This window comes from Dasypus novemcinctus, chromosome 6 (assembly GCF_030445035.2).
Source record: "Dasypus novemcinctus isolate mDasNov1 chromosome 6, mDasNov1.1.hap2, whole genome shotgun sequence".
Lineage (NCBI taxonomy): Eukaryota > Metazoa > Chordata > Mammalia > Cingulata > Dasypodidae > Dasypus > Dasypus novemcinctus.
In genome coordinates this window covers 32,395,786-32,467,874 of record NC_080678.1, presented here as the reverse complement: position 1 = coordinate 32,467,874, position 72,089 = coordinate 32,395,786, and positions in this window count along the sequence as shown.

The following is a 72,089-nucleotide window of genomic DNA, read 5'->3' as shown; positions in this document are numbered from 1 at the left end:
TAGATAAGATCTTCATGAAGCATTGGGGAACGGCCCCTTCTCAAAACACATGAAGTGGTGGCAGCTCCCTTTTCTTTGTATATACTTGCCTGGCCAATGTCTGACTGATTGACTTTGGTTGGTCCTGCCAGACCAGCAGATGCTCAGCCACTGACTGCCCTTGGCCAAGGGTATCCACAGGGATGGCTATCTCTGGGGCCTGGACATGATCTACGTCCTGCAGGGGCTGGCCTGGAAGTGACCTACAGGCTGGCTCCCCAACTCCCCACCAGCAGGTTTATTTATTGGATGGTGCCAGTCTAGCTGAAGGAACCCTGAGATGCTGTTGGGGCCTGAGGTTGGCAATGGGGGAGCTGCCCCCAGGAATAGGAGAGGTTGTATTGTATACCACATGAGACTGGTTTGGAGACTAGGCAGTGCCCAACCTTTCATGATTAGGGTTGTGAAGACCTGCCAGGGAGTAGGAGTCACAGCCAGCCAGCAGAACTAGAACTTGGTGCCTGACCAGCTAGGGTGGTTTCTGAGGGGTTGCCCTGAAAGAACCCAATTCAGATATCATAGATACAGATGTGGTGTGAGGGTGCCTGTGTCTGGTCATATGAAGGACCTGTAATCATTGCTTCCTTGTCCTACCCCTCCTGGCTATATCAGCTCCCTGAAGCCAGGGACCTGCTTGAGTTCCCCAGAGGACTGGTATCCTTTGTGAACAAGTGCAGGCACTGCTTCTGTCCATCTGAAGTGAGTTCAGGCTCAAACCTTTGATCTGGAGACCTTCAAGAGCTGAGTGACAGAGGCCTTAGGGGGTGGGGGTGGGGCACATGGGACCAGCCTGCCCTGCTGGCTACTAATACTGCCTGAGAGTCGGGGCCCCTAAGTGGGCACAGCTCACCTCCACTACTCCTCAGAGAACTCTGCTCTGAACACCTGTGCCAACACTGACCAGTACCAGCTCCTCAGGCCACCATGGTCAGCCACAGGCACACCCTCTCCTGACTCACCACCCAGCCTGGAAAAAAATTCTCTCTTGGGAGAGAATTGGCCACATTGAAGTTTAAAATGACATTAATAAAGGACAGACACAGACTGTATTCATTGTCGTTACTGAACGTCTTCTTAGACAATAATGGCTGTTTCTAATACTGCATTTCAATGCCCTGCTGGTACTTTCCTCATAAAGGGGTAGGTTGATAGGTGTTTTAGAGCAGGTGACCCAGAAGCAGATCCATAGACTATGATTCATGGCCAAGTGATTTTATTAAAGAAGTGTGCCCCAGAGAAACAATAAAAAAAGGGAAAGAGAAGAAGTCAAGCAAAAAAGAGATTTCAAGCAAAGCACCAGTCTTGTCCAGATCCTGTAAAGGAATTCTGGAGTGTGAATTACACCTTGGAATTTTTTTTTTTTTTTCCTGACTTCAGCAAGGTAAAGGGAAAAGGCTTTAATTTCTGAGCCAATTAGTCATTGGCTAACTTATGCCCTGGGTAGGGAGTAAGCAAGTAAACCCTAGCTCTCCTTGTGCAGGCAGAAAAGGCTGCCCTTGGGCAGTCCTCTGAAAGAGGGGCTGGAGATTAGACTCAAAAGAGCATAGTAGTCAGGGGAGAGATGCACAGAAATAGTATGAGGGCATCTGAAATGAACACTGACAGTCAATGTTTCCACTTGGGGCACTGATTTTATAAGAACATTGTTTTTTGTCCTCTTTTCTTCTTGGTCTGAACTTGCAATTTTATCCCCATTGCCTCCCTTAATTTGAGAGTCTGAAGCATAGAATTTGGAAGCCCCAGACTTGCAAGATATCCACTACCTTTTTCATCCCTCCAGTAAGAAGTGCTCAGATTTAATCCTGCATTGCAGAAAATAATTAGGTCTTTAAAGCCTATAAATTACACGTGTCAGCAGCAGAGAAAACAAATGGAGTTTCTGGTTCTTTGGTGGCAATGATGAATGGCAACATTGAGCTTTTGCTATAAGAATCTTGTGTGGACCTCGGAGGTTGTTTATTGACTCTTAACAAAAAAGCTATTAATCCAAACCATTTTAGATGGTAGTGGCCAGCTGCTGTGTATAAGGGGGTTGAGGGGGAGGGTTGCTAGTGGATTGGGAAGTTCCATATGTTGCTGACATCCTTCCAACGACAAGAGAAAATGCTCCCAGGGCCCCAGTTGAGTAGAATATGAGGCTAAAGGATACAGATTAAACAGCCCATTAACTAAGATTTTTGCGATGCTCACAGGTATTAAGAGGGCTACCGATATCTGTATAGAACACTGATTCCTTGCTAATCATGTAAATCCCTTCGCTTCTGATTCCATGCTATGGTATAGTGGCAAAATTTCGAAGTTTAAAATGTAATTAATTAAAAAATGCCTCAAAGGTAGATAGTGTATAGGCTGAGAAGCAAAGCTGGCTTTGCCTTAACAACTGCTAATAGGATACTAAAACCAATCTGCACTCTGTTTGCAGTCCTTGAGGAATATAGTGCCTGGAATGACTCTGTGTGCTCAGCGAGATAGGCAGACTCAAGACTGAGGGACACAGTAAAGCAGATCATTACGCTGTGTGGCTGTGTGTTTTGAGGTTGCCGAAAATAGTACAGCCTTCCCGCCCCCCTAGGTCCTATTCCCACAGCAGTCATTAACAGCGCTGTTAAAACAGAAAGATACAGAGGTTGGGATTAACCAAGTACATTCTCTTCTTCTCTCCAGCCCTGAGGAAGGAACTAATAGTACATGACTGTATTTAGGCAAATGAGGTCTGCAAGAGTTTTCAATCAAAGCTGATTTCTATCCTGCAATATTAGTAGCAGAAATCGCATTTCCAACGTCCTATGAAGCACAGTATTAGAGACATATAATAAACTGAAAGGATAAACAGAATAAAAGAAGCAAAGCAAAAAGAAACACTCAACCAGCATCTCGGCTTGTTTCTTAGCAATACGCATAAGCAATCAGCAGAATAAACTCAATTCTAATGGAAGATGTTCTTCTGGCTTAATGCTCATAGAAACAGGAAAATCATTCAACTTCCCTGTTCCTATGGTTCAGGGAAAGAGTCTTATTGAATTCAAGTTTCTACACAGTTCAGTTACTGTGTCACCATCCTGAAACCTGCATTTGTATTCATTAAGTGAGGAATGCTATAGTAAAATACAGTAAGTCTCTAGATTCTATGGGCTTTACGAAGAAAGGACCATCCATATCCCTTTGAATCAATAAAAGGGCATGGCAAAGGTATCTAAAAAGCACTCTTAGTGTCCACATCATTTGTAATTACCTTTGTTCATTCCTGAGAGAGAAAACTATTTATGCGTCCATCATTCATTTAGCTCTACAATGTGGAAGGGACAGCATTACATCCTACGGAAGTAAGTAAAGCTTGTCTGCATTTCTCATTTGTATGTTCCTTGAGGTTGGGAATCCTGATAGATACAGGGATAATTGCTATCCTAGGCATCCTGGCAAACACTTACCAGCAATTAATTGAACAAAATGCTGAGTATTGCAGCAATGTATTCTGTATAAGCAAAGTCGACCAAGATACCAGGAAGTTCCAAGCAAGCCAATAATGGAGCCTTTCTACAAATTCATATTTCTTCAATATATATTCAATATTTATAAATGTGGTTGAGAAGTCGATTTTTTCCTAAATAAAACTATATAAAGAAAATATTGTAAAAAGTAGGTGCCCCTTTCACTACTTCATTTCCATTGGCTAAAGAAAGTCCTATCAACTGTTGGCAAACCAATTTCTGCTTTTACGCAACTTTTATTTTATCTTCAGTTCTCTGTTACAGTTTTATGAACTATACTTCTTGGGAGTCATCATCCTCATCATAATGGAATCTAACATTTATTCAGTGCCTATTAGGTGCCAGACCGTATGTGAAATGCGTTAAATTATCTTAGACCAAAGCAACCTTGTAAGTTGAGGCTTATAATTAACTTCCTTTAATTAAAGTTTTTAAAACAAATACATGAAAATAAGTTACTTATTTCCCTCAAGGAACATCAAACCGTGTATAAACTGCCTTTAGAAACTCAGCTGACTGTGGATGAACATGAAAAGTGCGAAAAATACTCAATATACAGCTTTGGTGTGGTGAGGGTGTGTTTCTTTGCTTCTCATTTCTCGGGAGGACTCCCTACTTTGCTGAACCCTTCAACAATTTAGTTCAACACCCCTTAGATGTCAGTGACTTGACCTTTAATCTGATTTGGGGAGATGTAAAACTTCCCCAAATCTAGGTTTTTCTAGTTCATAAATAATTATTACGACTGATATTTCAGTGTTGGGCCTCGTACTTTTTTCTCAGTTATAGCTTCAGATGACAGCTATAATAGTCTTGATTCTTAATGGCAGAAATATATTTATATCATAATTTGGCCTTAAGGTTGTTAAAAAGGGGAGGCAAATTTTAAATTTGTTGACAAATAAACCAAGTCATCAACTAACTTCCCAGCTTATTAATAGCTAACATCAAGCTTTTAACATTTGACATGCTTCTTAGAGAAATTTCATTACCCCTCAGACCATGGGTAATAGAGAATATACTTTACAGATTAGAAACTCTGCTTTCTACCCTAAAGGGTTTTTCCTTATACAATTAATCCTACAGTCCTGTGCTAAATAGTATTAAAAAACAAAAATAAAATCTTCCTTCAACCCTTCAATAGCCTATAACCTATGGAGCATTAGTATTCATATGAACAGATAGGAAAACTGAGGCTTAGAGAGGCCCAAAGTCACAGGGACAGTGGGTGGACAAGCCTAAATTCAAACCTGGTTCCTTCTAACTTGCAGCCTCGAGTCTTCACTGATGATATTAAGCTGACCACAAAGGCTTTAGATTTCAGCATGTGCACACATCTGAATGTGGGCATGTGTAAAAAATAAGATGCTTCTAAGAAGCAACATGGCATAGAGAAAAAAGATTTGTACTCAGAGCCAGTCCCTGACCCAGCAATTTCTGTCTATACAATCTTGCCTATATCAGAACATTTTCTGAATCTTGTACAAAATAGGAATGCCAGTCACTCACTTGGACTGTTTTACAAACTTGTGATGAAGAATGAAATTATACCAGCCCATTTACTTTCATCATAGCACTTGCCACTCTGATATTTTCTTATGTATCAGTTCAATTATTGCCTCCTACCTCCCTGACCATTCATTTATAATTTAAGTTCCCAAAGCATGGTCACCTTGTCCAGCTTGTTCACCACCACGTCACCCCAGCACCTGGAATAGTGCCTAGAACAAATGATTGAAAGAAACAGTTGATTGAGTAAAAGAAGGAAAGGAATGGATATCAATGCCTCTGTATGCTATAAAGAGCTCTCTTATTATCAGAAATTGTTACGCTTATTCTCATCATATTATCCTTACAGTGATTAATCATTGTTCTGCATCTCCATGACAGTTGTGGGATTTGGCTTGACTTGATACCTTATCCTTCATTTCAGTTCCTGGCATTCAGCAATTTTAGATTATAGACTTTTTATCATTCAAACACAGATTCACACACAGAAACACCAGTATTTGAGACTAAAGTCGAAGCATTGAAATTCATCACTGTCAATATGAACCAGACATGCTCTTTGGGACACACTGGTTGTCTGGGAGATGCTAAGATCTAGACTGAGAGAGGTTAGGATGGACTTTGTTATTTATTTAGTTAGTTAGTTAGTTTCTGGTAATTAGCTATTTCTAGCCCCTGAGATGAAAGTGTAACTTAGTTGCAGACACTCAGTCTTCAGACAGTCAATAGGCAGAGCTTAACCAGTGAGAAAGGGAGGGACAATGAAAGTCTTGCTTTTCTCTTTGATTGCTCATCTGTTTCCCTTGCTTCCTGAAACTGTGTTGAAGCTCTTGTGAAGCAATTAGTTTGCTGGGCTGCTAGAGCCATCCCAGATTCATTCTTTTCATCAGGCAATTCCTGCATTAAACAGCCTGGAACCTGTTTAATAGAACTCTAAGAATAATTATTATTTGACTTCCTTACTTCTTGGGAGCCTCTGAGTATATAAACAGATGGATTTTATTTAGGTGAAGGTCCTGTCAGTCCTAGCATTTTATTATTGCATAGTCCCTGATAGATAAATGGCAGCATGGAAGTAGGTTTTTGCCTTTGTTTGCCCAGGAGATGGTAAAGCTAGGACAACCCTGGTGTTTTATTTACTTATCATGAAGATTTATTACAGGTTCTTTTACAAATGGAGTGACTGGGATCCCTAAAACACAGCCTAGAGTATCCTACATGTGTGAAGGAGGATGGGGGGTGCTTCCATTAAAGCCATCTTCGTTTCTACGAAAATGTGCCTCTACCAGATAAACTTCATGTTCAGCTCAAATTCATAATAGGGGAAAAAAATAACAGGATTGCCCTATGTATCAAAAAAAGTAATAGTAGTAACAAAAAAACGGCTTCACATCCATTAGCTCATTCCATTGCACCAAAATTCTTTAGAACACATTATTCTGGCATCATTTCCCCCATGTTTTCAAGTTAAGGAAACTGATTGATAGTGTTTTAGGTCTTGAACTATTGCTTCAAGTTTACTTCAGGAATACTATTTCATGAATCCAGAAGGGTGAAATAGTTAGGTTAAATCACACAAAGTTGCCGAAGTTCAAAGTTTTCTTTTTCTTTTTTCTAAATTCTACTCAATTTATTCATTTTTTAAAAAAGATATTACATTAAAAAAATATGAGGTCCCCATTTGCCTCCACCGCCACCACCCCACCACTCTCCCCAGAATAACACTCTTCCCCATCATCATGTCACATCCATTGCGTCTGGTGAGTACATCTCCAGGCATCGCTGCACCCCGTGTCCTGTGTTCCACACCATAGCCCACACTTTCCCACGTTCCATCCAGTGGGCCATGGGAGGACATACAACATCCGGCATTTGTCCCTGGGGCACCACCCAGGACAACTCCAAGTCCCGAGAATGCCTCCACATCTTTTCTCTTCCTCCCCTTCCCTGCACCCAGCAGCCACCATGGCCACTTTTTCCACATCAATGCCACATTTTCTCGATTATTAACCACAAGAGTTCATGAATAGAATATCATTAAGTCCACTCTGATCCTTACTGTATTCCTCCTTCCTGTGGACCTTGGCTTGGTTGTGTCCATTCCACATCTATGTCAAGAGGGGGTTTAGATTCCTCATGGATATTGGATGTAATCCTCCTGCTTTCAGTTGTAGGCACTCTAGGCTCCATGGTGTGGTGGTTGACATTCTTCAACTCCATGTTAGCTGAGTGGAGTAAGTCCAATAAATCAGAGTGTACGAGCTGTAGTCTGTTGAGGTCAGGGCCTGGCTATCATATTGTCAGTACAGAGATTCAAATCCCCTAGATATTTCTTAAGCCCCAGCACCAACTACAATTCCAGTAAAGCAGCATGAAAGTCGTGTGAAAAGAGATCCCATCTGAGTCCAGCTCCATCACGCAGAAACACCAGCTCCAAAGAAAGCCCAACTGGCATGGCAGTGAACCCCATCTGCCATGACCATAGAATCTGTGGGTCTCTTTAGCCCTCAAAGGGACCAATATCCGGGGTTGTATCTACTTTTTCTGTCTCTGAGACTCTGCTCAGGTGTGCATAAGGGCAATCCTTCTGACAACCTCCAGACTCTTTTTTAGAAACTCATAGCCATATGAACTCATTTGTCTTTTCCATTTCCCCCTTACTTTAGGTCAAACAGCATTTTTAACTCCTGTTATTATATGTAGACATGGATATTCTGCTGGTCCACATTGAACCTTTAATTTAAGGTCATTTTCTAGTTACGTCATCAGCTGGTACTTGGTAGTGATCCCTTGGTGCCAGGGAGGCTCATCCCCGGGTGTCATGTCCCACACTGAGGGGAAGGCATTGCATTTACATGCTGAGTTTGGCTTCGAGACTGGCCACATTTGAGTAACACAGAGGCTGTCAGGAGGGAACTCTTAGGCACAGTGCTGCTCTAGGCCTTGTTCTTATTTCAGGTGTATAGGCTTACAAACATAGTCATTAGTATCAGGGGCTCACTGTTGGACACTCATTCCTTCCTGGTCCTTACCATTGCACCTGGGGGACTGCCGCTGCTCCCCTAGGGACCACGACAGAGCCCCCCCCCGGCCAGTAACCCAGTAACCCCCCAGCTGTTGTTTTTAATTGTTTCCACTATGAGTATATCCAAACATTTCCATGCACCCTGGACATATGCCCTGTATAACTCCCTGTCAACCATATATCACCTGTCAATAATATCCCATACCAGGATTCCTCCGCTGCCATTGTTGAACCACTCTGTGATCCAAAACTTCCTGAAAAGTGAAGCCTAATATAATGTCAGGTTCCCTTACTAGTAAAATGGAATATAGCAATGTGTTTAAAGGTTAGATATAGAATACATATTGATTTGGAAAAATTCTACATCCTATCTTTTTCTTTTCTTTTTTCCTAATTATTGAGCTTCTCTTCACAAGAGCCTTAGATCACAGTAATTCATATATACAATATACAGTACTCCCACACATCCACCATAAAACCTTTTCCCTTCCACAGCGATAATCTTTTAACTTATTCATATCATATTTACTGAAACTGATGTACAGACTCCAAGACAATAGCTTTCAAACAAGTTGACATCTGTGCTTACATTGTGGTCCGTACTTTAGGCTATAGAGTTTTCTAAATTTTTTAGTTATCCTGTTTTACATTATGGTTTACATTATTATTCTGTCATCCCCTATATGTTTTTGGTGTAATATTACATGTTGTATATCCACCCTTGTGTACTCTCCCGAAACTCCTCTCTTGCCCCCACATTTACCATGGTTCCATCCATTCAACAACCATTTTCCCCTCCCCTTGGGGCCCACAGCGACAGCCAATCTCCATTTCCCGAGGAGCCACGTCCAGAGATACTTGCAACAGTGATCAGGGCCTGACTTGCTCAACTGCCCTAATGCCCTGGGAGCCACCCTTTCTCTCGAGAGATACAGTTCCCTCTATTTGATGGCATTAGTCCTCCCCAGGATGTGGGTCCACCCCCACTCTCACTACTTGGGTCTCTACCCAATGGTACAACCTACCCTGGCAAAATGAGCATTCAGATATTTCCCAGGAGTCCGTCCCGCATCAGACCATCCCCTCCAAGCATCCTAAACAGGTAACCCTCCTAACTATATTTTGATACGGTTTTCTCAGCATTTTACTCTCAACCAACACCTGACACTCTCCTATGTTCGTATGTTGCCCCTCCCTCCCCCCAATTTTTTGGGCACTATTACCCATCCGCCCAGCCCCAGCCCCCCTCAAACCTTCAAAGCCCCACCCAAAGGCAACCCATTGCCCCCATTTTATCTCTTCTTTGTGCTTATACTTACCACCAGCTCATCATAGATTCCATCCCTGCAGATATCAGCTCACATCCTTCCTCAACTCCCCGATTTCCTGTAAGCCTATCTTCCAGTCTCTAGCTCTCTGAGGCAGCTTGCTTATTTCATATCAATGAGGTCATGTAGTATTTGTCCTTCAATGCCTGGGTTGCTTCACTCAACATAAGGTTCTCAAGATTCATCCATGTTATCACGTGTGTTTGTAGTGTATTTGTTCTTAAAGCCGAGTAGTATTCCATTGTATGTATATACCACATTTTATTGATCCACTCATCTGTTGATGGGCATTTGGGTTGATTCTAGCTTTTGGCGATAGTGAACAATGCTGCTATGAACATTGGTGTGCATATATCGGTTTGTGTCCTTGTTTTCAGTTCTGCTGGGTATATACCCAGCAGTGGAATTGCTGGGTCATATGGCAAATCTATGGTTAGTTTTTTGAGAAACCACCAAACTGTCCTCCAGAGTGGTTGGATCCTTCTGCATTCCCACCAGCAGTGGATGAGTGTTCCCATTTCTTCACATCCTCTCCAGCATTTGTATTCTTCTGTTTTTTTCATAGCTGCCATTCTTATGGGAGTAAGATGGTATCTCATTGTAGTTTTGATTTGCATTTCCCTGATAGCTAGAGATTTGGAGCATTTTTTCATGTGCTTTTTAGCCATTTGTATTTCTTCTTTGGAGAAGTGTCTGTTTAAATCTTTTTCCCATTTTTTAAATGGGTTATCTTTTTATTTTCAAGATATAGGAGTTCTTTATATATGCAAGTTATAAGTCTCTTATCAGATATATGGTTGCCAAATATTTTCTCCCATTGTGTGGGTTCCCTTTTTACTTTCTTGACAAACTCCTTTGAGGTGCAGAAGGCTTTAATTTTGAGGAAGTCCCATTTATCTATTTGTTCTTTTGCTGCTCATGCTTTTGGTGTGATATTCATGAAGCCATTTCCTATTACAAGGTCTTGTAGATGTTTCCCTACACTACTTTCCAAGGTCTTTATGGTCTTGGCTCTTATATTTAGGTCTTTTAGCCATCTTGAGTTGATCTTTGTATAAGGTGTGAGATGGTAATCCTCTTTCATTCTTCTACATATGGATATCCAGTTCTCCAGGCACCATTTGTTGAATAGGCCATTCTCTCCCAGTTGAGAGGCTTTGGTGGCTTTATCGAATATTATATGGCTATATATATGAGGTTCTATATCAGAGCTTTCAATTTGATTCCATTGGTTGGTGTGTCTCTCCTTATGCCAATACCATGCTGTTTTCACTACTGTAGCTTTGTAGTATGATATGAAGTCAGGTAGTGTGATTCCTCCAATTTCATTTTTCTTTTTCATTATGTCTTTGGCTATTCGGGGCCTCTTTCCTTTCCAAATAAATTTCATAGTTAGTTTTTCTAGTTCCTTAAAGAAGGCTGTGTTGATTTTTATTGGGATTGCATTGAATGTGTAGATCAGTTTTGGTACATCTTAATAATATTTAGTCTTCCTATCTGTGAACAGGGAATATTCTTCCATTTATTTAGGTCTTCTTTGATTTCCTTGAACTGTCTTGTATAGTTCTCAGTGTATAAATTTTTTACATCTTTAGTTAAATTTATTCCTAAATACTTGAATTTTTTATTTACTATTGTGAATGGTATTTGTTTCTTGATTTCCTCCTGATCTTGCTCATTATTGGTGTACAGAAATGCTACTGATTTTTGTGCATTGATCTTATAACCTGCAACTATTACTAAACTCATTTATGAGTTCTAGAAGTTTTGTTGTAGACCTCTCAGGGTTTTCTATGTATAGGATCATGTCATCTGCAAATAATGAAATTTTGACTTCTTCCTTTCCAATTTGAATGCCTTTTATATTTGGTTCTTGCCTCAGTGCTTGAGCAAGTACTTCTAAGACAATGTTAAATAGAAGGGGAGACAGTGGGCATCCTTGTCTTGTTCCTGACTTTAGAGGGAAGGATTTGAGGATTTCTCCATTGTAAACAATGTTGGCTGTAGGTTTTTCATATATACTCTTTATCATGTTCAAAAAATTTCCTTGTATTCTGATCTTTTGGAGTGTTTTAATCAAGAAAGGGTGCTGTATTTTGTCAAATGCTTTTTCTGCATCTATAGATATAATCATGTGATTTTTTTTCCTTTAATCTGTTTATATGGTGTATTACATTGATTGATTTTCTTATGTTGAACCATCCTTGCATACCTGGAATCAGTCCCACTTGGTCATGGTTTAATGTGTTGTTGAATACGATTAGCAAGTATTTTGTTAAGTATTTTTGTGTCTAGGTTCATTAGAGAAATTGGTCTGTAATTTTCCTTTCTTGTGGTGTCTTTGTTTGACTTTCTTACTAGGGTAATGTTGGCATCATAGAAGGAGTTAGGCAATGTTCCTTCTGTTTCAATTTTTTGGAATAGTTTCAGCAGGATTGGTATTAGTTCTTTCTGGAATGTTTTGTAGAATTCACCTGTGAAGCCGTCTGGCCCTGGGCTCTTCTTAGTTGGGAGGTTTTTAATGACTGATTCTATCTCTTTACTTGTGATTGGTTTGTTGAGATCATCAATTTCTTCTTTCATCAATATGGGCTGCTTATGTGTTTCTAGGAATTTGTCCATTTCCTCTGAATTGTCATTTTTGTTGTAATATAGTTTTGCAAAGTATCCTCTTATGATAGTCTTTATTGCTGTGGGGTCAGTGGTGATATCTCCTTTCTCATTTCTTATTTTGTGTATTTGCATCTTCTCTCTTTTTTTCTTTGTTAGTCTCACTAAAGATTTGTCAATTTTATTGATCTTCTCAAAAAACCAGCTCTTGATCTTGTTTATCTTTTCAAGTGCTTTGTTATTTTCTATTTCATTTAGTTCTGCTCTTATCTTTGTTATTTCCTTCCTTTTTCTTCCTGTTGGATTACTTTGTTGTTGTTTTTTTCCTAATTCCTCCAAATGTGCAGTTAGTTCTTCAATTTTTTCTCTTTCTTCTTTTTTTGATATATGAATTTATGGCTATAAATTTCCCTCTCAGTACCGCTTTTGCTGCATCCCATAATTTTGGTATGTTGTGTTATCATTATCATTTGTTTCAAGGTAGTCATTGATTTCTTTTGAGATTTCCTCTTTGACCCACTGTTTTTCTAAGAGTGTGCTGTTTAATTTCCAAATCATGGTGTGAAATCTGGGCCTCTGGCCCTTGCAAATTTCCAGCTTGACTCCACTGTGGTCAGAGATATTATTTTGTATGATTTTGATCTTTCTGAATTCATTAAGACTTTCTTTGTGGCCTAGCATATGGTCTATCTTGGAGAATGATCCATGTGCACTTGAGAAAAATGTATATCCTGCTGTGTTTGGGTGTAATGGTCTGTATATGTCTATTAGATCCAGCTCCTCTAATATACTGTTCAAATATTTTGTTTCTTTAGTGATTCTCTTTTGAGATGTTCTGTCCAGAGTTGATAGTGGTGTATTAAAATCCCCCACTATAACTGTAGATTCATCTATTTTTTCACTTAGTTTTTCCAGCGTTTGCCTCAGGTATTTAGAGGCGACCTTGTTAGGTGCATAAATATTTATGATTGTTTGATCTTCTTGACAGATTGTCCCTTTCACTAATATGTAGTATCCTTCTTTGTCTCTCACAATTGTTTTGCATTTAAAGTCCATTTTGTCTGATATTAATATAGCTACTCCTGCCTTTTTGTGGTTATTGTTTGCTTGTATGATTGTTTTCCAACCATTCAGTTTCAGCCTCCATGAGTCTCTGGGTCTAAGATGTGTCTCTTGTAGACAGCATATAGATGGGTCATATTTCCTTATCCAATGTCCCAGTCTGAATCTTTTGATAGGTGAGTTTAATCTGTTGACACTCAGTGTTATTACTTTCAAGGAATTATTTGTGTTAGCCATATTTTGATTGGACTTGTGTTTGTCATATTTTGTTTGTTTGTTTGTTTGTTTTTCCCTTCTCTTTTTTGTCTTTTTTGTTGCTCTTACACTCTCCTCCAACTCTGCCTGTCCTGTTTTTTCCTTTCTTCCTGTAGAACTCCCTTTAGAATTTCTTGAAGGGGAGGTTTCTTGTTGGCATACTCTTTCAGTTTCTGTTTATCTGTGAATATTTTGAACTCTCCATCATTTTTGAATGCTAGTTTAGCTGGATAGAGTATTCTTGGTTGGAAATTTTTTTCTTTTAGTACCTTGACTATATCATGCCACTGCCTTCTTGCCTCCATAGTTTCAGATAAGAAATCAGCACTTAATCTTATGGAGTTTCCCTTGTATGTGATGGTTTTCTTTTCTCTTGCTGCTTTTAGAATTTTCTCTTTGTCCTGAGCATTGGATAATTTGACAAGTATATGTTTTGGGGTGGGCCTGTTGGGGTTTATGATGATTGGGGTGCGCTGTGCTTCTTGGATATGTACATCTCTCTCTTTCAGTAGATTAGGGAAGTTTTCAGCCATTATTTCCTGCAACACTCCTTCTGACCCCTTTCCCTTCTCTTCTCCTTCTGGGATGCCTATAATACGTATGTTTGAGCATTTTGCATTGTCATTCAGGTCCCTAATTCCTAGCTGGATTTTTTCTATCTTTTTATCGATCAATTCTACTATCTGTTTGATTTCTGATGTACTGTCTTCCACATCACTAATTCTCTGCTCTGCCTTTTCTAGTGTGCTGATATTTGCTGCAAGTGTATTTTTGATTTCTTGAACTGTGGTGTTCATTCCCATCATATCTGTTATCTTTTTGAGTATGTCTGCAATTTCCCCTCCAAGTGTTGTCTCCATGTTGTTTACCTCTTCCTTTACTTCATTAAATTTGTCGGTGATAAATGTTCTGAGATCTTTAATTACTTGTGCGAAGTTCTGCTCCCCTTCCTGGTTTTTAGTTTGTTCATTGGATTCAGCCATGTTTTCCTGATTACTGGTTTGGTTTGTAGATTTTCGTTGCTGTCTGGTCATCATTTTATCTTGATGGGTTTAATCAGTTCCTTAGCTTCTTTGTCTAGTCTTGGGGATTAATTAGCTGTTGTTTTTGTGTAAGTGTTATATCTTCTCTTTGTCACTTTGTTCTTCTTATTCTAATTTCTTATTGCTGGTTGAGTTCACGTTAAAGTAAAGTATTAGGGCCAGGGAAAGACAATTGTGTAAGTAAGGAAAAAGTGTAAAGTAGTATTGGTGATAAATGTTAACAGAGCAACAATATGAGATCTGGGAGGATGGATATTAGATTCATATAAGTTGTGTAGAGTTATAGCAGTAGGTAGAGTACCTATAATGAGGTAATTGACTCAATATGGGAGGAATAAGGTATGAATTAAAAAGCTAGTGTTTTCATGAGAGAGAGAAAGAGAAAAGAAAGGCAATACTTTCAAGAGTGTATAAAAGACAGAAAACAAAACAAAGGTATTAGAAATTAAGAGTTAGACACTTTGGGGATCAAAGAAAGGGAGGTGGAATATAGGAGAGACAGTAGATGATGGGGGATATCAAGATGTAGGGGAAAGGGGATAGTGTAAGTAGCCAAAATCAGTTCACACAGAAATGAGGCAATGGAGGATGAGGAAACCCAGCAAATGTGAGGTGTTCCCTGCAGCACCTATTGTGTAATCAAGATAAAATAAAATAAGAAGAAAATGAGGGACGAGAGAGAGAGAAAAAAAGAGAGAGAAGAAAGGAAGAAAGAAAAAAGGGGTGGGAAAAGGGAAGGGAACAAGTAGGGAAAAGAAAAAAAAGATATAGAACAACCACAACAGCAACAACAACAACAAAAAAACCCTAAATAACTGAAAAAAAAAAAGACTTTGGGGGATACGCTGGGACAAAAGACTAGGAGATAATGCAATGTTAGCAATCAGGACATTAAAAAATTTAAAAAAATAAAATAAAAATAAAAACAAAACAAAACAAAAAAGAAAAAAACACAGATGTTGAGGGCTAGGACATTCAGGGACCTCAGATGGACCTCAAGGCATGATGGATTCCAGGATGGAAAGTCTGAGATATTGAAGACTCAAGTGGTGTGCGTCTCTGGTGTGTGGGCCACCAGGGTTTAGGTGACTCAGACCTGGCAACCTCAAATCTGGTTAACAGGGAGCCTGGGAGCACCACAGTGCAACACAGCCTTGTGGATCTCTGCAGCTGGGTGCCAGCCGTATGGGAGAGGTCACATCTGCAAACTCTATCCTATGTGTCTGAACCCTGCAATTGACTCACTCATTTGGGTCTATTCTATGGATGTATCACCAATTCCACTTCAGGTCACCTCCCACCCTGTAAGCCCCAGGAACGGCCACCTGGGGATGCGTCTACACTGCAGCCAATTTAATGACACAGATCAGTAGCCAGGCCCGGGGGTGGGGCTCCAGCCGGAAACGTTGATAACAGAGTCCAAAACCGAAATTCCCACCCTTCGCAAAATATTCCCCTAATAGGCTTCCAGACGTCTCCCACCCTGCCAGTCCCTGAAACAGCCTCCTGGTGATGTCTCTTTGTTGCTAGCAATTTAAGGCTGCTGCAGATCAGCAGCTGGCCTTGGGGGGGGCGGGGCTCTAGGTGGAAGTGCTATTATTTGTGTCTGCAATCAAAAATTCCCCGCTTCACAATAAAACTCCTGTTTGTCTCCCCAAAATGGTCTGCGAAGGCCTCCTGTCCTGTTAGCCCCCCAATAGCCCGCTCAGGGCTTATGAATTCCCCAGTACCGCAGAGCCTCCAGAAATTGCCGCCACAGCGCCAGTGCCACGGCTCCACCCACCCCAGGAGGGAGCAGCCCACGCGCAGCTCCCACCTCCGTGTAATAGAGTCTCAATTATATCTTATACACAAATTTTCTCTGTTACCTTCCCACCAAATCGATGTCCAGACACCTTCTGCCCTGCAAAATCCCGAAACAGCCTGGTCCCGAAGAACCTCCAATGCTGCCCAGCCGCTTCTTTGCAGGAGAGAATCTCAGGTGCGCTCACTCAGCCACCATCTTGCCCCGCCCTCTACCCAAAGTTTTCTTAACCTATAATACAGTGTTTCAACTGGACCAAAAGCAGTCCCATTTTAACATAACCTGTTAGATGCAAATTTAGATATCTTCAAAAATGGAAGTGATTCACCACTTTACAGTTTATAAGTTTCCGTCATTTAAATTAAGTCATCCCTGGCTTGCAATAGGCTCTTGGGGAGTGCTGAGGAGAGAGTATCCTCATCTCTAACATGGGATCCTAGAAAATCTAAGTGTGTTGAAATGACTTACTCAAAGTCACACAACCAGGAGACAAGCAAGCTGCAATAATCCTGAAAGTCTTACTTACTTTCCATAAAGAATTACTACAAATTTCTTTTGAATAATGAACTTCTTTAGTGCATTTCAAATAGGGTTTGATATGCAAAAATATGATTTCCTTAGCCCCTCTTTTGTCTAATGCTAAACAGTTATTCCAGGAGGCACTTGTGAATATTCATTTTATGCCTGGCTTCAGGAAGTATCATCAAGATACTTCTAGCCTGGCAAAGAGGTCAGTTTTTTTTTTTTTAAATAACTTTGAGGCCTATGGTCCACCCAGCCCTAAGTTTCTCCCTTCACTCATTGGAGGATCTCCGTGATTTTACCCCTCAGTCTAAGATAATTCTGAACCAGTAATCAGAATAAAGTTCTTAGCCTCTGACCAGCTCAGGTGCTTGCATTCTCCTTCCTTCTCAAGACTCCATTCCATTGACCATGGATAATTCCCTCGCTTTATCTTTGCCAGTCATCTGGTTTAATACTCCAGTATTTTGTTGAGCCCTTCAGGGATGAGAAGAATAAACAGAAGACCAAAGTCTTTCTCTTTCCCCTTTGCTTTGATTCTTCTCACTGCTATTCCTCTAGACATTTTCTTCTTCGCCTAGAAGAATCCTTCTCTCTTTTGAACCTGTCTGCCAGTTAATGACTTTGCTCATTTTTCCTAGTTTATCCTATGGTGAATCTCCTCCAAGATTATTGAGAGGGAAGCGGACTTGGCCCAGTGGTTAGGGCATCCGTCTACCACATGGGAGGTCCGTGGTTCAAACCCCGGGCCTCCTTGACCCGTGTGGAGCTGGCCCATGCGCAGTGCTGATGCGTGCAAGGAGTGCCCTGCCACGCAGGGGTGCCACTGTGTAGGGAGTCTCACGCACAAGGAGTGTGCCCCGTAAGGAGAGCCACCCAGCGCGAAAGAAAGTGTAGCCTGCCCAGGAATGGTGCTGCCCACACGGAGAGCTGACACACAAGATGACGCAACAAAAATAGACAAAGATTCCCATGCCACTCACAACAACAGAAGAGGACAAAGAAGAAGATGCAGCAAATAGACACAGAGAACAGACAACTGGGGAAGGGGAAATAAATAAATAAATCTTAAAATAAAATAAAATAAAATAAAAATGCTAAAAAAAAAGATTATTGAGAATCAACTGAGAACAGAGTTAGCTGTCTATAATATTTTATATCTATGATACTAACCTATATATTGACTTCTAGGTCAGAAATGTTAGACTCATATTTTTAAATGTGTGTTTGTGTGTGTGTGTGTATAAACATATATTTATATATCTCCAGTGAGGAAGCAAGCGTATTTTCCTTGGTAGAAAACATTGGTGACCACAGCCAACACAGAAAATGCACAATTGGCAATAGACATATATTTGGATGGATACCCAAGTATATATATGTCTAAAGAATATGTATTCCTCAAAGAAATCTTTTAGAGACGTCATCTATGGCTATTGTATTTTAACAATAATAATTTATATGTAACATTTTGTGGTGATTGAATTGTTTGCCCCAGTTTGGACCTGTTCCTGGTCTTGGGCTGCATTCTGGTGGGTGTGAACTTGGTTTAAATAAGATCTCTTTAAAATGCTAATTTACTTAAGGTGTGGTCCAACTGAATCAGGTTGGGCATTAATCTGGATTACTGGAGCCCTTTATAAGCAGAGGGAAGGTCAGACAGAGAGAGAACTCTCCGGGAGTAACCAAAAGCTGGACATCAATGGAACCTGGAGGAGAAAGAAGAAGACATCACCGTGTGCATTGCCATGTGATGGAAAAGCCAGGAGATCCTAATGATTGCCAGTCAGCGAGAAGATACCATCCTGTGAGGAAGCAAGCCTTCTAGCCTTGTTTCTGAAATGGTGAGACAATAAATTCCTGTATAGTATTTGTGTTATAGTATTTGTGTATAGTATTTGTGTTAGCAAAAAGAAAACTAAAGCACATTTATTGAGGCTTACTATGCATCAAACACTACTTTAAATATTTTTCATGTATTAATTTATGTAACCCTCACCAGAAACTTTGGGGAGGGGTAATAGTGAAGGGGTGAGCCATGTACTTAGCTAGACAGACCTAATTACATTACCCTGTTTGCTTTTAGATCATGAGCTCTTTGAACATAAGAATTTTGTTGTGCTAATCTGTTCCTAGCACATATTAAATGTTTAATAAATCTTTGCTCAAGAAGTATATTAATTAAAGAATACTAAAACTGATCTGAACTTTTTTTAAATTCCAAGTTGGAAATTGTCACACAGGAAAATCAGTCCCATTTCTGTATAATCACTCCTCATTTCAGTTCAGGAATGGTATTATACAGCTTGATGAACCAACTTAATCACCATACTAAGCTCCAACTGACCTTTGGATAATTCCACAAAATCAACAGAATTTCCCCTTAGAGGACATCAGTATAAATGAGGGTTTCTTGGCCTTGGCACTCTTGACATTTTGGACCAGATAATGCTTTGTGGGGTTGAGGGAGAGGTAGTCACTTGCATTGTAAGATGTTTAGTAGAATTCCTGGTCTCTACTCACTAGATGCCAATAGCACACCCTCCCAGTTGTGACAATCAAAAATGTCTACAGTCATTGTCATAGGTGCCAGTGGAGGGGGGAGAAGGCAAGACTTGCCCCTGGTTAAGAAGCAATTGTCAGGTGTTTTTCTTGACAATTCTCCAAAAGCATATCTAGACATGACTTGAGAAATGGCAGCATTTTTTAAATAAATAATGTACCTTCATAAGTAGTTGTTGAATAGAGCAACACCAATATTGATGTTTAATGTCGTTTAAGTTCTTATGAATTTGTTTAAATTAAAACAATTTCAGACTCCTTCATTCATTGTCATATATGGTATCTTCCTCCATCAAGGTCAGCATTGCTCCTTGAGTCCCCCTCATGGGGAAAGGGGTACAGAGGACGTGCAGTGACTCAGCTGAATTGACTGAACTCAACCCCAGGCATCCTGCCTCTTCTGTTGGCTGATGCCGCCTCTTCCATGTCCCTTTCCCTAGCCCATGCCTGCTCTCTGTCATGTGGCCTCTCAGGATTTGCTTCTCCAGAGACATAGCAGCTTCACAGTTCACCTCGGATGCCTCACTGCCTGTCAGAAAGGATGAGAATATCTCCCGAGACTGGCAGCCTCTGGCCTTACCAGAGCCACAGCCTCCTGAACAACCCACAATTACCAGCAAACACACTGCCCATCCACAACCATGGGGATGATGGGAAGGTCATGATAGACTAACCGAAATGCCATGGGGAACACTCTTCTTCCTTGGCCTTGAAGCACCAAATAAGAAAAGCAGATGTCTGAACAGCTCATGGCCTTTAGCGATCAATTTGATTTAGTAACTGCACTGCCACTCCGACAGCCTGGCAGCCAATTAGTGGCCTGCAGTCATCAGCATTAATTTGTTCACATTTCTCCCTGAAAATTGCTAATTGGTTGAACTGAGCAGTGGTCAGCCTGGGCTGTTGGGGAGGAAGGAGGAGGTTTGAGCCATATCATTTTCTTGCCAAGTATATTTAGATTAGGAGGATGCTATTTATTAGAAGGAAGTGTATTTAGATTAGAAAGACAAAGTGCTTCTGAACTCTTTTAGCAACTTAGAATGATAGCCCTTTGTAGTCAAGATGTTAATTCTGTAAATTCTGGATGGTGCTCCGTCTTGTTCAATTTAACCAGCATTGTGTTTGTTGGCATTGCTTATAAAGGATGCGTAGACTTTTAAAGCATCATACTACTCCTTTTTCAAGTCTTTTTACATTTTATTCACATAATTGAACATTAAGATACTAAGAATTCCTTGCTTGATAATGCCAGTGTGTTGGTTATTTTCCATTGCCAACCTCCCCTATGTTACTTCCCAAATTTTTGCTTTTCTCTGACTACTTTGGTACTCTGGGAGATTGACTGCTATGAACTACATTACTTATCCTTACCTTCCAGATTACTATCAGGTTTTGCTAATGAGGATCACAAGAAGGAGATTGGCGTGCAGCTGGAGAGAAGAGGTTTTCCTTGCCCCACTTCCTCCCTGCTTTGGTGCTCATTGCTGGCATTGGCTGCTGCCTTCCTGACCACATTCCCTTAGGGGGTGGAAACTCTTCCGTGGCTCCAGTTATTACCAGGCTCTGACAATGCTGTTTCCTCTTCTTGCTTTTCCAGGTCTAGTCAGAACAGTGGCTTTCCACTGCTGCCTTAAATATAGTTTCATGGTTTCTTTAATCCTGCCCACATCTCTACTGAAAGTACTTTCGTTAAATTCTTTTTAAAATACCAGTTGACTGTGCTATTATTTATGTGCCTATTACTTTCTTTATGCTTTTATTCAACAAATGTCTATTTTTTCCCACTTAATGCAAAGAGCTGGGTGTTCAGCTGTGATAAAGACAGATTGGATTGTTGATCTCATGGAATTTGTAGTTGGGGTGTCAGCGATTAAACAGGTAATTGGAAAAGAGATTGTCTAGCATAGTGGTTAAGAGTAGGTATATTAATCAGGGTTCTCCAGAGAAATAGAACCAAAAGTGTGTGTGTGTGTGTGTGTGTGTGTATACCATGTGCCTTAAAGATGGGAGATTCAGAACTATTTACTGAATGGAACTAATGTTGACAGCAGTATTATTATCTTTATTTTATAGATGATAAATGTTAGCTCAGAGAAGTAAAGCGCATTGCCTTGGATCATAGAACTAGTTGATGGTGGCCTGGGACTAAACTCCGAGCCTTTTGCCCTGAAGCTAAAACTTCCAATCACTGAAGTAAACTAAAACTCATTCTTACACAGTTCCAGTTTCCAGCACAGTGACTTGAATTGATAATTTTAAATATACTTCAATCATCTTCACTTCAATCATCTTCAAAATAAATCCAGTCAGACTGAATAGAAAGATAAGTTCTTTTTTTAAAAAAGACAACAATGAGGTCATGTGTTTTTGTTCTATTCTATGAGTAAATTATTTATTTAAAATGGAGACAAAAGCTTGAACACTGACTTTCACTTTTTTTTTTTTAACTAGTCACACTAACATTCTGAGAGTCCAGCTTATGAGCAATCTGGGGGACCCCAAGGGACCACTTATTGGAAACAACTGCTTTAGAGTTCCATTGTTCAGATGCAGGTGCTGAAGTTAAATTAAATGTTTCCTGTTCTGAGAGTTCAGAAATGTGCCATATTAATTCACCCCTTCAAGCTCAAGCTAGAGAACAAGAGAGTTAAGTAGTATGGCTTCCTATAGGGGAAAAGGGAGAGAATCTGTCACTTCTGGTCTTTGATATTGTAGAAAGAGAACTAGAGTAAGAATCAGGAGACAGAGGTGCTTTAGGTATTTATTGATAAAGATTAACCATGTCTCTGAAATCTTTGGACATTTTTATGATGTGCAAAATGAGGAAATTGTAAGGTCCTTCCTAGCTCTGTGATTTTTATTATAAATTTAAGAAAATAATACTCCACCAATAATAAAGTTTCCCTCATACCTGGAGACTCCTCCTCCTGGATATAAAACAAGATATGGGGGAGGGGGTAATCACTCATGTTGTCCTTTACTTATATTGATTGTCCTTTCCCTAGATTGATTTTCTCCGTAATTAGGGCTCAGTCACTTTATAGCAATCTCCAGGGGACTAGAATTTTGTTAGCTTTACCATTTCTTACAATTCTTATAGTGAAAAAATTTTTTAAAAAATGCTAAAGACCTAAATAATGGAATTAATTATGTTTGTGTTGTTAGCAGTGTGAGGTCCTATAAAAGACTCAAACAGTACAGAAGACACACCATTTCTCCTGGAAAAGTTTTAAAGCTGCTTCAAGAAATAAAACCAACACATGTGGAACTATTAAGGATGAAACAAAGCAAACCAACAAAAAAAGAGCATATAGGCTGGGGGCAGTGAGCTAGGGCCTAGAATAGCCCTGAGGCTGATTGTATGCCCTCTGGCAACTCACATCACTTCGTTGGGTCTATTTCATCTGCAAGATGGGAATAATAAAAACGAACTCTCATGGTGTTACCCAGTCATGCCTATCTGCTCCGTTTCACATTCATACTCTGTCTCATGTAGGCCCTCAGGGCTGCTTAGAAATTCTACTGTATGTCCCTAGTCTTTGAGTCTCCCATTTTCCTGGAGAATTTGTACTTTCTCTTCTTACTTGTCCAGCATTCTTCATTCAGCTGAAGACCTTGATTCCTATTTTGTGTAGTAATTAGTAGGAAATTCTGTAGGCTTCCACCACCATATGTGCAAGCCTCAGTGTCCAGTTGCTTGCCTTTCCCTCCTGGTCTTAAGGGTGATTTCTTCATGCTCTGATCTGAAGACCAGCATCTTCCCTGTGTTCCAGATCCTCTTGCCTACTTAAGTACACCACATCAAGAATTCTCTTTCATCTCTTTTTAGTTCCTGCATCTTGATGTTTTTTTTTCTCTCATCAGAAAAATTTTTGAGGTCGCACACATACTATATGTTTATTTTTAAAATCTATATCTATATCTATACACAACTGCAAGCAGAACAGTTCCTTTTATCTAAGCCATAATATCTAAGCTCCCTCTCAGTCCCAAGCAGTCAGAGTGGACATCACCCCAAATTCCTCAGGATTGAGGAATGAACAAACATAAGGGGGTGGGGAGTAACCATGGGCCAATGTAGATTTATTGTTATTGTAGGTATTCTCATGTGGTAATAGAATAACTTGTAACATTAATATAAAAAATAGTGATTACCAGAGGTGCAGAGGGGAAAGGGAGAGATAAATAGGTAGAATACAGGGCATTTTAAAATATTTAAAAAGATTATATATGTCTGTGTGTTTATCTTTTTTCCACTTATCCAAGTATTTCAGCTATTTTGCTACATCACCATTTCTCTATTCCCTTTATAGCAAATTTTCTTGAGTGTTCTTTATACATTTTTTCCCATTAATTTACCCTCTAATACTCTGGTCAGTCCGTTTCTATGAGGATTTCATACCTACATCTCTTTTGAACCCAATCTTCTCAATGTCATCAGTGAACTGCATGTTCCTAATTCCAATAGTTAATTCTCAGATCTCATTCTACTTGACTTAGTAGGAATATTTGTCATTGTTGATCACATGCTCCTTGTTAAAATACTCTTTGCACTTCACTTCTGGGACTCCACTTCTCTTGGTTCTCCTCTTCTTTAATTGGGCATTTCTATTCTATCTCCTTGATTGGTTTCTCCTCATCTCTCTGACAATCATATATGATAATGTTTCAGAGCTCAGTCTTTAGAGAACCCTACTTCTCTATGTACAACTATTTAATGTCATAGTCTTGTACCATCTCCAAGTTTAATATCTCCATACTGGATATATTACAGGAATTCAAAATTTTTATGTACACTGCTTTCTGAACATCAAAATGTAGGTCTCTAAAAGAAGTCTCAAATATAACATGCTCAAAAATGATTTCCTAGATCTTCCTCCAGCCTGCTCCTCTGGCAGTTAGTAAATGGTTATCACATCTTTCCATTGCTCAGGTCAAAAACTTTGTAGTTATCTTTGACTATTCTTTTTTCTTATACCATGCACTTCAACAAATCCTGTCATTGCTACCTACCCTCAGAATATATTCATAATCCTACCACTTTTAACCCCTTTAATCTTACCACCCTGGTGCAAATTACCATCATCATTTACTTGATTTATTATAATAAATAAATTATATTATTTATAATTTATTATAATTATATTATATATATTATTTATATAATATTATATATATTATATATATATAATATATTATATATATTATTTATAATTATATATATATAATAAATAAATATAATAACCTCTCCTGATTCCTTCATTGTCCCCCTTTAGTCTATTCTCAACAGGGTAGACAGAGTGACTTTATTAAAACATACAATGCATCATATATTTCTTGGCTCAAAACCATCCACTTCTTTCTTAGTTGATGCTGAGTAAATGCCAAATTCCTTACAATGGTCTATAAGGTTCTTTGTGTTCTAACACCCCAGTAATTTTCTGACTTCACCATAAAAACTTCCTTGCTATTTCTCAAACACACTAGAAGGGCTTCAAACTCAGGACCTTTGCAATTCCTGTTTTGGCCTGAACCACTGTTCTTTAGATAATTAGATGGCTAACTCCCTCACCCACTCTGTGTGCTCAAATGCCACCTAGTAGAGAATTACCTTTATCACCACTACTAAATAGTGCATTCTTTCCTCCTTATCCTGCTTTATTATTTGCCATCCTTTTTTAGAAAATAGGTTTTATTTTTGGTATATTATCAATAGAATGAAATTGTCTTGAGGGTAGATATTTTGTTTTACTCATTGCTGTGGCCCTGGTGCCTACAAAGGTGCCTGAGACATAGTAGAAACTTAATAGAAATATGTCATATGAATAAAAGAATGAATGAAAAAAAATAATGAATATAACAGAATGCTTTAAACTCTTGTATCAATGCACATTTGATACCAGATACGTGTTTCACATGAGTCAAAGAGGAGAGAGTAGAACACAGAGAGATAATAAAGTGACATCTGCCTTTAGCTTCTCTAGTCTCCTCTCTTTAGTCTGCTCCTTCTTCCCTGCCTTTAACGACGTATTTCTTTTTTTTTTAAGATTTATTTATTTATTTACTCTTCCTCTCCCACCATTGTCTTTCTCTGTGTCCATTCATTGTGCATTCTTCTGTGTCTGCTTGTCTTCTCTTTAGGTGGCACTGGGAACTGATCCTGGGACCTTCTGGAATGGGAGAGAGGTGTTCAATCTCTTGGGCCACCTCAGCTCCTTAGTCTGCTATGTCTCTTATTGTCTCTTCTCTGTGTCTCTTTTTGTTGCATCATCTTGCTACACCAGCTCTCTGCTCAGGCCAGCTTGCAGTGTGGGCCAGCACTCCGTGTGGGCTAGCTCTCTGCTCATGCCAGCTTGCCTTCATCAGGAGACCCTGGGAATCAAACCCTGGACCTCCCATATGGTAGACGGAAGCCCAGTCACTTGAGCCACATCCACTTCCCTTAATGATATATTTCTACAGCTTTTGTTTCAGCTGTAACTCAAAGGATTTTTCTTTTTCTATTTGCAGAGTGAGAAACATAAGGAGAAATTAGCTTGATTTGTTTCCAAATATACCCAGGAGACCACAGAGTACCAATGTTCAAGTCAAGGATGCTCTATTTAACAGAAAAATAGCACAGAGAACAATTTCACAAAGGAGAATAAACAACACAAGCCAGTCAATCCACCTAAAAGAACTGTGATGCTTTACAAACTTGACTATTATTCATAGACCCACCCACAATCAAGACATTTTCCAGGGAATGTAAATCTGAGGCTTCAATTAAATTTATGGAGCCTTGATTTGTTCTTGAATATAGTAGAATTTAGCATTCAATTCTGTCGTGGGGGAGGGTGGGGAAGTGGGGGTCACTAAAGAGATTAATAGCCATGGAGGTTCTTGCTGCTGAGTAATAGGAATGTGTGTGAGCTTCGAAAGGCAAGACCCTTTGATGGAAGGCTTTACATGTCAGGCGAAGGTACTTTGAGTTGATTCAGTAGGCAGTAAACAAAGAGTCACAGTATTTTCTTACATGAGATAGAGGTGGTGACATAGTGAAAGCATTGTTTAGGGTGATTGAGAAACCCAGCTGTAAACCATATTAGAGTATAGTCCGGCCTCAGAACCACACTAGGATATGTGCTTTAGTTGGTTTGCACTGGGTCCTAGTTATCTACATGTTAATCTGAATCTCTCCGGGAGAGGCCTGAGAATTTGCATTTTCACACACACCAAACCAATCTGATGTATACTAGTTTATGGTATAAGTGATAGAGCAAAACTTTTTTTTCAAACTGTAGGTGCAATCAAGTAGTGAGTTGTAAAATGAATTTGGTACAATACAACCAGTATTTTAAGCAGATGAAATAAAAGAGAATTGGGTTACAAAAATGATATATACTGTCTGTTTACATTTATGTACAGTCATGAACATGTACAACTAATCTATGGAGACAGTTATCAGAACAGTAGTTGCCTGAGTTGGGGATAGACTTGACTGAAAAGGGGAACAAGGAAAATTTTGGAGTGGTGGAAATATTCTATATCTTAATCTGGGTGATGGTTACCTAGGTGTAGATATTTGTCAAAGTAGATTCAACTGAAACTGAAAATCTATGCATTTTTCATTAGGTAGATTATTCCTCAGTTATAGTACAAATTAGAAAATTAGGAAGAAAACTCAGGGCATTACCTGAAGTAAGGGTAAGTAGTATATGTGTGTGTGTGTGTACAGGGTCATGATGACCCAAATCGCGGGCAAGTCTTGTTTGAGGTTGTGTGTATATGTAGGTTTTTTGGAACACTGCATTAGAGAGGAAAAGCCTAGCAGCTAAGGGAACATTTATGTTTGCTTTGCCTCCTCTTGCTTTCTGTAGAGTGATACTTTGATTTCTTGCAAATACCTTGCTACCAACATTTCCAGTATTTTTTTTCACTACTTTTAACACTCCTTGAGTTTGTTTTAACAGTTTTTCCAAACAAATTAATCTGATTCTGATTTCTACAAAGGTTTACTGAGCACAATATTTTGTTTTGATGCTTGGGTAGTAAGTTCTGGCTACAAAAAGTTGGTCATATTTGTTTTGTGGGACAAGCGGCTGCTTCTGAATGCTTTATTTAAATGGTTATAAGTTTACAGCAGATCCATGGTATCTCCAATAAACACTGTGCTTTAAAAGCAATTAATATACTGCTTGTTCAAAGGGAATTGGTTGGAGGCTGTTCAATTCCTGTTTATACAATTGGAAAGGGGAATACATAGCCTGAAGGTTCAGATAAATAATTTATGCTTACACTTGTTTTCTGATTTACAGAGGCATCTTAAAACCTGCCTTACTATAAAACATCACAAAATTTACAATGTTCAAGCTCATTATCTTGGGGGTAGAAAGGCTACTATCGTTCATAAAACAGTTTTTCCCTGGCAACTCTGGATCTTGATTTTCATAATGAAAATTCTTTCTGATAATGGAAATTAAAGATGTTTCACTCTGGATAGAAATGTATATTGTTTTAATTAGGGTTAAAAAGAGACAGACTCAGATTGGAATGAGCCACACTAGGCATCGAGTTTATAAGACTAAAGATGATTACTGGTCAGAGCCTGCCTTTCACCTGGCTTTAAATCTCTCTTGGTATATGGCACCTCCTCTAACTTCCCACATTTCCAGGAGAAGTTTTGGATCTTCTTTTCCCAGAAGTCTAACTATAACACCGTTTTATTTCTACTCTATTTTGTTATGGAGGATTTATGTAACACTTTTCCAGACTTATTTTCACGTGAAGATATTTATTGATTTAGGTAGGTCAACTTTCTCCAAGTTAGTGAGTATATCCAGATGAACCTAGAAAGTTTAAAGGTTCTAGCTCACACACACACAAACATAATATTGGAGGCATATGCTGGAAGAAAAATAGACAAATTTCTGTCTTTCTTATTAATGCCTGTAACTGTGGGATATAGGATACTATGGTGAAGACTGGTTAGAGAATTGGAAGATCAGAGAATATTGCTCCAAGGAGGGAAGAGTGAGGCACCCTATGCTTTTGAACCATTCCATTACCTCTTCCAATGATGCTGAAGGCTCCATAGGGTCGACAGAAATAATAAGATACTGTGAGAAAGACTGACTGGCCTTTTTTGTCTTTTCATTACCCTTAACTCCTTATTAGGCCTTGGTTAAAAAGGGAATTCCACACAGAAATACATACCTCTCAGAAACATCTGAGATTATTACTTTTAGCACAATCCTAATGACCTATTTTTGTTGCCTTTGCCTTTCTCACTTCTCACTTCTATTTCAAGGTAGAGTACAAAACAATAACAGCAAAGTCCTTACCCCAGGGAATTAAAATAGCTACGCAATTGTTTCTAGTTATTCAACTTTTTGTAGATGGTTTTCTATTGCAATAGATGAGCTATGACAGAGACATAAGAAGAATTTTAACTTATGCCAAAGGAATGCCATATTTCAGAGGAAGGTAGAAACAGGTCTAATGGGAATTTTGAGGGAGACCACAGATATCTGTTAAGAGGCCATCACCCAGACCTCAGGAAACCCACCTCCTTCTCTGGGAAAGTCACAAAGACTTGCTAAGTGGCAGTCCTCTAGGCTTCTGCTAACCCACCTCCTTTTCTACTGCTTGCTGTCCCACAACCTGGGGGACATGTTATCTAATAGAAAGTCCTGGCCAACCTTAAGCCCAGAAACTGGGTGCCAGCAGCCCCAGATGCTTATCAGAACAAGAATTCTCAGTGGCAGCCCCTCCCCCTGCAGGTGGATAAAGACCACACTTGAACAATGTAAATTGTCCCTCTTCTCGGGCAAAGCGGGTCTGGCGGAGCTTTTATCTATCTACCAAACCTGGAGCAGTTTTTAGCCACCCTGGGAGACTGACCGTGATGGGACTTCTTCCCTTGCTTTTTTGGGACTCGTTGTGCTATGTGAGTGATAAGGAGATTATTTGCACTTTCTGGACTCTTTATTCTGTATAATAAAGGGTTCATTTGCTGAAGGTTTCTGTTGTGCCCTGAACCTGTCTTCCCATGATGTGTGTTTGTAGTAAGTCAAAGTTCAAAGGAATATATAACAAAGAAGTGTATCTTAATGAAGAAATAGCCTGGTGTCCATTAGGGTTCTTGGTTGCAACTCTGGTTGTCTAAACAAAGGATTACTGGGAAGTTAGGGAGGTTGAGGGTCTAGAGAAGCAGCTGGAAGAGGGTGTAGAATTAAAGGAATATGAAGTTTGACATGAAATAATCTGGCCAGGACATGGCGTACAATATGTAGATGCAATGGACATAACCATGTACCACCTCTTTCTAGACACCCCCCTTTGGGTGTTTTTTTTTTTTGTTTTTTTTTTTTTGGAGGAAGGGGGCAAGACAGAAGGTCAGGGCTAAACTCGGGGCGGCCATAGCGGCCAGTGACGTGAGGAGGCTCGGGCTGGTGCATGCGGGGTCCGGGCAGAGGGTGGGGCCTGGCGGGCAGGGGTGGCGGCCGCTGAGCTCAGGCTCCGAAGTTTACCTGCTAGGGCATATACCTACTGCCACTATATACCTCTTTCTCCTTCATTCCAGATTCAAAGGCCTGGGCAGGAATTTAAAGCCATCCAATCTTAGTTCATATACTTAGATGCTAGTTGTAAGGGGACTTAGAGGGTGTATTTCTTACATTCTATTTCTATATTGAGAAGTACAGTAATGTGTCCTACCCCTCAATCTCTTATCCCAAATTAGGAACATGAGATAATTCCTCCCCAAAGAAAAAAGAGATTTGATTATTATGCCCATAGAAAAACACTAAAATAATTGCCCACTACAATGTGTCTAGTAACTGGGGATTTTCAAGCAGGAGTTGGATGGGCAACTGGAAGTAATACTGTACGTAGTGTTTCTGTATTGGAGAGAACTTAGATGATCTATCTCTTCAAGCCCCGGTCTAATTCTAGACTTCTATGAGATGTGGGAACTTTGGAGTCCTGCCAGTATCATTGCTAAGTTATAAGAGATAAGGCTGGGCAGCTGAGTACTCTACCAGGAAGCTTCCTGCTGCTTTGTAATTGTCTGCCTATATCCCCACCCCCACCCATTGAGAGCTGGCTTTTTAATCAAGCACTGTAAGTTTGTCTCTTTACCACTAGGGGTTATCCTTTTACATGTGTCATTCAAAATCATCTTAGAGGAGATGTCAGCTTCTGAGTCAGATAGCTTTAGAAGTTTGTTTTCTCTTCAGAAGTTTTAACTACTGTTACATTGGTGTATTTGTAGTTCCAGTGGCTAGGTACAGAATTAATTGCTATGGGGCTTGTGCTGCCATTTAAAAATAAAAAAAAATAAATGGCAGGTGAATGAAACTGGAATTCTTAGTACACTCTGTGTAATCTGGCTTTCAACATAGGATTCCTTTCACTTTAAGACACCCACCTACCTCCTCTCCCACCCACCGTAAACTACTCTCATCCGTATCCAACATGAATATGCACATGAGGCATTTCAAAAGTCAAGTAATTACAATGTTAAAGTTATATTAAAAATGAGGAAATAAAGACATAGGATCAAGACCTTAAAAGTGTTAAACATAAATATTTAAAACATCCCCAAGATTAACATAATAACGAAATGATTCTGCAAATGAGCCTCTTTGGCTATAATGGTAGATGTCTAAATTTGTCACTTTGTCAATGCAGAGTCAGACACATGTGTCCCCATACCCCAAATTCTGCACTGAGTGTGGCCCTGTGTGTTGGTTTATAGTTAGCATGGGCACCCACATTCGTCCATCCACTCTATCATACCAGGCTTTATTTCAAGCCTTAAGGACTTGGTCTTTGGCCAACTCCTTTGGGAGGATCTTTAAGAACTGAAATAGTCTTCATTTTTTAATTAAAATTACCTTTCTGCCCTTGATGGAAATTATCTGTAATCATAATGATTAGCTAATAAGAGAAGTCAGTTACATGCATGGTGGGATGGAAAGAACTTCATCTTGACCCATCAAACTCCTTGAACTCTGCACCTGAATCCCTACATGCTGATAAAACTTTTATCTTGCCAGTTTGAATTTAGTTTTCAAACTTGATTGTGGAATGTTTCCCATGTTTCAACCACAAGGGAAGGAAGAACCTTCCTGAAGATTAAAGAATCCTGATGCTGCCACTCCAGGCTACAGGCTCTCTGATGCCTGTGTCTGAGGAATAAAGGTTCGATCTGATCACTTGTATTCATCAGGGCTGCCTTGCTTCACTGGCAGTGTAATTCTTCCCCTTCATCTTTTTTTCCTGCCACTCGGCATTTTAGCCTCTATTCTTCCTTTTCACTCCCTTTCAACATTCTCACTCTTCCCTATCCATTAGTTTTTCTGCTGAGGGAGAAAAGTTTTATACTCCCTTCTCCATCTCTTTCTTATTAATAGCATTGGTGGGAGACAATGGCAGAGCCATAATGCACAGTGACACTTGATTTTGTGTTTAAGAACATGACACAGGAGGATTCTTCTGAGCATTTTAATGGGCTTTGTTTTCCAGGGACTGCAGAGAAAAGAAATAAAAGATAATATCCAGAGTTCCTGCGTTTTTTTCCTTATTGCTGCCATGGGGATGAAGATCAAAGTCTTAATATATGATTATCCATAAGACAAATGCAATAAATGCCCAATTTGCAGTCAAGGCTAACTGTGTGCCATCTTTTGGAACACATTCATCTCCTAATCTCCTTGAAATTCTTCCCTCCCTGATGCCAATGGAGCCTTGGAGGAATCTTTCCTGACACAGCAGCACCAGAATCTGTAGATTGTTATTAAATAATAGCAATCCTGGCCATGCCCTAGGCCGGGAGGGGTTGTTGCTATCAATAAATGTTCCAGATTCGTAGGCATTTCTGGAATTCCCTGGCATAGACTCTTGTGGAAAGAAGGACTCAACAGTTCACCGACACTGTGTGTGCCCTTTAGGAGTGTCCTCTAAAGTTGGGGCCCAGGCTGTGGCAGGTCAGAGACATATGAATCAGTTCATCAACAAGGCACAGGTAAATATGAAGGAAAGTGGCCCATAGGATTGAGAACATGTCTGATCTGCTCTATTTGAATCCAAGAACCATAGCTTCCTTTTATAATGTACACTCAAACTTGTTCTCATTTATGTGGAAGGTCTTTGATGTAAACATATGAACCAGTCTGACACACAGAGAAAATGATGGACGATAAGGTGAAGAAGAAAATCCAATATCTCCCAATATCAAATATTTATGGGAAGGAAAAAATTGTATTTAAGAAATCCCAAAAGAGCAAAACTAGAAGTGATTTCTATTGGAGGTGAGTCCTGATATTCAGTTCTCCTTGTCATCCCTATACTTGTTGCTCCTCATTGGGTAGGGGGTATGGGGACTTCTTGTGTGATCATTGAGGCTGGGGAGAACCTGAAAACTGTGTGGCATTAATAGAGGGCAGGACCACTGTCTGAAGCTGAGACAATGTGGATCATCTCCCTGTGGACGCCCTTGCTCTTTTTTAACTTTTGGCTTCTTGGACCGTCTGTTCTCAGGAAGAGATATTTTATATTGGTCCATGTGGTAAGAAAATCAGAGTTTGCTCTTATGGAACCAACAAGCTGTTGCTTTCGTGCTGCTAGATTATTTTACCTGCCACTATTTAGTCAAGTCTGTATCTAAGGTTAGGTTTAAGAGGGAGGTAGGTTACATTCTGTAAACATATTTACCAGGAATAAATACCCATTTGACTTTTCATGTCTTTTCCTAAATAGTTATAATATTGAGGGGGCACTGTGAGTGACTTAACTGCATCTCAACTTCAGTGACTCTTAATTGGAATCATAATGTGTTATGTCTGGGACCAAGGTCGCTGGGGATGCTCTGGTCCAAGTTTTATATTCTAAATAAGGAAAGTGAAGTCAGTTTTGAATGCTCACTGAAAGTAATGACCACATTTACTTTTTGTCCAGAGTGTTATTTATGTCTGTTGTCTCAAAATCATTATTAACAGCAACACCACTTACTCTCAAAGCATCCCCTTTTGGACAATAAATTATATGGTCATCCCTCAAAGACATCTCTTCTAGAATGTCTACATTCTCTGTAACTGATCTCCTGTCCAGTGCAAGATTAGGGCTCTTTTCATTTACTAAACCTAGCGCCAATTAAACAAATATCATCTAAGTGGAAGTGGTATGTTGGGGTGTGATGTTTTCCTGAATAAATTGGTGACAGTTGCTGATTTTCAGACAGCTGGATGAATATCTTACAGACATCTCAGTTCAGGAGATGAGACTGCCTCAAGTATGTCTGAATAGAAGAGCAAGCCTAACTAGTCTCAGAGGTGTCCAATAAAGGTGCCCATCAGAAGTGCCTCTCTAATAGCTAGGGAAAAAACCATGGAGAGCCATAAAGAGAATGTGCATGTGGCTTCTTTCCACAATGGTCTGAGGCATTTCTCAAAAGCTGTTAAGGGACAAAAAGGATGTGATTTTTGACTCAGAGATTTTCCCAAAGAGAATTTGCATCTTTTGTTAAAGCCATAAATAGAGAAACCATCTGTATAGCTGCAGAGATTTTATTTCATTGCATTAGATGAGACATGATATGTGAAAAGTATAATAGCTGGAGAAACTCAGCATAAGAAGTTGGGAACTTCTGAACTCCCAGGCAGGAGACTTGGGTTACCGCCTGCCCTCTGCCACTGATCAGCTAGGCAGCCTAGGAATAAAGCCCTGCACTAATGGAAAACCTGTCTGGATTGTTTGCTGCTGTGTCGCCTGAACACTGATGGTGTGTAGTCCATGGTAAATCTTTAATAAATATCAGTAGAATGAATGCATGAATAACCTACTTTGTGCTCATCCTTTAGTTGCTTGAGAATCCACTTGTTTGTCCTGTAAATAGGGACAGTGTTACCCAATCTAGCATAATTTTAGGATTATCCTGTTCAATTTCCAGTTTGTTTTCATGACAAGTGCCATTTGGCCTTCCCCTATAGGGAAGGTACTCTGCATGGAACAAAGTGACTCCAGGCAAGAAGGATTCTGGGCCTTCAATGGAATTTCATAATGAAAAAAATAAATGCCAGGTGAAAATACTATCATAATCTGTTAAATTTTGATGTCTTTCCTTTGTGTATGTTTCCTTTTATTGTTTTAAAACACAACCACAATGGCAACAAAAATTGTTCATGTGCTTAAGGAGTCAAATAGTTCAAAAAGTTTTTGCAAGAATGCTAACTGTTCAGCAAAATCTGCCCCCTTCCTCCCCGCCCACCACCCGGCACACAGCTCAGCTTAGGCTACACTTCCCGACCTCTGTTGCAGTTAGGCATGGCCATGTGCCTGAGATGTCTTGATGCAATTGTGGCAGAAGTGGTGTGTTGATTTAAGGCCTGCCCTTCAGAACTTGCTACATGTACTCCTCCATGTTCTTTATTCACACTGTCAGATTTGGATAGCAATACATACGGTGATGTAAGAGGTCAAGTGTTGATGAAGGCAGATCTTGGGGTCCTGGGTGATCACTTGGGAGAGAACAACATCTCCCATACAGGAACATTCATCTTAGGTTGTTAAATGAGTGAGAGAGAAACTTCTATTATGCCCTTATAAATTCTGAGATTTGTTTGTTACAGAACAACCCTAAAACACACAGGCTTACAGACACAGTGGTGTCTAACCACCTCCAAGAGGCAAATACGTTCAAATCACTAAATTGATAATTTGTGTATTTACATTAAAATCTCTAAATAGCAAGTTTATTCTGCCATTTGTTTTTTTCCTTCAGATTTAACAATTGTCTCCTGACCTCTCACAATGGAAGATAAGAATTTAGATCCCTTTCAACACTACTCTGCCTACCCCTGCCCCACACATTCTATTACTCTTCCTTGCAATGTAATTATAACATAAAATTACTTTGGTCAATATTCATTATTAATATTACTTTAACTGTGTAAACACTGTTCACAGCTGAGATATGTAGTATATAGCATGATTAGTTTTCCTTTCTTGTATAATAAATTGCTTTATCTGGAATTAATAAATATTTCTCTCCTCTCCCTCATTCTCTTCCTTTGTGCTGTTTTCATTTTGCTTAGTTTTCTAAATACTTACGAATCAAACCACAAATTATCTACCAGTTGGGAAATCTTCTCTCGATATATTCAAACAAATTAAACATTTATCAATTTCATCTTCTTAAATATATATTCCCCTTCTGACCACCGCCAATCTGGAATGTAATCCTCAAAAACTGAATAATGGTCATTGTGCAAACTTCTTTTAACAGTATCGTAGAGAATCCTCTTACCTGTCTCTTTTGATGAATCCCCTGTTTCCCATATCTCCTTCGTATTGATGCAACACATTTTTAAATAGTTTCCCAGGATAGTGTATGACAGGCGATTTTTTTTTTTTTTTTTTTGGCATGACTGAAAGTATCTTTATTCTGGTACATTAGATTAACAATCTGACTGGATATACAATTCTAGGTTGGAAAAAAAATTCCTCAGAGATTTGAAGACATTTCTCTGTTGTGTTCCAGCTTCCAAGGTTGCTGTGATGCTGACAAAGCCTAAGCCATTATTACTTGTAATTCTTAGTGTGATTTTTTTCCCCCTTCTTCTCTGGAAGGTTTAGATTTTCTAGAAATAAGCTTTGGGATGGGTTTATTTTCATCCAGTGTGCTGGGATCTCAAGGAGCCTTGTGTGGATAATTATATCTTACAGTTCTAGAAAAAATTTCTTGAATTATATCTTTGATGGTATCCTCTCTCCATTTTGTCTTCCCTTGTTTTTGTGGACCACTTATTATTTAGCCAGTGTACTATATTGAAAGTGTCTTCTAATTTTCCTGTCAGTTACCTATATATTTCATTACTTTTCATTTGCTTTGCTCTCTAAGAGATTTCCTCAACTGAATAATCCAAATTTCCTTTTACACTTAATATTTTTTTTAACATTGAGAAGTTGTTTATGTTTTATGTATATTGCTTTATGTACCATTCTATGGTAGTTTGAATTATGGCCCAGAAAAACATGGTCTTATCTTAATCCATTCTTGTGGATGTGAAACCATTGTAAATAGGATGTTATGGAGATTCTATTTTTAGTTAAAGTGTGGCCAATTGAAACAGGTTGGGCTATAATCTGGATTGATAGAGTCCTTTAAAAGCAGAATAAAACTGAAATGTAAAGCAAGAAAGCCAGAGGCAAGTGGAACCTAGAGGAGAAAGGAGAAGACATAGCCATATGCATTGCCATGTAACATAAAAGTCAAGGACAAAGGATCACCAGCAGCCAGCCAGATAGCCACAATCTTCAGGAAGAAAGCATCACCTTGCTGACTCCTTGATTTTGGATTTTTCCTAGCTTCAAAACCATATATCAGTTCATTTCCATTGTTTAGGCCTACCAATTTTATGACATTTGTTTTAGTAGTCAGTAAACTAAGACATATTCTGTTCTTATTTTATACATGTAATATATCTACCTATCTTTCTGAGAATATTAATGATGGAAACTCTACAAATTAAGTAAAACTAAAGAAAATAAGGTTGAAAAAAGTTGTTACTTGTTTATTTGTTTTTGGTCTCTGTTTTACCTATTCAAGTATTTTTTCATATATGTACTAACTCTTATTTATGTTCATTTTAACTAGTAGGAAATAAAATACTGATTAGAAATTCTCTACATTTGATTGGAGTATTGACCAATTGTCATAACTGTAAAATCTGATGGCTGTTTCTTTTGAGAATCTCTATTGTCATTATCTAGGTACTTTAGCTCTAGTTTGTCAGATTTCTCAGAAATAACAGCTGCTCCTGTCTTCTATTTGGACTATATAAGCTGGCTTCCAGCTTACTGGGAGTCACCTGGAAGAAGATATTCATTGTGAAAATTTTAACTTAATTCTCTCCCTCCTTTTTCTTTTTCTTCCAGAAATGGATTCTTCCCCTCAAATGTGTCAAGAGTCCTCAGTCTAGACACTACCTATTTCACCTTTCTAGAGAAAAAACTCCTAGTTTCTTACTCAGATTGAGAAGAGTCAGCCATTCAGATTCTCATGAGTCTCATAATGAGGAGGGGTATCTGTGGGTCTTAATCCTTCTTAAGGAGATATTCAAAGAATCTTCTTAACTGCTTGTTAATACTCATTTCCATATGGGTTTCCTGCACATCCTAAGCCTTTTAGAGATTCTCCTGTATAAATAAGCTTTCTTCTTTGCTTTCACTCTCCAAGCATAATATTCAGGATTCTTGGTTTGGCTATTAGTTTTTGCTCATTCATTTATTTCCACCTTCCAAAATTGTGTTGCCTCATCTATCATGTTTTATTTCTTGGAGTTTTGTGCCTTAAAATGTTGTTATCATTTTTATGCAGCTTGGAGAGTAGACTGAATAGAACTATATGTAGTCATGTGCTATTTTTAACTATAAGGTAGATGCAATTTTACTTTCAGCAATAATACATTGAATTATATACTTTAATACAAGACATATCTCACATAATGTGACCTCTAACCTAGCACATAGTCCAGAAAACTTCTTTCTGAGATCCAAGTTATTTAATAAAAGTGAGTCGATAAACATTTAGGGGACTGTTTAAAGTCATCAGTATTTATCTGACAAATAATTGTGTAGTGACATACCAGGTACTGGGAATACAGTATTGAACAGCACTTAGTCCTACCTTCAGGAATGTTCCAAACTGGTGGGGAATTAAAACAAGAATTAAGAAATAAATAAAATATGAAAAGGGCTTCAAGAATGCTCATATCATGGAGTCACAGAAGTGGGGTATCTACGTAATTTGAATGGATGGGAATTGAAGGTGTAATAGGAGTTAACAAGTCTAAGAGATGGAGAGAGAACATTCCTGCTGGGTAAAATAGAAATAATGAGTCTGGAGATAAAAGGGAATCAGACAAATTTAGGAAACTAAATATAATCCTAAAAAAGTGCATGAAAAGATGCCCAAAATCACTAGCTATCAGGGAAATGCAAATCAAAACTACAATGATATACCATCTTACTTTCATTAGACTGGTGGCTATTAAAAAAACAGAAGACTACAAGTGTTGGAGAGGATGTGGTGGGAAGGCAGAAGGATCCAGTCATTCTGGAGGACAGTTTGGTGGTTTCTCAAAAAACTAGCTATAGATTTGCCATATGACCCCGCAATTTCACTGCTGGGTATATACCCAGAAGAACTGAAAACAAGGATGCAAACTGATATATGCTCATCAATGTCCATAGTAGTATTATTCACTATTGCCAAAAGTTGGAATCAACCCAAATGCCCAAGAACAGAAGAATGGACAAATAAAATGTGAGATATACATACAATGGAATATTACTCAACTGTAAGAGGGAATACAGTACAAACACATGGGATAACATGGATGAATTTTGAAGACTGTATGTTGAGTGAAGCAAGCCAGGCATTGAAGGGCAAATACTACCTGACCTCTCTGATATGAAATAAGCAAACCAAGCTGTCTCAGAGAGGTAGAGACTGGATGATAGGCTTATAGGAAATTGGTGGGGAGAGGAAGGTTGTGAGCTGATGCCTACATGGTTGAAATCTATGATAAAGTGAAGGTAAGTAGTTGTACAGGGAAGGGATAAGACAGGGGCATAAGGATACTATTGGATGGGGCTTTGCAGGCTTGAGGGGAGCTAATTGGGAGGATAGGTCAGATGACCCAAGGAATTGGGGGGAGGTTTGGGGGAACAGATGAACATGGGAGATTGTCAGGTATGTGGTTGAAACTATAATGATGAGAAAACTCTTTAGAAAATATAAGGAAGGGTTACCTGTTTTAGGTGCTTAATGGGGTGCATCTGGCAAAAGGGCAGTCTTCTACGGAGTGTGTGAGTACTCATCTTGTAATAATGTATTGTATTATTGGGTGGAGACCCATACAATGAGTTGGAAGGTGTACCCCATCCTGAGGAGGCCTGATATTCTCAAACATAGGGAAATGTGTCTCGAGAGAGAATTGGTGGCTCCCAATGGGGGAGGACAGTCTAGTGTGTCAAGCTCTCAGCATTGTTGCAAGTATCTGTGAATCTGGTCCTTCAAGCAGTGAAGCCTGGTTGTCACTCTGGGCCATGAGGGGAGGGGGACAGAGGAATAGAATAGATGAAAGCAGAATAACTGGGGGGCAATGGAAGTGTTCCACAAGATCGTGCAATGATGAATATAGGACGTTAAATTTCACCAAAAATGTATAAAAGGCTACAGGCTAAAATGTAAACCATAATGTAAATGATACTGTAACTAAACATTTAGAAAATTGTATAGTATAATATATAAACCATAATGTAAACCAAAATGGAACCATGTTTGGTAGCTATGTTTCAATATCTGTATATCAGCAGCAGCAAATATAACATGAACATGTGAAAAGATCAGTGCCGGGGAAGGGGGAAAAGGGTTTAATGTTGGTTATATGGGAGTCCCCTATATTGTACAGGTGACTTTATTGTGATCTAAAACCTTTTTGAAGACAAAATTACATTAAAAAAAAAAAAAAGATGTAGACATTGAGGAAGGAATGAAAGAAATTGCCTTGCCACTGTACATACAGGGCAACACCTATTACAGTGATGAAAGGCAAAACATCAAAAACAAAGTTTTATGATATTTTTCATTTTTTTAATACCCCAATTTATTTTTTATTTTAGTTTTTCTAAATTAGTACATATTCTATTTCTAATCTTTAAACTTATCATTACTTTTTTCATTTTCCTACTAATTGAATTTGGCAATATATTAGACTTCATTTTTGAAGAAGTTTTAGACCACAGAGGGGTTCATTATGGCAGGGGAGGAACACTGGTGTGGGGTGTTATTGATGAGAGATACGTGGTTGGGAGGGAATTCTCCAGGCATATACATAGGGTATATAAAAATAGTATTTTTTGGGTATTTTCATAGGAGTTACAATACAAACAACAACTGAGGGAGTGCTGAGTTCCTAGCCAGGAGATCACTGTCACATTCTCCAATGGAACAGCAATACTCCCCCAAGTGCAAGGGCAAAGACCAGTGAAGAAGGATGGTTCAATGATGAACACTTGATACTGATGGCTATGCTTATAAGCCTGTGTGCCTGAAATTTGAAATAGGTTTAGAGCTGCAGGTTGCCTAATAGTTACCTCCTGAGAGCCTCCATGTTGTTCAACTGTGACACTCTCTGAACTAAATTCAGCATGTAAATGCATTACCTTCTCCCCCAGCATGGGACATGACTACTGGGGATGAACCTCCTGGTGCCAAGGGATTACTACCAATCACTAGCTGGTGATGCAACTAGAAAAAGACCTTGAATAAAAGGGGAATAATGGTAAAGACAAATGAGTTTACATGGCTAAGAGACTTCAAAATGAGTTGGGAGGTTATCAGAGGGGTTGTGCTTATGCACTTCTCAGCAAGATCCAAGAGACAGCCAAAGTAGATACAACCCCAGGTAGTGGTGCTCCTGAGGGCTACAGAGACAAACAGATTCTATGGTCATGGTAGATGGTTCTGGAGTGCAGTGCCTTTTCAGCGGGCCCTACTTTGTAATTTGTGTTCCTGAGTGTGATGGAGTTGGACTCAGATGTGACCTTTCTACACATGCCTCTTCTGTCACTTTTATTGAACCTATGGTTGACATTGGGATTGATGTATACTCAGGAGACTTGAGTATCTGGACTGTCCATGTGCCAGCTGGGCCCTGAGCCTCAGCAGAGTTGCAACTCCTACTCTCCAATTTGTTGAACTTATCCAGGACAGCTAACAGGGAGGTGAAGATGGTCAACCATGACACCAGGGAACTGAGAGTGCCTACAACTGCAAGCAGTAGAATCACATCCATCAACCATGTGGCATATACAAATCCTCTCAATTTAGAGGTGGAGTGGACATCACTATCCCAGGGTCCACAGGATGGAGGAATAAAATATGGATTAGAGTGGACTTACTTGTATTCTACTATAGAACTATTGTAACTCTAGCAACTGAAGAAACTGTATCATTGATGTGGAGACAGCGGCCATGGTAGTTCTTGAGGACAGGGAGAGAAGAGATGTGATGTGGGGGCATTTTTGGGACTTGGAGTTGTTCTAAATGATGTTACAGGGACAGATGCTGGACATTATATATCTAGCCATTACCCACTAAATGTACTGGCAGAGAGTGTAAACTACAAGTAAACTACAATCCATGCAGTGCAGCAGTGCTACAAAATGTAGTCACCAAATGCAATGAATATGCCACAATGTTGAAAGAGATTGTTGATGTGGGAGGAGTGGAGTGTGTGTGGGGTACATGGGAACCTCTTATATTTTTTTAATGTAACATTTTTGTGATCTATGTATCTTTTTTTAAAAAAGGCAATTAAATTTTTAAAAATTAAAATAAATAATTAAATAAATAAAATCCTAGAAGGAGGTGATAAAAATAGGTGGAAAGTATGACATGAGCCAGACCATAAGAAGTTGTCTATGGCATATTATTAAGTAGCTTAAACACTAATCTATGGAAAATGATCAGGCATAAAATGGTCTTTGGTTGGGGCATGACAAGTAAGTGCAGTCATGTAAGAAATTATAAAAGATCCACACATGCTTATCAAATAACTTTCTCCCACTCTCTTCTTTGCTGTCCAACTTATCCCCTTGCTCTTTCAGTCAATAATTACTTAGCTAATAAAGTTGCAGTTAGTACAGCTTCCTTGCCACCTCTAAGCAACCAGCAGAGTTTATTACTGATACTTAATACATATCAACTCCTAGGAATTGAGTCCAAATTGTGCTTCTCCCACTTCTACTCTGAGAAAAGAGGGGCACCATCGTGACACAATGTATTTTCTCTTGTCCTTTTCCAGGCAATAGGATGTGCTAGTTCTGGTCCATTGCTAAAGTCATTAGAATCTGGACTAATGGATTCAATCCCAGTTTAAGCCATTCCCTTCTTTTAGTTCTGTGGCTAAGGATCATGCTTCAGATCATATCCAGTTATCTCATAATTGAAGAATTTTGTCCAGTCAAAACAACAGTTCCTCTTCTGATGTTGTTCAAAACTTTGGACCTTTGGTATATCTTGTTATAGTTGTAATACCTAAAAATTTCCTCTGCAAAATGGAACCGCATTTCCCAGGGTGGGGGTGGGGGTGAATTTTAATCTCTTATTCTCCAAGGAGGATAGTGCAGGATAAGAAACAAGACTGGATGGATTAGAGTCAGAGAGATGGGGTTGGAACCTTAGCTTCAAAATTTTCTTATTGTATGTCTATGGGGCACTGAGTCTCTTATTCCTTAAGATAAAACGGGGGAAATATATACATACTCACAAAATTATTCTAAGGATTAAATGAGGTAACAAGGTGAAGGAGCTATTAACATTTTAAATATTATGGACTTCTTACTACAGCAAATTTCTAGACAGCTAAATATGTATTTTTAATTTTTGTATCTCCATTGGTCAAATACATGGCAGCAATTAAAAATATATATGATTGAAAAAAGAAGTATCCCTCTAGTCTAGAGTTAGTTAGCTTGAAAACAGCTCATGAGGAAATTGTAAATTCTATAAGGTTCTCTATGAGCTCCACTGGTCTCCACATTATTTGGGCTTTCAATTCTTTCCCTTTCCTCCCTTCTGTCATCCTGAGTCCTTATATAGTCTCTCAATTTCTCCATATTAAAATTTAATTTCTGCAAAGAAGGATTAATTTGCTAATATTCAATTGTCATTTTTTTCCTAAGTTGGGTACAGGAATCAGAAAATCCTTTTTAAACTGCCTTAAAGATATGGAAATTAATTTTTGTATATCATAAGTTCCATAGTAGGGCAGAATTCAGATATGTCAATTCCATGACTCAGTAGTATTTTCAGGGCCTATCTCTCTGTTCTGCAAATTATACACTGGCTTGACCCTCAGGTTGTCTGCATTTATGGAAAGATGGAGGCTTATGACAATTTGGCCTATGTACTTCTTTGTTCACATCAATTTAAAGAAAATTAAAATTTAAAAGGGAAAAAAATATTTTTCCACAATTATGGAGTAAATGATCTTCTCTTCAGCCTTACTGGGCCAAGATAGGTTAAATGCCCAACTCTTACCTATCACTGTTGGAAGGGTAATACCTTTTGTAGCAGTTTGGTATTATTTATGAATTCCAAAAATACGTATTGGATTATGTTTTAAACTGGTTTGCTCTTCTGGGTACATAAGATTATATTGGATTCAGAGATTTCAGTCTTACTTGATTAAATTATGATTAAGGCTTTGATTGGCCACGTCAGTAGGACCCTTGGTGTGTGGGACTCACAAAGAAAATGACAAGGTAGAGGAGTTAGTTGAAATTTTAATGCTGGAACCCCAGAAAGTAAATACGTAGAGAAGCAGATACATAAGGAAAGAAAAGGCTCCATTAGACACATCAGAGGTCCTGGAAAGAGAGATGAGCTATTTGCCATTAATAATAGTTTACAACTGGCCTTGTGGAGAGTACAGAGCAACTGAGCCCAGAGAAAAATGAGCCCTGGGAGAGAGGCAAGACTTATCCCAGCCTACAGCTGATATTGGAAGAAGCTGGGACCATGGAGCCTTAAGAGCAAGAGGAAGCCTGAACCCTTGTAGATGTTGGCAGCCATCTTGCTCCAGCATGCAGCAACAGAATTTGGTGAGGAAACTAACTTACACTTTATGGCCTGGTTACTGTAAGCTTCTACCCTAAATATACACCCTTTACAAAAGCCAACAGATTTCTGATATTTTTCATAAGCATCCCTTTGGCTGACTAATGCCTTCCAATCAGTCCTGCACTTAGAACTCTAAATGAGATCATCTTTCTAGGCACAAGAGTGTCTAAGGAACTTTGTTAGGAAGGATAAATGACAAAATGGTGCTATTTAGACAATGATTAATTTCTAATACCTTTCTCCTTATTTCTCTAGTAATGACTTACCCTAATTAAAGAACCTTCAAGATTTAGTGAGCAGATAATATGGTTAATTGGGAGGACAGCAGAGTGACTTCTTCAAAAGGTGTATGCTGATGAACACTCTATTAGCGGTCCTACTTAGAAGAGAACTGGGGCTTCTGCCCCTAACATGAAGAACACCCATTTCCTGTGTGTTTAACCAGATGCAAACACAGAGAAAAAGTGTATGTGTCTTCTGCTGGTTCTGCATTCAGAATCACTCTCAATTTTGTTTCTTATCAGTCAAGCCAGCCTCCCTCCCCTCAGTCTCTCAGAGTCACTTAGAAAAGACAACAAGCAAATGCAAACATGTTGATACATTTTTAGGAAAACATTTTTGGAAAAACCTTTCTGAAACAGATGGCATCTGAATCTTCCAAAAACACAGGATGAGAGCTCTTCCCTCCCTGCTACTCTTTGCAAACAAGGCTAGGGTTTGGAGATCGCCTCCGGGATTTGCTAAAAACATAGGTTTGTACATACCCACCCCACACAGGATTCGTACAACCTGGAGCACAATCATTTGGTTCTATCAGCTCACTATCATAACTACTATTGGTTCTCCTTTGAGCTAATTCTCTTTTGAGCTAATCTTTGTCTCTCCTTCTGTCTCTCTCTTTTCTTGTTTTACTACAGAGGACTTAGAGATGGATTCTTCATTGACAGATTGCTGACCTGGACAGTTTCTTTTTCCAGAAATTATATCCTAATGAGAAACAACAACAACAAAAGGAATAAGCAGAACTTGTGCCTGTGCAAGTTTGCGAGCTAAGGAGTTTTTTTTTTTAATGTTAAGTTTTATTATGTAGGCACAGATTTGTGGCAGCTAATGCTAGAATTAGGGATTTAAAAAGAGAACTAAGATGAAAGAAAATTATCCATCTCTTTGTGACTTTTATGACGGGCCATCGACATAGATAGTTTGATGGAGACCTTAAACATTATGTTAGTGTGAACCCACTTGGAGATAAGTGACAGAACTCCACCTCTAAATAGATTACAGGAAAATTAGGAGATTTATTAGAAGAAGAGTATGGCAACTCATATAGAGTAAGGAGTGGAACAATCAAACTTGAAAAAGATAAGTAACAGGGCAATAATAATTACTTAAGTTTTTGAACATTACAGTTGCCTGGTACTATTTTAAGAAATTTGGTCTTAAAAGTTTAACTAATTTAATCCTCATACCAATTATATTCCAGCTATATTGGGAGATTAAAGAAACAACCAGTTTAATATATCTTAAAATATTGTGGGTTAGGAATGCAGGCAGGGCTTGGCTTTATAATATACTTTCTGTGGCATTGTATGGAGTCCCTTGTTGGTAATCTATTATGACTGGGCAGGTTTATAGCATCCAAGATTGTTTCACGCACATTCATGGCACCTTGGTAGGGAGGCTGGGCTTTGATGAGCCCCCTCTCACACTCCATGCAGTTTAAGGACCTCTCCAGTAGAGTGTTGAACTTCTTACAAGATGGCTCAGAGCTATGAAAGGGAATACTCCAAGAGAAAGAAAGCAGAGGCTTCCAGGCTCTCTGGGCCAGGAAAGTGGCACAGTGCCACTTCTGCCATATTCTATTGATTAAAACAGTCACAGAGGGAGCTGATGTAACTCAAATAGTTGAGTGCTTGCCTTCCACATAGGAGATCCTGGGTTTGGTTCCTGGTGGATCCTAAAGAAGACAAACAATGAGCAGATAACAAGCAAATTGAGCAAAAACAAGGAGCAGACAATGAGAAAAAAACAAGCAGACAGTGAGCAAAAACAAGCAAGACAATGAGCAAAACAACCAGCAGACAAGCAAAAACAAACAAAAAACTGAGCAGGGAGCGGATGTGGCTCAAGCAGTTGAGTGCCCACTTCCCACATGAGAGGTTCTGGGTTTGGTTTCTAGTGCCTCCTAAAGAAAAGAAACAAACAAATAAACAAAAACAGACAATGAGCACACAACAAGCAAAAACAACACACAAAAATAATGAGTAGGGGAGCAGATGTGGCTCAACTGATAGAGCATCCGTCTACCGTATGGAGGGTCTGGGGTTCAATCCCCAGGGCCTCCTGACCCATGTGGTAAGCTGGCCCACACACAGTGCTGGCATGCACAAGGAGTGCTGTGCAGGGGTACCTCTGCATAGTAGTGCCCCATGTGCAAAGTGTGTCCCCACAGAGAGAGGCACCCCACATGAAAAAAGCACAGCCCACCCAGGAGTGGTGCCCCACACATGGAGAGCTGACACAGCAAGATGATGCAACAAAAAAGAGACACAGTTTCCCAGTGCCACCTGATAATGCAAGCAGATGCAGAAGAATACACAGCAAATGGACACAGAGCAGACAATGGGGCAGAAGGGGAGAGAAATAAGTAAAATAAATCCTTAAAAAAAATGAGCAGGCAACAAGCAAAAACAATGAGCAGACAATGACTGCAAATGATGAGCAAAACCAATAAGCAAAAACAATATGCAAACAGATGAGAAAGCTATCTCGGGGTTCGGGGGGACAAACAAACAAACAAAAATATAGTCACAGAACCCTCTCAAATTCAAGGGGTGGGAACATAGACTCCACCTCTCAAGGAGAAAATAATCAAAAGATCTGTGCCATCTTTAATCCGCCATAACTCTATAAAGGAGATGCTGATATCCCCTTTTTACTGAAGGTGATATTGAACTAAAGAGAGGACAAGTAACTTGATCGGTCTCATAGTCAGCAGAGAGCTATGTATTTGAACCTGGGCAACCTGACTCTAAAACCTGAATTTTTAGTCATTTCTAGACATAGACATTCTCATATAAACAAGGCTCTTTCTACTTGTCCGAGGCTGGCTTGAAGTTCTGCTTCCTTCAGTTGGCAAGAGGCAGGACCTCTGGCAGCTCCAGGCTCAGAGAAAATACCAGCTTTAAAATTCCCAGGGAGTGACTTAGCTGGCCCAATGTGGGTTATGAGCCCAACCTTGGATAAATAAATTTGGCCCAGGGGCCAAAACATTTTGCTCAGCCTAGATCCACCATCCCTGTTGAAGCCGAGAATAGTGGATATGTAACCCACTATTTTAGCTTAATTCTTGAATCAATCCTTACTCTTTGTCCCAGTTAAATGCTTAATCAACTTGGTTTGCCATCTCTTCACAAGGTTGCCAATTACTGTTTAAAGAATTTCAAGCTTCAGAGAGCAGATGAGGGAAGTGTTTGCAGTGCTAAGTCCTTCTCCAGTCTTTAGATTAGAACTGTGCCACAAAGACCCATCCAGAGAGTATCTGGTCTATTTAAACCTCTGTATGTTTTTATCATAGTATCCCCAGAGTATCACACAGTTGGATGGATGGGTGAACAAACCTAGTTCAATGCAATTTAACAAGCATTTATTGAACCATCAGGTTGATTGATTGTCTTCCTAGGAAAGTTGATAATTTTGGTGCTGAGGGTAAAAACAGACTCAGGAGTGGCAAGAAAGTTCTTAGAAGTTTTGATTCTCAGAATCAACAATGCTTTGTAAATTCTCCAAGCAAGGGACTCTGGGTACAGAAAAGTCAGCAATAGTCCATGCCAAGCTACTTTAGGTATGTGAGTGTTTCTTCCTAAACCAGGAACATTCAAACCTGAGTTTCTATGGGGTTTAAGGGGTCTGAATGATTAGGTACTGAGCTACTGGGCTGTACCATTCCAAGCACTTCCCCTCAAAGCTAAAATGTTGGAATTTACATTGTGTGATCGATAAAGTCACTCCCAACACTAATTGTCTATGATTTATAATTTTAGTATTGAAAAGAACCATTTCCTGGAATGTTCTACATTATTTTTTTAATTGAGTTATATTATAAATGTACTTGAAGTAATGCAATTTGAAAGAATTCTATCATGAAATATGCAAAATGAAGAATTATTTTCTAGAATCTGTTCATTATCCAGCATTTTTGTGTAAACCTGTGATTTTCACAAATCAAATTTGCCTAAGCTGCTGCTTGCTGAAGCACCTTGCTTCCTGCAAGCCAAGTCTTTCCTGGATTCTGTGTGGTCCCCACAGAAAAGGAGGAAGCTGTTAGCTGCTGGCCTAACAGCACCACCTCCATCAGCTAGAGTTCGGATAACCTATGGAAATCCATTACACGGAGACCAGATGGATTCAGAAACGACACAAAAGGGAGACAAGCTGACCCTACAGATGGAATGATTGGAATGATATATTTCAAACACAATGAGTCTGGACGTTGTCACAGACAGGAATTAAGTTAGCAGAAATCACATCCACGGTTGCTTATAGGGCATGCAGTCAATATACCCCAGTTTACAAAGGACATACCCGAAGGTTGTGCCAGTTCTAGTGTCACAAAAGGGAATTTTAAATTTAATTTAACTTCTTCCTGAAAAAAGAAAGGAAGAACCCATATTCACTGAGAATAATGATATTAATAACCTGAATTATTACAGAGATTTATGACTATATATGAATGATCATGTTGTTATATACACACATTTTCACACAGATACATAAATGGATAGAACAAGAGATTCTAACTTCATTGTGCAAGGAAAATAAGATCATAATGAAATGAGACAAAACAAATTTCACTTCAAATAATTGCCTTACAGATGCATGATTCAAAGTTAACTAGATACTAGTTGGTCCTTTTTTCACACACATTGCTAAGGATGGTTAGTGTAGAGTGGAAGAAAGGGGCAAATACATCACTGAAGAAAATTTAATATTCACTCAAAGAAGAAAGTCTGACTTGGTCCATCAAGTGGTCTGTGTAATTGCTTTCTCAATGCATCGCAGACTGGTCTGTATTGACATGTGTAGGTTTTGATCCCTAGATTAAATAATTCCAGAAGTAAAAGAAAAAAAAATAGAAGTGGCTACATTCTCTTTATATTAGAAATAGAATCAATGTAACATGACTGAAAGACTACCTACATAGGCACATTCACACACACACAAACAGCATGAACTAGCATTTTGGATCTAGAGCAGGGTCTCTCAGCAATACCACTACTGACATTTTGGGTTGGATAATTCTTTGTTGTGGGGACTGTCCTGTGCATTGTAGAATGTTTAGCACCTTCCCTGGCCTCTACCCTCTGAAAGCTAGTAGCCACTATCCCCTCCTACCCCCTTATTACAATCAAAATGGCAAAATTACACCCGATTGTGAACCACTGGTCTAAGGTAAAAACCTCAGAAAGTTTGTATTACGACCACCCCAAACATTCTTATCTGCTGTGACTATTAGTGTCAAATATTTATTGTCAATGCACATAATTTGGTTCTTTCAGTTTAATTTTAAGATTCTCTGTCTTAGTTTTCATTTCTTAGAAGAAGCACCTGAGGCACAGACTTGTGTGCCAGCAATTTGTCAAAGGTGTGCTCCCTGGAAAAGTCTGGGAAAGAGGGAAGCGGGTTAGCGAAGAAGGAGCAGCAAGGATACGGATTCAGGGGAGCTCCAGCCTCAGGCTGACCCCTCAGGAAGTGCTGAAGTGTCAGCTGCACTACAGAGTTTGTCCAGCTTTGAGGAGAGAGAGCGGGTGGGCTTTTATAACCCACACTGGCCAGTCATTGTCTAGAAGGTGGGGGCAAGGAGGTCTGTTAACTGGGCACCTTGAACTGGGCCAACAGCATCTGCTATAGTATTTCCTCAGAAAAAATGTTGGTGGAGCTTCCCTGGCTTAAAATATTTGATGCAGAGCTGTATATGGCTGTGAACACAAGACTGACCAATATTGGCATTAGCCCTGGCTAGCATGAACACTAATAACACTAATAACACTAAATTAGTGACATTGCTAAGTGCCATTGACTGTAACTATGCTCCAAAGCAAACATTTATGCAATATATGCTCTTAAATTTGTATTTTTTAGACTATCCACTGTGAGGATATGTATTAGTATTAATATATATTCAGAATGGCAATAGTCCAGGTAACCAATATGCAGTTCAAGCATGTCTCCTATCCTTTTTTCCCATAACTTTGTTTGTGCTCAGGGAAAGTAAAAATAATAACAATAGCAAGAATATTGTCTTAAGCACAAATGAGTAGTTTGGCTTGAGAGATGGGAAAGAAAATGAGAACAAAATATATTGCAGCCTAAAAGCCAACACATACATGCAAATAACTTTCTGCATTGCATCATTGCCTTCCTCTATTATTGAAGCCTCACACATGCAAACACACGTACACACACACTCACAAACACTATGGAAAGATGATCTATCATCAAACATCTCATTTGAAAAAATGTAACTATATATGCATAAAACTTCATGCATATATTTTAATATAACTATAATTTAGGTATTGTTTCAATTGAATGGGATCTATAATATGATAGAGATGAACTCCACAGAGATAAGTAGTTATCTTTCTTTAGAAAATAGCAATACACATACTCTTTGCATTTAAATTATCAACCTACAAGTCCATTATGTGCTGTGCTAATTGCTGCCATGGGACACCTTACTTTTTCAAAGTTTATGGTCTAGTTGGATAGGCAGAATAAATATACAGGAGAAGATGACAATGACTTCCAAGTCATAAGGAAACAGATTGTAGCTATAAGGAGTGCTATAAGGAATTTGGGAGGGAAAGATGCCATTCTTTTCAGATACACACTTTATGAAGAAGGGTTTAGTTTAGATTGTTGAAACTATATTAGGTACCTAATCTATTCTAACTATTTCAAAGATTCAAAGATTTCTTTTTGATATTTCAAGTTCAAGGAGCAGTGCTGGCTTCCTTGGTCATCTTAAATGAATGCTATCACAAATAGTGATTTTAAAAAACCAAGTTTTTTCTTTTTAAAAAATTAAATGCTTATTTTATTAAAATATTCATTAAGTTTACAGAAGAAATTAAATACTAATGTAAAGTCCTATTAATATTTTGATAAATAAGAATGGATTTATTTTTAGAGTTTGAGGCACAAAATTGCTTTACACAACTATGGACAATCTGAGAAGTTACAGTTCAACCTTTATTAGGTACTTCAGCACCTCCTCACCGACAAAAACTGTCCACTCTCTTGAGCATCTCTGTGAAAGGAAACTCATCAACTACAGGAAAAACCTAGCCTTTTTGAGACTTGATGTCTTCCAAAAATGCTTCAGTATACTTAGCCAAAATCTTCTACCTTCCAGTCCATATATATTTTTTCCAGATTCTGAATGCCCCCCACAATACATTCAATCTTTCTTCTAAGTGTGAGGTTTCTGTGACTCTTCTCTCCCCATCCCTCTCTCTTGACCCAGCCAATGTCCACTGTTTCTACTGCAAAGCAACCATTAGGAGGTATTCCCAAATAAATTAGCAGTCGTAATACTACGGTGTAGTTCTAAGGACTAAATTGTTCCAAGATACAATAAGAAATAACTACTGTGCACAGATAGATCCCAACAATGCTAGTTTTGAGAAAATGTAAGTAATAACTAATGATTGTCATACAGTACAGTATGAATAACAATGTTTCCACTATGTGGGAAAGACTTCATTATTTACAGCTTTATTATTCCCTCTCCCCAACCCCAGAACAGCTTTGAAAATATCTCCTGGGATTTTTTTATTCAATATCTAAAAGGAAATAACGATGTATGTCAGCTTTCTGTTGTCAAAAAACAAACACCAAAAAATATGATTTATAATATAAAATTGAAATTCCAACTGTTGGCATTTTTATGAATTCTTATCCTGTTAAAGTTGTTAAGCAATAGCTTGAAGCCTTTTGATATCGCTTTCTCTGACTGTACCTTCCTATTATCTCAGTGGCCACCAAGAATGTGTAAATGCTCTGTACAAGAGAGACAGAGACCATAAAGTCTTTTAGTGTTACTGTCCCCTGGATAATGTTAGCAAAAGAGATTCATGGTAAGCACTGTCCTTTATTCAGTGGGTATAGCAGTTTGGCATTGGTTATGAATTCCAAAAATAGTTATTGGATTATGTTTGTAAACTGCTCTGTTGGAGGTATCACCTTTAATTGATTAAATTATAATTGGGACTTGGATTGGACTATATCAGTAGGGCATGGGATTCAACAACAAAAGATATGACAAAGGACAAAGTTGGAGTTTTGAGCTAGATCCCAGGAAGTAAGCACACAGAGGAGCAGAGCAGCTGAGCCTGGAAAGAACTGAGCCCTGGGGAGAGAGATAGAGCTGGTCACCTGATAGTCTACAGCTGGTCTTGTAGAGAGAGGTAAAGCCTAGAGAGCCTCAGAGTCTACAGCTGACCTTGTGGAGAAAATAGAGTAGCTGAGCCTGGAGAGAAGTGAGCCCTGAGAAGAGAGGAACGCAGGAAGACTGAACCCTGGCAGATGCTGGCAGCCATCTTGCTCCAACATGTGGCAATAGATTTTGGTGAGGGAAGTAACTTATGCTTTATGGCCTGGTAACTGTAAGCTTCTACCCCAAATAAATACACTTTATAAAAACCAACAGATTTCTGGTATTTTACATCAGCATCCCATTTGGCTGACTAATATAATAGGTAATTCTCTTATTTTACCCCCACCCCAAACTACCCCATAGAGAGGTTTTAAGTTCAAAGACTGATGGGGTCAGTCAAGTAACACCAGTAAGGGCTGGGCAAGGAAGATGATAATGGGGGAGATCACTGCTCATCTAAAAGGGGAGGGTGCAACTCAGTGTCATCTGATTGCTGATCTGTAAGGGTTTGGTCTCACTATTGCCAGATCTGACTTTTTTCAAGAGATGCACAGGAATCCTTATTTTTATGTAAACTCTTCTGCATTTTTACTGCTGGCATTTAATTCAATTTTTACAATTCTTATCTTGGGTCAAACAAATACTCCTGTACACTGAGTGTGGACAAAAGCAAAAGCTGTTTGAGACCCCAGCCATAGAGTTTCCCTTGCTGACAACTAGTGAGTCTGATACGCTCTTCAATTCAAATGCCTTAACAAATGTTCACAAATGCTCCCTTGAAGGCTAGGAAGGGTTGACATTGATAGAGGAGAATGGGAACATCCCACATGCCACAGGTCTCAAGGTAGAGAAACAGGAATACTCATTAACATGTGGATCTGATAGTAAGGTGTCACCACGTTTGGAGTATAGAGTGCCTACTGAAGAGGAAAAGGAAATTGATGTTGCATGAGCTGATGGGCTGTGATCACTGATAACAGTTCAGGTCTGCCATAGATAAAAGTAGAACAGAAATGGTTGGAAATGGAGGCAATGAGGGTTTGAAGCAGGAGAAATGCAAATTGGACATTGATTTTATTAATCATGACTATGTAATGAGACCATATAAATCCAGGACATTCAAATTCACAAGGAGTTTCCATGATTGAGAAAACATATCACTGCTGTGTCAGGAAGGTAACATGTTCTGATTCCACATGAAGCAGTTACAGCCCAACTTTTCTTTTGGCTTCTTCTTCTGTATCATTTTATTATAATAAAGCTAATAATAAGTATATAATAAGTATAGTCCTTTCAGGGAGTTCTTTGTGTTATTCTAGCAAATTATTGAAACTGAGGGGATGGTAAAAATCTCTAACTTGTAGACAGTTGGGTACTGACTGGAGTGTGAAAGAAAAGAGATATTGGTAAGAGGTGAGCCTGGAAAGGAAGAAGCTACGTTATGAGGGTCTTAGGGGCCTTGTTAAGTGTTTGAAAATTTTCCAAAAACTCAATAATATTTTTAAGGCAAGAGAAAAACATAGCCCATTTTATTGTAAGAAGACGTGGAGAACAAATTGGGGACAGTAGACATGGAGGCAGGGAAACAAATTAAGTCCCTTTACCCAGAGAATTGACAAAATCAAGCATCTCTGAAAGATTTACTGGTGCCTGGACACAGAGGAATAAAAGCAAGTCTCCAAGATAGTATAGTGCGAAGTACTCTTCTAAACAAACAAGGAAGGGTCTTGATGTTTGGCTATCACAGCCGCAGATTATCCGAGGTGGAAGGTATTTTAGAGATCATTAGTCTCTTTCTCTATATTTAAGAAGAAAGTGAGGCCCAGAGATGGGAAGGAGATTATCTAGAGACACACAGCAAGTCAGTGGCAAAGCAAGGCCCAGATCCTAAGAACACTTATCTTTTTACTTAGCACAAGGGCTAAACAATTAACGTGAAAAAAACTCAAGGGATATACAAATTTTAGTTGCAAAATTTCCAAGTATCCACAGAGAGAGAAGGACAGTCCCATTCCACAAAGTGGAACCCATAGACTTTGGAAAAAAAATCATCAGTGTAAATGTTAGCCATTTTAACACCCTAAATTTATGAAACTTTCCATTTGGCTTTTTGTCCTAATGAAGTATACTCTTAGGGAAGACCATTTTATTATATTTGACATCTATGCTCTGTTTTTCTTGGCTAAAATCAGGAACTGAACAATATTAAGAGAAAATAAAATTTCAACTCTCAGGGGAAATTCTGGTTGAGGATACAGAGGAAGTTCCTGGGGCTTTGGCGATCAGTCCATTCCACCTTCATATACCCGGCGATGGGGGTAAACTCGAGGGCCTGAAAGGGCCTTTCTACCTCAGACATTTAGTGAACACAGATAACAAAAAGCAGAACTTCTCACCCTTTTTAATATACCTGATTTTTCAAGCAAACAAGTTATTTGCAAAAAATAAATATTTTATATATATCACTGAGTAGGAGTAGATATTAATCATTTTGGTAAATAGATTCCAGTTTACTCCCCAAATACAGAACTGAAGCAGCATGCAAATTATTTATAAATGAACCAAAGGAGATGAGGGGGTAAATCTGTGGAATGGCTTGTAGTTAAAATAGTTCATGAATTGGATTTAAATAAGACCCGCTCTGTCACTACACTAGAGTGAGTATCTGCATACTAACTTTGCACATGGCTCTTCTTCCTGCAAGGACAAAGTGAGCAGGTTTCCAGGTAAAGGCATACACCCACCAACTAAGAGTGCCAACTTCCACCAGCTCCATGCTTGGCACATAGAGGCACTCAATAAATGTTTGTTGAGCAAACCAGCAAAATCACCAAGATGGTAGTAGCAAGTTTTGGTCTCTCAGGGGTTATGTTCTTTTGATGTAGAGCAGTGATACTTAACCAAATGAACCCATCTTAATGGTAATATGTTAGGTGGCTGTTTGGAGAGAAGTTAGGGGACTACAGGAACATTCTGGTGCTGTGCAGTGCCTCTGAGGAAAAGAAAAAAAAAGAAAAAGAAGTGTGCTTCTTATATAGGAACTGAAATGTTGATAAATTTTTATCCCCAAGATCATTTCCCTTTAGGCAGGAAACATACAGGAGGAGCAAGAATTTGAGAAGAGCTTGGTAGGAGTTTGGAAGATGTCCGATATACAGATGCTTAGGGTGAAGAGATAACACTTTCTCCCTCTTCTTTTTAATCCCAAACCACTATTCTTCCAAAAATAAGCTTCCATTTCCTGTGCAGTTTACAGAATGAGCTAGGTTCATCAAGTGTAAGAACTAGGCACATTATGAAACATGTATATTGCACCTCTGTAACTTAAGTAGTTAGAAAAAATACAACTACTAAAGTATTTTTGGCATTTGCTGCATATATTTTTAATGCTGCTTATATATTAAAGAATTTCAAAAACATTCGCTTTTGCTAGGCAGAAGTGATATTCCAAGTTGTAAAGGCAGGTGCAGAAGTCTGAATTATGTTAACTTGAAAAGACAATTATCTACATAAGACTGAAATGTAATTGTTTCCCTCAATTGAGGCAGACTAGAACATTACACCAAGAGCCATCACTGCAGATTTTAAAAAAACTTTATATCACATTGAATCTGGACAACATCCAGCACAATTGACATTCTTCCAATTTTAGTACTTAAGACTATACCTGGAGTGACTCTGTTGACAGTTTCTAAGCAACATGTAGTAATGGGGAAAGACAGAAAATTTCTATTTTTAGTCTTTGCACCATCTATCACCTGGAAAATGTCCAAGGAGCTATATATTGCATTTAAAATCTACAGAATAATGGTTTCTGGCAGGTTGTGGTGCAAATAAATCTAGAAAATAGTAAGGAGATAATTATTTTTTAAATGTATTCTTTCTAATATAGTCTGGAATGGGGAAAATAAGACTTTCCAGACTAAGATTTAAAAAAATACTGTAAGTTTTTATTGCCCAAAATGATGATAACATGCTCAAGCAATACCAGTTTAAAACCTTAGACCTTTGTGTTCCAAAGTCATAAGGACCAAAATCATATCCCAGTCAGTAGCAGGTCTTCAGGTTTCTCATTTCTGAGAAGAATCACAGCCTAGAGGCACATGACCTTTGCTTATTCTGGGACCATGGCCAGGAAAGAAAAGGTTAACTACATGGGAGTTCATGGACACACATGATTTGTAATCTCTAAATTCTTGAGAGTTGGAAGAGATCTTAGAGGTAAACAAAGTCAACAATTACCAGCCTGGTGGTTCTTCCATTGGACCTGTATGAGTAGACCAGGCTGTCTGGGATCAAGTCAAAGTTAAAAAGTTTCCCTTGACAGATCTGGGGAATATATTCCAACACTGCACAGTGATAAATCCAACAACTTCTTTTGCTTCAGCTGAAGATCCAGAATCAAGGAGGCTTTTAAAGTGTGTTCAATAGAGGCTCAAAGTTATCTCTGCATTACAGTGGCCACTCACAATAGCAGTACTGCAGATTTGTTCCCAAGGCCAGTGAAACTTATAGTTCAAATACTACTATTGGGTTTTTCAGGTTGCTAGTCTAACATATTTGCTAAATACAACAAATTTTTAAAATGTGCAAAGACTATGTGGTCATTTAATTTAAACTCTTCATTTAGTTTAATTCAATTCTCATAATCCAAGGAGCTAAATGTTATCAAAGCCCCCATTTTACTGATATTGGAAATAAAGTTTACAAATCTTGGCAAAGGTCATAAATGTCAAAGCCAGAATTCAAATCCAGACAGTGAGATTCCAGTCTCTGATCTCAAGCACTTCTCTAAGTTGCCACATGGTCTGTTTTACATACTCTCTCTATCTGACCTTCCCTCTTTTAGGAGATTTTTGGGAATGGGTTTTGCATGAGGCTTTGAAATGTTGTCAAAAATGGTGCCCAGAATAAAACCTAATTTCCTCTCTTCCTCTCTCTTATAGGTAAAGAAGTACTGAAATAGGTGGTAATGAGGCATAGGGCTTTTTCAAGGTTTTTATTTGTTTTTTTGCAGTAGAAGTTTTTGAGAGCTCAAAAGAAAGTTGTACCTGTGAACATTTTCAGTCTAATGGCAACACCAACAGCAAATAGATATTTTGACTATGAAGGCTCAATGAAGGGTGATGATGGAGTTTGGGGAGTAGAAATCAATTGCTGTGCCCTAAGAAGCCCCACCGAGTGGCATCCGATGGTTATGAGACTCGGTGGACTTCAGTGTTCCAGTCACATGAACAAGATTATGTCATCACAAGACAAGTTTCGTCTCTCACAAGAATGATATAGACCAGGATGAATTTACAATGAGAAATGCAGTTACCATGTGGACTAGAATAGTTGCATCAGCATTGATATCACATTCTCACCCTGTAGGCAGAGCAATGCAAGAAACCAAATTATAATCAGAAGTTTGCTTGATTAGTATGGAATTAGAGCAAAGAAAGTGACTTAGATGATTTTAGGCTTAATGATGTGAGACCAAGCAGTCTGATATGTCCATCTCCACAGCAGGGTTAGTCATTCAAATGGCAATATAAGATTCAAATTTCACTGACCTAAATTTCTTATACTGTACTGGAGTGTGGAGAGGCACAGCCAACTTTTCTTCTGTGATTATGATCTTTTTACAATTATTTGTGACCAATATCTCCTCTGATGGACATAGTTGTCTTTAAATATGTTGAGTGTTTTTAGATTAATTTGCTCTGACCAAGAAATTATTCCCTCTCCTTCAAATTACTTTTACTCTCTCCTAATTCGTTTTTGGATTCTTGCTCAGAGAATAGTTCAGTTTTAAAGTATTTCCATGCATTATTAAACCATCAGAGTATAAATCCCAAAGGACCAGACATGAAAAGTATGACTTCCTATTTCTTCTCATTTATATCTGCACATTTTGCCTAATTAAAGGGATAACAAAAATCAACAAATGAGGATTTGCTATTCTTTTTTCATTGAGGATATATCCTAGGCTTGATTCACATTCAACCCAAACTCTCATATATTTTTCTATTCTTCGTGCATGGACCAAGAGAATCAACTCTCAGAGAGATGATCCTGATGCCTTACCAGGTTCTAATCATCAAACATCTAATCATCAAACATTAAAGCAAGTAAGGCAACTCCAAGAGTGGCAAACTATTTTTATCATGTTAAAACCAGGATTTTATTTAATTAATTTTTTAATGGTGAAAAGTTTATATTTAGAATTAGCCAGATGGACTCAGCTTAGGTAATCCTAATTTTGTTGCTAACATCCAAAGCATCATAGTCAGGAGTCAGTCAAACATATTTCTTCTTTCCACCAGGCCTGATCAGGGTGTTGACTTTGACCATGTCATGTCACAGAACTTCTTCACAGCCTGTTTGATCTGCTGTTTGTTAGCCTTGATATCCACAATGAATACAACTGTGTTGTTGTCTGCAACCTTCTTCATGGAGAACTCAGTGATCAGAGGAAACTTGATGATGGTACAGTGGTCAAACTTGTTTCTCTTGGGAGTGCCCTTTCTAGGACATTCAGGGTGTTTTCCAAGACACAATGTCTTGAGGCACCTGAAAAATGAAGGGTGGTGGTTGTTCTCCTCCTCCTCTTTCTTCTACTTCTTTGTAATCATTTTCTTTTGTGACTATGGATGCCTTTCAGTACTGCCATCTTGAACTTCAAAACCTTTTCTTTGACTTTGGTTTGGGAAGGGATTGGAGCTTCCATCTTCATTTTGGCACCATTTTCATGAAAAGTAAATTTATTTTTTAACTTGAAAATTCACTTAAACAGAATCTCCCATTTCTAAGTGTTTAGCTTAATTAATATGATTACATTTATTCCAACTTTGTAATATACCAGTTTTACAATTTCAACCATAGTTCAACACCTGGAGTTTAGTAAACTCCTAGACTCTTAGGCTTAGTAAACTCCCAGAAGAAAGAGCTAGGTACTTAGATTCCTTCTTCCTTTGGATTGAACATTGTTACTAAGAGTTCCTTATTCTCAAATATTATAGCAGATGTTGTTGATGACCTGTCCATATCCACTTACCCATCTCTAAGTTCGTTAATAGTTGCAGTGGACACTTCCTAAATACATTGGTATCATCTTACCAGAAATGTCCCTATTTTTGCTTCTCTACCTAACAGATTTCTCCAGTATCAGAAGAGCAAGGCACCCTGAAAGTGCTGGAATTTCACACCTCCCAAAGCAACCTGATTGATGTTGGTAGATAAATACTCCAGCAAAATTGTGTGGCAATAGCATAGTATATTTTACAAGATACCTCAAATTCCAAGTAGATATTGAATTCCAGTTTTCAAAGCCTCATTTCTTCATTAACACACACTTTACTGGCTTTCTCAATTTCCTGTCTCACTTTTACTTCTACCTCAATTGTGTTTCCTGGGATTGCCTTTCAAACAAACTTTACTCAGCTTAACACAGATATTTCACTCTTGAAGGAATCAAATAAAAGGAAATTCATGAAGAGTCTTTGTACATTATAAACTCAATCCACAATGGATCAATGTATACTTTAAAAGAAAAGTCAATGATAATGGGTATTGCCTGATTTTCTATCTGTAGAGATCAAGGGCATAAATCCCTGGATACAAGGACATTATCTGGAATGAGAAATGAAGGCTATTGGTTGTCCCTATGATTGGCCCTGAGGAATGGGTGTCTTGGCTGGAAGTGTGGTAGACCTGCTAGTCACTCCTGATGCACAATAATTTTCAGGTGTAATGGGGCCCATTCTTTGTTCCTCCATCACAAGGGGATGTTTCAGGCAAGGAAGAGCTAGAGCTGCCAGCTGGAGCCCTTTCTCTTCCCATCCTCATCTTTCAGCCACAATAAACACACTCTTTCCCTCAACTTTTTATTTTTAATTTTTTGAGGTACCAGGGCCAGGGATTGAAATTGGGACCTTGTATGTGGAAAGTTGGTGCTTAACCACTGAGCCACATCAACTTTCCTGAGTTGAGATTTTCCTTTGTTTGTTTTTGGTTCTTTTAGGAGGCACCAGGAACTGAACCTGGGACCTCTCATTTGGGAAGCAGGCTCTCAACTACTTGAGCCTCATCCACTTCCTTGTTATTTAATTGCATTCTTTTCAAGTAAGTCTCCTCTTGTGGGCTCAGTCAGAAGTTTAGTTCAGACTTTTAAAAGAATCCATGCTGAGAAACCCTCAATCCTCTACAGGCAATTCAGGAGCAAAAAGTTTTCTCAGCGCTGTATGGAGACAAGAAAAATCAAATCTGCACACAGCAGCAGACCAAGAAGTGTGTTAAAGAAACCTATTGGTCAATTTAAAAGGCCAGGGTGCTGAACAAAATAATATGTGGCTCAAATTGTGAATTTCACACAGAAAACATCCTTATTTTCAAGTGCCACATATGTTATGAAAAACATGTATGTGATATGGTAGAACAAACATGAGACTGGATGTTTTAAGATCTGGGTTCTATTCTTGGACAAGTCACTTAACTACTTTAAGCTTCCTTTACAAAATGAAGGAATTTTCCTAGATAATCCCTAAGAGCTATTTCAGTTTTAAAGTTCTAGGACTGCATATGAATAGAACTTTAAAATTGAGGAAAGCTAATGGAAAAATATGTGTATAGAATTCAAAATGGCTCCCATGTCAGGGAGTGGTTTAAAAATACAACTAAAAGTTTGCCACATATTTCACTCAAAACTAAATAAACCATAGTGTATATATCAATACACATTTAATAAATATGGTTTCAATTTGGCTGTAGAAAACCAAAGAGGGCAATGAATAGTGTTTCTATGTCACCTCTTTGCTTAAAAGGTTCTCTTTCCTTCAACCTTTTTCTTCCTTCTCTATCTTTTTACAATGCATTATGGATTTTAGGAACAAACTTTCAGTCAGACTGAAGTCAAAGTCAGGGTTTGCTACTATCTAGTTTTGTGACCTTAGAAAATTATTTCACGGTTCTATTTCTCATTTAAAATGATAATTATAGTACCTACCTTAAAGTGTAGTTGAAAGTGTTAAATGGCATTACATAAAAAGTTTTGAGAACACAGTAAGAACTTAACTGTTTTTTAAAATTATTATATTTTTTATTTATTTTAAAATGATACTTAGACTATATAAAATGTTACATAAAAGTATAGGGGATTCACATATGCTCCACTCCCCAAAACTTCCACCTTTCTCTACATTAACAACTTCTTTCATTAGTGTGATATATTCATTGTAATTTATGAACATGTTTTGAAGTATTGTCACTAAGCATGGATTATAGTTTACATTGTCATTTATACTCACTTCCACTCAGTTCTGTAGGTCATGCAGGATATATAATGGCTTGAATCTGTCATTGCAATGTCATTCAGGACATTTCCAAGTCCTGAAAATGACCCCATATTATACCTCTTTATCCCTCTCCCTGACTTCAGCACCTCCAGTGGCTACTGTCTCCACATCAATGACATAATTTCTTCCATTGCTTGAATCACAATAAGTCTATAGTACAATACCAGTTAGTCTACTCTAGTCCATAATTTACTTCCCAATATTGAGGATTCCAGGGGTGGTGACGTCCACTCCACCTCTAATTAAGAGGGTGCTTTGATCCCATATGGCTGATGGATGGGACTCTCTTGCTTGCAGTTTTAGACTGTCTTGTTTCCTTGGTGTATTGGTTGTCCATCCTCACCTCCTTGTTAGTTGTCCTGGGTGAGTCCAATGAACTGGAGAGTAGGTGTTGCAACTCCACTGAGGCTCAGGGTCCAGCTGGCACATGGACAGCCCAGAGATTCAAGTCTCTTGGACGTACACCTACCAACTCCACCATCAATATAGGTTTGAATTAAAGGGACAGCAGAGGCATGTGTAGAGAAGTCACATCTGAGTCCAATGCTTATCACACTTGGCAGCACAAACTCCAAAGTAGGGCCCACTGGCAAGGCACCAAAGTCTGGAGCTATCTGCTATGACTGTATGACCTAGATTCTCCAGAGCACTGAGGAACCCCACTATTTGAGGTACTATCTACTTTGGTAGTCTATGAGATCCTGCTGAGACATGCATTAGCAGTAACTCTGATGAACTCCCAAATCACTTTGAAGTCTCTTAGCCACATAAACACATTTATCTTTACCTTTTCCCCCTTTTGTTCAAGGTCTTTTTCCAGTTGCATCATGAGATGGTGCTTGGTAGTAATCCCTCAGTGCCAGGGAGGCTCATCCTCCAGAGTCATATCCCACACTAGGGGGAAGGTAATGCATTTATATGCTGAGTTTGGCTTAGAGAGAGGCCACATTTAAGCAACATGGAGGCTCTCAGGAGGTAACGCTTATGCACCCTACAAACTAGGCAAAGTTGCAATTTCAAGAGCAAAGGTTCATAAGCATAGTTATCAATATCAAGGCCCATCAATGGACCATCCTTCTTCACTAGTCATTGCCCCTGTGCTTGAGGGATTGTTGCTGTTCCATTAGAGAATTTGACAGAGCTCCCCAGGATGGGATTTCAATATTATTTTGTTTTTTTGTGTGAATCTCTACCCACTGTGGCATACTCCATGAATATATGAACACATTTATATACCTTATATGTATGCCCAGGTGAACTTCCTCCAATGTAGCCTCCATCACTGACACCCCACACCAATTAGCTTCCCCTGCCATAGTTGTAAACCTTCTGTGATCTAGAAGTTCTTCAAAAATGAATCCAAGAATGTTGCCAGGTGCAATTAATAGGAAAATGAAATAATAATGATAGGTTTAAACATAAGAAATAAAATACATAATAATATAGAAAAACTAAAACTAAAATAAAAAATTGGGATATTAAAGAATGAAAAATAATTTAAAAAAAATTTTTGTTGTTTTGCCTTTCATCACTGTAATATTTGTTGGCCCGTATGTACAAAGGTATTTTCTTCCATTTCTTCCCCAGTGTCCTACTTTTTTTCATTTTGCTTTCAAAGAAGTTTTAGGTCACAGTAAAGTCACATACAGAATATAGGTGACTCCCATATACCCAACATCTTCCCTCTTTTCCCCCTTCCCATATTAATAACCTTTTACTTGTGGGTGGTACATTTGTAACAACTGATGTACAAATATTGAACCATAGGTACTAACCATGGTCAATGGTTTACATTATGGTTTACATTTTAGACCAACACTTCTATAAATTTTTGATGAAATTTAACATGGCCTGTATCCATCAATGCAAGATCATGCAGAGCACTTCCATTGCTCCCTAAATACCCCCTCTTCCCTTTATTCTACTCCTCACATCCCCTCCCCTCGGGGCCCACAGTGACTACCAGCCTTCACACCTTGAAGGACAAGGTTCATAGATACTTGCAACAATGCTGAGGGCTTGACACACTAGTCTGTCCTCTCCTATTAGGAAGCACCCATGCTCTAAAAAGACAGCCTCCCCTCTGTTTGAGAACATATTGGGCCTCCCCAGGATGAGAGTCCAACTCCTTCCCACTCATTATGTAGGTCTATACCCACTGATATAACACACTAAGACAAAATGATCACTCGCACATTCTCTAGAAGACTGCCCCAGGTGCACCCTGTCCCAAATGCCCCTGTCCTACATCCAACACCTTAACCAGTAACCCTTCCTTTCATATTGCTGAAAGAGCTTTCTTAACATAAGTTTCAACCACATACCCGCCAATCCCCAGTGTTCACCTGCTCTCACTCCCAACCCTCCCCCCAGTTCCATGGACCATCTAACCCATCCTCCCCACCCTACTCCTCTGTCAAGCTTGTACTGCCCAACCCAATAGCATAAGTACACCCCTGTCATATCCCTTCACTGCACAACTACTCACTTCACCTTATCATAGATTTCATCCATATGAGTATTGGCTCACAAACTTCTTCTCCCTTTCTATTCCTGTGAACATATCTTCCATACTCTAGCTCTGAGTCTGCTTGATTTACCTAATTCGTATCAGAGAGGTTGTATTAGTCAGCCAAGGGGTACTGATACAAAATACCAGAAATTGGTTGTTTTTTTATAAAGGGTATTTATTTGGGATAGGAGCTTACAGATACCAGGCCATAAAGCATATGTTACTTCCCTCATGAAAGTCTATTTGGAAGAAAATGGCTGCCAACTTCTGTGAGGGTTCAGGCTTCCTGGGTCCTATGTTCCTTGGGGCTTGCTTTCCTCTGAGTTCAAGGTTCCTTTCTTCCTGTGGCTGGCTTCTCTTTCCTCTGTGAGCTTACTTGCTGGGCCTCCAGTTTAAGTCTTCAGTATCAAAGTCCAACATCTAAACTCCAATATTAAAAGCCCCTCAACTCTCTAATAGTAAAAGTTAGTAAATAGTAAAAGAGAAGCCATAAAAGATCTAGGAAAATGCATATTTAACTCATGTAAGCAGTGTAGAGTAATAGGAGTAAAAAAGTGGAATACCTACAATGAAATGGGAGACAGAATAAAGAAAAATATATAGAATGAATTAAAAGGCCAGAATGATAATGAGAGAGGGAAAGATAAAAGAAAAGACAAAAAGAAAAATGTTAATAAAAGAAAGAAAATAGAACAGATGAGATAGAAATAAAAAACAGAAAAAAAATTGAGGACTAAACAAAGAGAGGTGGAATGTAGGAACAACAAGAGAAAGCAGAAGATAAAAAATGAATGAGGGAAAAGAGATAGCATTGTTAGACAAAATTAGTATACACAGTAAAGGGGAAAGAGGAAACACAGAAAACAAGAAACCAGCCAGCAGCACCTAATTTTAAAAAAGTGGGAGGGGAAGAAAGAGGAAAGAAAAACAAGAAAACAAAAAAACAAACAAGCACATAAGCAGTCAAACAAAAACTAAGGAAAAACAGTTTTCCGTCTTAGGCCCCTGAGATGCTTCTCAGGCTGCCAGTGTTCATCAATCAATTACCCAGCAGCCTGCCCTCTGGGTTTTAAAGTGGGTTTTAGCAAGTATTCTAAGTTAAATTTTTTTTTAAAAGTACTCTTTTTTTTTTTTAGGGAAAATAAGAAACCCAAGAGAAGCTAACACAAAAATAATGTCTATGTTTTCCCTGTCCTAATATATTAGCTGGATGTTTGATATCCTGGTGGATCACTATTCTAAGAGGACCCTGGAATGGAACTAGAGACCTTGTCATATTCAAGGTGGAAACTCCTCTACTGAGCTAAACTTTAACTTTGGGTCAGTTAGCTCTTCAGAAAACTATCCAAACACCCTGGGTCAGGTTTGACTCTTCACAGTTGGGTACATTCTTGCTGACTAGGAGTCTGTCCCTGCCCCTTTTCTATTCTTTTTCCCTTTCTCCCAGGGCAGTAGGATGCAATAGCCTATGTGAACCATTCCCCCTCACCTCTCCTGGTCAGGCTGAGTTTCCTTTTGAAATTCAAATGGGACCCTTGCGACTGAACTCACTGCAGAAAAATGACTCTTAACCATCTTTCAGACCACCTCCTTCTCCCAGGGGGCCCGAAATAGGCTCCTGGAAGCTTATTAAGTGCTTCCTACTGCCCTCCTCTCTTAGGGGAGTTGAAATTTTTATGTTTTCAGCACAGGACTAGTCAATTGCCTGACTCTGCTCTCTCCCAGGCCAAGTTTCTCCATCCCAGAGTGGTTTGGGAAATCAGGCTGCCTTAGCAGATTCCCCTCTCCCCTCTTTCTGGTGCTACCTTGAGTCGGCTGATATGCTCCCCAAGGCTCAAAAAGGGTCCAGGCAACCAAACCCATAGAAATGAAACCCCTCTCAACCCTTCAGCAGAACCATCCCACTCTTGGAGAATGTTCCCTCCGGTTGGGTGGCCTGTGGGAATCAGGGCTTGAAGCGGCTTTTTGCCTTAAGGGTTGGAGTTAGCTGTCTGCAGTTTCTAGCTCCAGGGCCAAGAAATTCATGGCTTTACCTTGAGCAATTTATCTCTTTGTCTAGCTCCATCCAGATCATTGCCCTGAAGCCTCCTGCTCTGTGGGTTCCCAAAACAGCTCACTTGGGCAGGATCTGGCCCACACTCAGCTGTTTTCTATGAGCGAGAAGGTGAGTGCCCACTTAAACTGATACCATCTTGCTGTCTCCTCACGTATTAACTGTTTACGTCCATTCATTCCTTTTAGATGGGGTGGGGCATATCTAGAAGATAAAACAGTTGACACGGGAGCAAGTTGAGTGTTGAATATCCATAGGCTATCCAGGTAGTAATGTGTGACAGTCATTGGAAATTTCAGTTTGTAACTGAAGGAGAAGTCTAAATTAGAGGTTTAGATTTGGAGGGCTATGCACAAAAGCAGAGTTTTCACATCTAGGAATGACAGAGATTAACCGTGAAAAAATATTGGGTTGCATGATGGCAGAAGAGGGTCAAAGTGCAGGACTTTGTTTAACACCTTCTCTTAAGGGAGGGTTAAGAGAATGGGTCCAGAAGAAGATGCTGAGAAAGACTAGTCAAAGAACTAGAAGAAGAAAAGAGTGATTTTGTAGAAGTCAAAAAGCAAAGTTTTAAAAGGGGATAGTCAACACAGTAAAGTTATATAGAGTTGAAACACTAAAGAGACTGAAAAGTAATCATTGCCCTGGGCAATTCAAATATTATGAATAACCTTTGAGAGAACGGTCTTGGAGGGATATTGAAGAAAGAAACTAAATTTCAGTTGTCTAAGGAATAAATGGGTGTTGAAAAATAAGAGGCAGGGAATATTGATTGTAGTTTCAATGTTATCAGGTAAATGGAGCTCATAGCCAGAGCTGAGAACAGAAACACAATAATCCTCATTGGCATATACCAAGGGACTCCATGTATTTTTAGGATATAACTTTATATTTTGTGCATTTCATTTTAAAGTCTTTAAACCAATGATATGGGATAAAGATTTCACTGAAAAATAGCTATAAACTATTGTGATAACATACTGAATTTCAGGGGATTAACACTGAAATAGCTACTTAGTAAATATCAGAAAGGCTATACTTTCAGCTTGTTGCTAAGAGACCATGCCCATATGATACTAAAGCAACTAGAATTTAAGTGGGAAAACTTAATCAGCCTATCGTTTGTCTGCATGGTGCCAAATAGCTGCTTTGCCTGATTTTCTCACTGAATTGACTCAATCGAACATTTGTGCTGCCATTATTTAGTGAAGGCCCCAGGTGTTTAAAGAGGGCATTACTTATCTAAATTGACTAGACTTTATTCATCCACATACATACGATTTTTTTAAACATGCACCACACAAATATATATATATTTACTCACACATTTCCCTAAGATATTGAGCTGAGGGTAAACCTGATTGAGTGACTTTTTGAAGGTTTTATTTCCCCCAATACATAGCACTCCAAGGGTGACAATTTTGTATACTCTATGTGATTGCCTAACCTTATTTAAAAGTAGCAGGGGAGACTGTGTCAAGTTACTATTTGTAAAGTTCATTCTATTTGAGATGGTATAAAATGAATGGAAGGAAAAAAGGTGGAGGGAGGGTGGAGTGGGGGGATGGGAGAAGTTAGAGTTATGAATAGGGTAAGAAAAATAAAAAGAGACAAGAAAGTTGATAGGAAAAAAATTACTTCTACAAATCAGAAAGATGCTAAGGACAACTGAAGAAGTCTTTGCTGACAAATTAATTTCTTATCGTGGATATCTTCCCAACTATCAAGTTAAGACATTTTGAGAAAGTATTCTGGGGTCATAACTGAAATGTTCAAATCAGGATTAGTTTAAATATCTGCTCTCTGACTCATGACCTCCTAAACAGAATATAAAATTTGCTCTCTGAAGAAGAAAGAGGAGTTAATCTAGTGAAATTCTTTAAGTAGCTCCCAAGAAGAAATATTTTATCCATTCTACTTAAACAGGAGAAAGAGCTAAATAGAGCCAATAGTCCTCTGAATTGTCCAATAAATGCCACTGTGACTACATTTCAATAAAATAACCTTATTTCAAAAAAGAAAGGCTAAAGGACACAATCTAAACACCACTATTATAAATGACTAATTCAATTTATGTCACCATTTTAGATTATTTCAGGAAGGAAAAGTCATAATGATTATTTAGCATTTGTTATTACTAAATTTTTAGTGAAAATCTATCCTTTCTCACAACAGATTTTGAAAAAATATGCCTGACTTGGTGTTGTCATAGGGAAATTCAGTTGATGAAGAAAACCCATGAATGGAGACAGACTCCAAGTTCACCTGAGTAGGAGAAAGTGCTGATGTGCAAAATGGACTGGCTCCAGTGTTCTCTGCTATTCCAGAAACTCAGACTACAGCTACACTTGTTTTAAAAAAGGATGTACCTCCAACTTGTATTTATACAAAAGAGCCTGGAGGTATGAACTGCCTGAGCAAAATTATAATGGAGACTATATGTGACACTAGTACTCTCTGTTCCTTTCCGTATTCACGTATTTCTTCTTCTACCACAATAAGGTGCTTTTTCCAGATACTGGTATTTGAGAGTCTTACTCTTAACCAGGAACCAATAAGGATATAGTCTAAATAGCTGTTAAGAGTTAGTCCTTTTAGGAAAACTGCATTTTCATCAATCATTTTTTTTAAAAGTTCACTCTTTATATCTTATGTATGAAGCACTGTGGGGTTACAAAAGAACAAGACCTGTTCAAAGTATACTCTCTTAGTTGTGTTGGTTAAAGATGACACAGAGAGCACCAAAGATGGTACTATTAAGTGCTATTGATGGTATCACTCTCTTATAGCATTATCCATCCCAAACAATTTAGTAAATGAAAGAGGTTATAGACTTCTGTTTAAAATTACAGAATTAAAGCCAGATTGTTGGGTTCAAAAATTGGTCTGTACTTACTAACTATATAACTTTTTGCAAATTCCTTAAACTACCTGTGTTTCATTTACTATGTATTTAATATAGGGCTATTGTTGTACTTTCCTCATGGAGTTTCTGTGAGCATTAAATCAGTAACATGCATATACTATATATACATATATATATATATATATATCAGTAACTATATACACTTACATAGTTCTTACTTTGCTCCAAGTATTAATTTAAGCATTAGTATTGCTACTATAAATAGATAATGCTATATCAGGTACAATCTTTTATTTTATTCTAGGGAACACATGGCCATTGGCACTTGCATACTAAACACAGTTTTGGCTCATGAATAGATAAGGTATACAATGGTGTGATGATTGTTTGGAATTGTATGTACTCTAGAAAAACAAGTTATTTAAGATAATGCATTCCTGTGGGTGTGAACCCATTGTGAGTAGGACCTTTTGGTGAGACTACTTCAGTTAAGGTGTGATCCACTTCAATCAGGATGGGTCTTAATCCTGTTACTAGAGTCCTTTATAAGAAATGATATTCAGACAAAGAGAGAGAAAGCCAAGGAAGCAAGAAGCTGAAATCAGCAAAACCAGTTAGAGAAAGTGTAGACCAGCAGATGCTGCTATGTGGCTTGCCATGTGACAGAAGGGCCATGGATCACTGGTGGCCAGTCTTTGGGAAGAAAGTGTTATCTTGATGATGGCTTGATTTGGACATTTTTTCCAGACTCAAAGCCATGAACAAATAAATTCTCACTGTTTAACCACACACATTTAATGGTCTTTGCTTTGAGCAGTCTGGGAAACAAAAACATGTAGGTTATTCATTCATTCAGCATTAAGTATTCAGTATTTACTTTGTTCCAACACTCTTCAAACTGCTGTTATACAATAGCAAACATTACAAATCCTTCCCCTCACAGAACTTATATACTAGTGGGAGAGGTAGATAAATGGATATATAATCTGATAATGTGAAGTAATAATGACTACACTGGTGACAAAGTTACAGAGAATGGTGCTACTTTACATAGCACTGTCCGGACATATCTCCTTGAGGATTGTGTATTACCAGAGAAATGGTTTTGGTAAGGGAGAAATCTATGTGAATATCTGAGGAATGAACTTTCCAATTGGTGGAATGATAAGTGCAAAGCCCTGAGTCTGGAAGGTGTTTGGTATGTTTAAGGAATAAGGAAGAAGTCAGTTTGTTTGATGTGGAATGAATAAGAGGGAGATCAATCTGAAATAAATGCAGCAGGAAAGCCGAGGGCTAGATAATAAGATCACAGAGTAGCTGGTGGCTGAGGATTTTATTCTCAGGGTGTTGGCAAGTCATTGAAGGTTTATGAATAGTGGAGTGACAAGATCTCATTTATATTTTAGAAGTATTGGAGAGCTTAATGTGTGGGGGTGGGGGTCAGACAAGATCAAAGTGATAGGAAGCTACTGCAGTTCCAGTAAAAGCTGGGATTTGGAAGTAGGAGTGGCAGAGATGAGAAATGTTAGATTTCCAATAGATTTGGGATGTATAAAAATAGAACTGAGAGAATTTTCTGATAGCACTTACATACAATTTCTGACCACGTTAGCCATAACCTTCTCTCTATTTCTCTTAGTTAAAAAAGAAAGTGGCAAAGAGAATAAGAACAATGTTTTTATGTTAAGCTTGATTTGATCTAATTTATAAAAATATCAATTACTTACAAATAACTGTGTTATTAGTGACAGATTATTTATGACACATCTACCCTTTTAACACAACCTGACTTCACAGCTGGAAGTGAGCTCTTTAGCTGCCTTTAGTGATTGGCATGCTTAGAGAAAGCTGTCCAGAGGAGGTGAGGTACAAACGGGACCTTTAATGACTGGGTCAGGTTTTGACTCAGAATGGGAGGATAAAGAAATTCCACTAACAGGCAAATATTGAATATGGCAATCTTTCCAGACTCTAAGACTGTTTATGTGGAGTGGAATTTGAAAGGCAATGAGCTGATACTTGCAAAGAGGAAACTCCAGTTACTTCTCCCAAAAAGTAAATGCTGTACACATTCTTTTTCCTACTCACTAAAATCTCTAGAACAAACCTGCAGGCAAAACTATCCTGATAAGAAAAGAGAATTCTAGTGCAGCCTTCACTAGCGTGGGCCACTTTCTCCATGTTCCATGACAGCTGTTTGGTGGGGGATGAACCCTGCCAACGAAGTCTCTTCAGCATTCTTTTCAGGTTTAGCAGGTAGACATCAATAAAAAGGATTCATCACATCTAATTAACTTCATGGGGCCATTTGAAAGGACTACAGCTGCCTCTTAATCCAACAACATTATATGTATTCTCTTCTTCATTGGAGTCCAAATGGCTATAGATGAAAGGATAGAAACTGCATGTAAAGTCTGAAAACAGAGACCCATTGATGGTAGCAAAAGGACCTGACCCTAAACCACAAGGCAGGGAAAGTCATCTAGCTCAGGGACACCTGTTAATCAGTAGAAGGACATGCATTTCAGAGGGCATGAGCCGCTCAGGCAGCAGCAGTTGTGTCGGGGTGAGGAGTGAAGAAGCACATACACAGCTTTTGTTCTGAAGGGAAGGAAATGTTTCAGCAGCTGGTAGAAAGACAGCAAGATGGTGACCTGACACTGGGCTCTCTACTTCCTTAACACTTTCACCAGCCTGTGTCCTAGCTTATGGACTTTCACTACCAGTATGCCTCTCTCCACCTCTCCATTTGCTAAAATTTTAGTTGTTCTTTAAAGCTGTATAGATTTGGATTTTCTATGACTTCACACAAAAAATTACAAGCAAAAGCAATAAAAAACAGTAGGGAAAAGTATAAAGAAACTTACATAATTAAACTACACAGGTTAAGTCCAGTGATGGAGTTTTACTTTAAGTAAAGCTGTAAGTCAGGGATTAATCAGTGTCATTAGCAACAGTGA